The sequence below is a fragment of the Terrapene carolina genome, unplaced genomic scaffold (genome assembly GCF_002925995.2).
Source record: "Terrapene carolina triunguis isolate 2854851 unplaced genomic scaffold, T_m_triunguis-2.0 Scaffold62, whole genome shotgun sequence".
Lineage (NCBI taxonomy): Eukaryota > Metazoa > Chordata > Testudines > Emydidae > Terrapene > Terrapene triunguis.
Genome location: NW_020664413.1, coordinates 49569302 through 49624773, shown reverse-complemented (window position 1 = coordinate 49624773; position 55472 = coordinate 49569302). Strand labels below are relative to the sequence as shown.

The window sequence follows — 55472 nt, the reverse complement described above, 5'->3', positions numbered from 1 at the left end:
AAAAAAAAACTTTGAAGTGATAATCGAGATGACCCATAGAAGGTGTGAGGAGAACTTAACATGGGGGGGAAAAAAATTTCAATTAGTGTAATGACCCAACCATTCCCAGTCTCTGTTTAGGCCTAAGTTAATTGTGTCTAATTTGCATATTATTTCGAGTTCAGCAGTCTCTCTTTGGAGTCTGTTTTTGAAGTTTTTTTGTTGCAAAACTGACACCTTCAAGTCTGTCACTGAGTGATTAGAGAGGTTGAAGTGTTCTCCCACTGGTTTTTGAATGTTATGATTCCTGATCAAGCTCCCGAGCATGGACCACATCTTGCTAGAGAGATTGCCCCATGGGCCACCGCCAATTCACAAGCACATAACACTCCCACGGAAGCTGACACAGTTGCTTGCCAACTCTAATGACCACAGGTTGAGACCCTCAGGTCTAAGTCACTGCTCACTTCATCTTGGTTCAAATACAGCCTAGCGCAAGAACTAGTGGAAGTTTTTGCCATATTATAAGTCTTTGATGGCTTTCATGAGCAAGCATAGGGGGCACAGTATTGCTCCCAACAGATAGGAGTGCACCTCCCAAAAAACACAGCAAAAAGCTGCTAATAGTTCCAGGAGACAAAACAAAGATTGAAGGGCCATAGAAAGTTCACTGACTTCCAGTAGCAACTTTCTCCAGGTCAGGGTTAAGACTCATAAACAGGGCTGCATGGGAAAGCTTCCCTTGGAGGATACTCATTCTACTCCCTAACTATTCATTTGCTTTTTCCTGCATTGGTTAGGTTAGGGATCCCTGAAGAGCATACCTTATGAAGGAAGCAATTAGGAATTCCATTCTTTCCCCCTCCAAAAGGACTTGACAATAGTCATCTTTAATATTCTTCTCCTTCTCTGCCCACAGAGTTCTTTTTCATGGTGGTGAGTAGGCGTATGTGAAGAATTTATCCTTTCCCCACTGAATCACCACAGCATGCCATCTTTTCAACCCTTCTGTAGAACAGAAAGGAAGCAAACATTATTTCTCTTTATTTTCCTGTTAAGAAGATATACAGTTAGCTCAGCAATGCAGTCTGGCTGGAGCCTAACTAATGATGGAGAAAAGACTAGTATCTCCCAACCAATATAAGGAGTGTTACCTAAAGGAAGAATTTAAGGTTAGTCCTTCTCTATAGTTTGAGCCATCAAGTGAACCTATCAGCTTCTTTCTGCTTATTGGCTACATTAAGCTCCAATCAACCCTTCTGTGAGTAGTTTAAGAAATGCACAGGTGCTGCAAGAACTTATCAGCTGATAAAATACAGGTATTCCTGCTTTATCAAAGCCCTGCTGCAGTAGCCATCCCATTCTAATTCTCTATCAGATCTTGTGAGGGTTTCTTAGGCTTAACCCTCATATAAGGAATAGGAAACATTTGTATCTCAGGGATTCCGTTCCATGCGTGTCATTCCCACCCTTCCTATAAGGCATCATTTTTTGTAAAGCATTATAATACCATGCGGCTGATAACAATGAGTAAAAGAAAGAATTGCTTCTATAGTCAGTGGCACCTTCTAATTCTGATTTAGCTGAATGCTGAAATATCTCATCACAACCAACTATGAAGAAAGGACCAGATTCCAAAACCCATCATCCAGTTTAGTAACCTTACTCCATGAGCAGTCCCATTGAGCTCAATGAAACTACTCATGGAGTAAAATACTATTCAGTGTGAGTAAGAGTAGCAGAATGTAGCCAAAATGCTTACTAATTCCCAGATCATTATGTTAACAAACATGTGGCTTTTAACCCTGGGTCACCAGAACACTTCTCAGCACTGGGAACTATTTCTGGAACAGCTGTTCTATTACAAGCTTTCTTTATTTTTTAAAAGTAAAGGAAATGAGGCTTTGCAGTTAAAAGAAAAGTCTATAGTCATCATTATGAATAAAATTGTGGTTGTGATTGGATCCTCTTCCCTCAAGCCATATAAATTGCCTATTCAGAACCTCAGTGATAAGGAAACAGCACTTTAAGCAGGTGGCCAATAACCAAAGTTTATGTTACAATTACTTCATTGCCTGCACCAGGATAGTCACATCCTGGAATTTATGTTGATTGTTAAACAAACACCAGCAGCTAGGCTACAGTGGTGGGTGGCTGTTTTTTTTTTGTTTGTTTTTTGTTTTTTTAACTTTTGTTGTTTTCAAATGTAGTACCTTCCAGTCAAGGATCTTGAAGCACTTTTATGAACAATGTTAAGTTTCACAACACCTCTGAGATGCTTTAGATATCGTATTAACCCCATTACAGACAGAGAAACAAGAGGTTAAGGACCTACTCAAGGTCACACCTGCAGTTCATGAAAGAAGAGGAAATATAATCCAGATTTCCTGACTCCAGATCTGGGCTTTAGCCACTAGGCCGGGCTTCTTAGCAAGAAGGAAAAAGAGTACATCTAATGACTGGTGTGTGCATTAAAAATAACCAAACTCGATGAATAAACTGCCTGGTTAACTTCTCTCAGTCCCACTGTTCTTCTCATTCATAACAACCTCCCACTTGTTTGTATGTTGTCTAGATTGTGAGCTTCAGGGGATAGAGTTTGCCTTCCTCTCTCTGTAATGAGCCTAGCAGTACTAAATTAATGGCAAAGCATATGTTCCTTCCAAGCTTTCCACATTCATGGGGAGAGGAAAGGGTACCTGCTTCCTTCCTTCCCACCTACCTGTCCCCTTCAGAATAAAAAGTCAGGCATGCTACAGTGAAAGATAGGGTGGAAGAAAATTATATTTAGTCCTTGGCAGTCATTCTCCCCCCCACCCGTTTTCTCCATTCTCAAGGCCACTGCTTTTTGTTTTGTTTTATTTGGTGGGAGGAGGTGAAGGACTGTGTTTTCCTTCCTAAGTCCATCTGCCCAGTTCTGTTTTGAAATGCTTCTCTCTGCTCTGACTTGCACCTGATTTCTTGTTCTATACTAGTGGTTTTCAACCTTTTTTCATTTGCAGACCCCTTTGGAAATCTTAGACAGTCTACAGCCCCCCAGGGATCCAGAGGCCAGGGGTGCCAGAACGGTGAGGGCCAAGGGGTCATGACCCTCCCACTTTTGAAAGTGGATGGGCCTGGCTTGTCCACTTTTCACCAGGGGCCTGGCCCCCTGCCTCTTTTCTGCCTAATGCCCCTCCCGCCCAGCCAGGCCCAGGTAAGAATGGCCCAGGGAGCTTGGACAGCTGTGGGGAGCCATGGACCCTCTACCGGCCTGGGGTGGGGGCCCCCAACTGCAGCCCCCAGCCCATGTCCCCACCCCCCAGGACAGATGGAGGGTCTGTGGCTCCCCACAGCTGCTCGGGCAGCTCTTACCATGGCCCGGCTGCCGCTCTTCAACCTCTGAGGCCCAGCCCCCAAGCCAGACCAGAAGCTGAGTCTGGGTAGGAGCCACGCAGGCAGCTGTGAACTCTCCACCTGGCCTGGGGCCCTGAGGGATGGGGACATGGGCCAAGGGCTGCTCTCAGGCCCCCCGCCCAGGGCAGGTGGAGAGGCAGGACCAGGGCATTGTGGCCCTGCACTTTTAGGAAGAATCTGTCACCCCTGCCAGACCACAGGCTGAAAACTAGTGGTCTATACTCTCTCAGCTGCAGTGCGTTTCTGTTCTTCTATTTCTATGCTTTAGTCTTCCCTCCGGCTTGTACCTCTTCTCTCAGCCCTCCTATCCCTTAACCTACTCCCCCTTTCCTGTGTCAACCCTATATCTCACCCAACCTCCCACTTAGTCTCTTCCCCCTCCACCCAGAAACAGGCTGCTTTTCAGAAAGTGAGATGAAGTGTGGCTGCTGACCCAGGCATCTGCTGACAGTGGCAGAATAGTTGAGCAGGATAAAGACTTACCACTTGAAGTGCAAGCCAAGGCCACAGTCCCTGCTTCCACGGATAGGAACAATCTAATAACGGATGGGACAGCTGGCTTGAGGTATCTCTCAGAGTTGTGCGCGCGCAGAGGTTGAGGATAAAAGGACAGGGTGGCAACATAGGGCAGACTGTTGCAGGACTCCCATGCCACACATGCATGCAGCTGGCCTGCTGGCAATTTGACTTGCCCAGGTGACTGAGGCCTACGGGAGTTTACAGCAAATGAAAGAACTCTATTCTAAAGACATCCAGGGCAGTCCCTGCTTTCAGTCATGGTGCCAGACTTTAAAGAGGATTAAAGTACATGAGCATAACTACACCAGGGAGAGGCTTCTGCCAGCAACTGTGGCACTTGAAGCTTCTCCTTCACCCTCCCTGCAATTTTCTGGACAACTCCTCTTCCAGGAAAATTAACCCCTTGTTTTGGAAAAAAGGAAAATAGGAAGAAAAACAAGAGGGGGAGGTGGGGAGAAAGTTGTCCTGGTGAAATTTATTTTTAAGCAACAAACAAGTGCATAAGAACAGGCATCATTTGCCAGGCTGGACTTTGGTCAAAAAGTATCCTGAGGGAGCCAGAATCCGTCAATGCCCCACAGCGAGTAGGCTGAGTAAACCTTCCCCTATACCTGCAATGGTGCCTCTTCTTCATGAGCAGCCCAATAGGGTACCCACCCATAAGCCCAGCCCATCTCTCCTCAGAGAGGACTGCTGTCAGCCAAGACTCCCTGCCTTGGAAAAACTGAGTGCTAGACTATTTGCCATTATCAATTGTATGTGAGATCTGGGAACGTCTTAAACAGTTTTGTACCCAGGGGGGTTGAAACTATCACACAGCTGCAAATTTAATATGATAAAAAATGCCTCATATATTGGGAATGACATGGTCCATTGGACTATAAACCAAAATACCATCCTAGAGCTAACCCACTGATGACAACTGAATCATACTGTATTTACAAACTCAAAATAAAAATATCTATTATATACTTTAATTTTAGTAAATGTAATACATTAGTGTTTACAAAATAAATGTATTCTAATGAAACAATATGATTAATGAAATGAGCTATTTTCCCCTCCCCCACAGTAAACCAGACCAGTAAACTCTTAATATATTTAAGAACTTTGTGTGGTCCAGCAGAGACTTTGGGCATGCTAGATGTTGACAAAAAACAACAACAAACAAAACCAAATCAGAAGGAAGTTTCCTGCATCTTTAAAAACTTGTTGCTTGCTAAATTCTATTACTAAACTTGTACAATTCAAGCCTTTACAAGCTTCCAAACTGTAATACTGTACACAGAACTACCCAGATACAAACCAGTGCTATGACTGACATTACAAACTGAAGAAACATACTTACTACCCATTCTATTATCTCTCACAACATAAAGGAGCAAATATAACAATACATTCAACCTCTTATTTCTAGCAATGAAGTTGCAAATTCCACTCAAAGTAAGTTTCTTCTGGAGTGAGACAGTACAATACAATTCAAGAAACATTAAAAAAAACAAACGTTTTAATAGTATAAAAAGTTGTTTACTGGTGTTTCTACTATAAAGCTTTGTTCCACAAATCAAAAGTGATAAAATAATGAAACAGGTTTACAGTGATCAGAGACTGCAGTGTAGACATTCCAGCTCACATTTTGTTGACAATTTCAGTACGACATACATTATGATTGAATAATCATTACATATCTAGGACACAGCAAAACTGCAGATGAAGTGCACACCTCACTGTGGAAGTTTATCCATTACTTGTTGACTTACTTCTCCGCCTCAGAGAGCACTGTGGGTAAAAATTATATTAAAAACTAAGGTGTATAGCTATTTTGACTGCAGAGATGCAACTATACAATAGGAGTTACACTGACATTATGGATGTCTACACACACACACCCCACATTAAATACCAAAATCCCTAAGTTATAAGCTAATTCCTTGTCTTTAGACAAAATGGCATCTGTGAAAATGAAAAACATACAAAAAAAGAGTCAAATAAATAACAAATACAGATGTTAACTAACATACACAAGGGAACATATTGGCATACTGTATACAGTATATGGTATACTCAGAGAATCATGTGGGTTGGGAAGCACCTCATAATGGGTCATTTACCAGTAATGTATTCCCTTCCCCCTCTTCTCTTTTATTTTATTGTTCCTGGATATTGAATATAACCTTTTCAGTACTGATGCATGAATCCTGCATTTTCCATCTTTGCCACACTTATGATGCATTTTGTCTTTAACATCCACAGAGAACTCCAAAATGTTCTAAGTGTCTGAAGCACAACTTTTGCCAATCTGTCCATAATGTCTAGTGTTCTGAGTTCCCTCCCAAATGAGAGCATACGAGCCCTGGTTTAGCTACACAGTATCTGAAATGATTGTTCTGTCTGATGAAATTGGAGCCAATAAGTAGGATGCTCCCATATTCTGGCTCATATTTTCCTATTCACCATTCCCATGTAGTGGATAGGTATATACTGTAAATGTATTACATACAGGCTGCTGAAACCATTAAAATAACATTAATAAGTGTCAAATGTGTCTGCTATAATACAGGATCAGGTTTATCAAATGCTATATCCACGTAACATTTTAAACCATGAAATATTGTATGTATTTGCTATTTTTCCCTACAAATACCATTGCAAACTTGCTGTTAGTTGTGTCACTCTAGGTTTTTCTTACACTTTCTCCAAGGATTTTTAACTCAAATGTATAACAATCATATCTATGCTAGATACATTTAAAGTAGACACTGAAATTTCAAGTAAAATGAACTGTAGCCACATCTACTGGACTCAATACGTGTCCCAACATCTAGATTTACTTTGATAAGTTATACAAATACATAATACATTCTTAAATAAAGGAGGCTCACAATATTAATTTGTGAACCTTTCCACATTATAAAACCACATTACAGGAATGTGTATCCACCTGTATTACTGTTTTAGATTGCAGCGTCTTTTGTTTTTCAGTCTCCAGACTACTGTACCAGTTCTTAGGCTTTGGCTATGAAATCTCTTATTTGAATGAGGCAACACTGGTTATTAAGGCTTGTTTGTTTCTCTTCTAAAGATTTATTCTTTATTCTGATGCCATTTTCTAGAGTAGGATGACTATCTTGTATCTTCAGGTTCTGTTTTTATGACCTTCCTTTCTATGTTGTTAAAAGCTGAGTGAGGAAAGTCTTTTAAAATACCAAGGCCTTCTGCAAAAAAAAAAAAAAAAAAAGGGTGGGGGAGAAGAGGAAGAGGAGCTGTTAAGAAATATTGTGTTGAAATAAATGTCTTCTGTGTTTACCCTAAGAAAATGCCCACTGAACTACATAGAGGCTGATGACATATCAACATTCACAGAAGACAAGATTCTGCCCCACCCTCCTCCCAAGGCATACCAGCCCTGAACTATATCAGAACCACCACAGTTCCACTATCAAAATATGGAAGAAGCCACGGAGATACTTCTCTATAACCCCCCATTCACCAGGAAGCAGAGCTCAGCAGTATTGCTCTCTGCATGAGCATGTGGAACATTCCTGGGTGTAGGAAGACCATGGACTAGAAGGTCCTCCAGCCACACAGACCCTGTAACAGGCAGCAGGTTGCAATAGGGAGGGCTTGGGCCCAGGTTAGGATAGGCATGGATAGGATAGACACAGCATTCTGCCAAGTGCTCAGACAGCACAATAGTCTTAAGAGGAACTGCTACCATACACCTTGAAACATCTTATTATTATTCCTAAACCTTTAGGGAGAAGAGTCTCAAGACTGCTCTTGATATTATGCCAATGCACCAGTTTTATATGTAAAATGCTTTGCCAAAGCACAGGCATCCAATTCAGACTTCATAGTAGAAGAGGAAATAAATATTCTTAACAGCATTCGAGATTTTTTCTGTGTGCCTGTGTTAAACAGGAGAAACAGTGACCACAAGTCACTGCATAGAAAGGCTAGCAGAAACACTTAAAAGCCCAGTCTACAGAGTCAAAACAGAAACTCTGCTGTGGCTGAACCAGCTTCTAAAATGGTTTGGTCCAACCCAGAGAGATGGGGCTAAGGCCTTGGCTACACTTGCAACTGTACAGCACTGTGAGGTAAACCTGTCTTCGTACAGCTGAGTAGGGAAAAGCGCTGCAGTCTGTCCTCACTGACAGCTGCCAGCGCAGTGGTGTGGCCACACTTGTAACATTTGCAGCTGTGTTGGGAGTGGTGCATTATGGGCAGCTATCCCAGCATTCATGTGGCTGCAACGTGCTTTTCAAAACGGGGGGGTGGGGTGGATTGTGACAGGGAGTGTGGGAGGAGAGAGTGAGTGCTTTTTGGAACATGTCAGCTCTCTATTTTGCAAGTTCCGAACTCCCGGCCCCCTGCTCATTCATTTACTCACTCAAAGCAAGCTGCTTCTCTGTGGTACGAGCTTTGAAACCGGCACTTCCACATTCCTGCAGCCGGTCACAACAATGGAGAGGATTGGCCACTTGACAAGGTGATTAGTACAGCGCTGCAAGCGTTTACACTCACACCTGTGAGTTGTAGCCACTCCGCTGCAGCTGTTATTCCTCTCGGAGATGTGAAGTACCTGCAGCGGTGTACCCAGGGAGATACAGCACTGCAAGTGCCCTGCCAGTGTGGACGGGGAGTGAGTTACAGCGCTGTAACTTGCAAGTGTAGCCAAGGCCTCAGAAAGTCTGTTTGGAATATCATTTGGTCCCACTCACACAGACTGAGCCAGATCATGTTACAACCATGTTCCGCCACAAGAGAGTTTAACAGCAGTTGTTCTGCTTGGCTGTTTTGTCTGTGTAGATGGGTCCCAAGACTCCTGTCTTATGTGTGAATAGTTATTGCATCTCCTGCCCAAAGCATAACTGAAAACATGGCAATACTTAAATCTCTCATCAAATGTTCGGTATGTTTCTAGATTAACAAGTCATTCAGAGGTTTCAGTTGCAGCTTGGTTTCAAGGTATCAATCTGCAGACGGTGTTTAGGAACTAAATTCTTCTTTGAAAGGGATAAGTAGGTGTGTGGCTCCCCACAAACTTTCTGAAAGCCATCTGTGAATGGATGTTACGGGGCAATTTGTGGTGCTTTGCAATGGATAACTCTTACCTGAGGGCTGAGACTTTGCCTCACCACTGGAGTAAAGTCGGATCAGATCACTGCACAGAGGTTTTCCTACGTGCTGCTCTCCATCTAGCGAAATGTGTTGCAACTGTCTATTTTGCAGATTTGACATTCGGAGATTCAGGGGCCTCTCACCTGAAAGAGGTCAATACTGAAATATTCAATATTAAGTATGAATCAAAGCAATGCTAGAAATCAAAATTAAGGCTAAAAAAAAAAAAGACACCACCATTTGATCAGTGAGAAAAACATTCTAGATTTCAACCATGCAGGAGAGATTTCTAGTATGTAAAGTACTGATTTGCAGATGACCTCTCTTCCTCTCCAGGCTGCTAGTGCTGCTACAGATTTGGTATGGCTGAGCATCAATCCCTCATTTTGCTCAAAAACACTTCAAGATACAACTTTCCCTTCCATGTTGAGCTGCGTTAGTCACAGAATTTAAGGCCAGAAGGTACCATCAAGTCATCTAATCTGACCTCCTGCATACCACAGGCCAACACACTAAAGCTAACAATCAAAGTTAGACCAAAGTATCACAGCCCACAAGTGACTAGACTATCATGTGCCACAGCAGAGAATAGAAGAGACCAAAGTGCCCCAAAGCTCAAGGCTCCAGTAGTGGCAGGGAAACAATTGAAACATACCCAGATAGTGAGTGACCCTCACCCACATGCTGCAGAGGTCCCAGTTACAAAAGTCTACATATAGAACATCTCCACTGAAGTCAATGGGGTTTCCCTAGAGTTACTGAGCAGAATCTGGCTCTATATCTGGTTGTATCATTTAGACCAGTGGTTTTCAAACTTTCCAGACTACTGTACCCCTTTCAGGAGTCTGATTTGTCTTGTGTACCCCCAAGTTTTGCTTCACTTAAAAACTATTTGCTTACAAAATGAGACAAAAATACGAAGTGTCGCAGCACACTATTACTGAAAAACTGCTTACTCTCTCATTTTTATCATATAATTATAAAATAAACTGCTTGCAATATAAATATTGTACCTACATTTTGGTGTGATACTTGAGCCTGTTTTTCACTTGTGAGCCTTGTCTGAAGCCAGAGTCCCGGGTGGCAGGGCTCAAGCCCAAGCCCAAGCATGTAACTTAGCTTTGCAGGGCCCCCTGTAGCATGAGGCCTCAGGCAACTGCCCTGCTTGCCACCCCCTAAGACCAGCCCTGCACTTGTGATCCCTCTAAACCCATCCCATGACCCTGGGAGTCACAACCCCCAGGTTGAGAAACACTGATCTAGATGAGTTGACTACCCCCTCCAAGACCTCTGCGTACCCCCAGGGGTACGTGTACCCGTAGTTGAGAAACACTGATTTTGACTGTAAGCTCTTCCAGGCAGGGATCTTGTCTTTACTTGCCTGCTTAGCTTCCTCCACACTGCTGATGCTATATGAATAACATCAGTACTAATAATGATTGCATAACACCAGACAAATTGGGTGGCAGCAATATCATGCCTGGAAGCTACTATACCTTGTCCATCCGCATTATCTAACGTCATGCCATTGGGGCTGTGCTCTTCTGAGCTTTGTCTGTAGTACCCTGTGGAAAGGCGTCTCTCTGAGTGTTGTAGTCTCTCTAACCCTGCTTGGTTACAAAGAAACTCCATCTGTTTTGCCATCACCTTTTCAGACTGCAAATAAAGCAAGAATATATATATATGGATGTTGTTGTACAGGAAAAAAATAATACCAGCAGGTAATAAAGCAAGCAGTCTAGATATAGTTCTTTGTTGGCTCATATGTACACGTGTGCTTTAAGCTACCTCAAAACTATCAAGCAAACAAAATATTTTTGCACCCACTAAAGCAATGGAACACAGTGTCATTCAAAGTGCATAAAAACATGTGTTCTCTTTTAGCCAGTCGACATGATATTTCTTAGTTCTTACCTGAGGAGAACAAACTTTCTGCACTCTAGGACTGCAGTCTACACTTAGAGAAATTCCCAAATGCAAGTTCTGTCTCTTAATTATCAAATTTAGCCCTATTGGAATAAATGGCTCTACAAAATATTCCAACAGCAATGGCAACATCTGCTAAAAACTTATGCCAAGATTTTACCAGACATCTTGGAGTCTTTATTTTAGGAAATAGCAGTACACAAGTTTAAAAATCTGCCATTGTGAAAGTGTAGGATGACAGTATGTTTGTGGGGGATAAAGGTGTGAAATGTCTGTCTAGAAGATGAAGAAGACCTATACACCTCTAGAGAGTGAAATTAAACAATGTAGAGCAACGTGGGAGGGAATGGTGTATAAATGTTTGTCATCAACTTTAGTGCCAAGAAAATTTTAACTTTCAATATGATCATGTTCTCAAGACTGTGACTAAACATCTTATGGAAATAAAAATTAAAAAATAAAATAAAATAAAAAAAATCACCAGTTAAAAAAATGTCCGTTTCAAAGAGCCACACAGAAGCATACAAATAGAAAGGGAAGCAAAAATATGCAGAATTAGCATCCACTGATGCTAGCAAACTGTAAAGTTGATTGATTTCTCTTTGTAGGCATTTTATAAGTGTCTCCATTATGAATTGTCTCTATTAAAAAAGAAAGCGGATTCTTGCAAGGAGCTGAGCCTCTCTTGGGAGATGTGAAGCGACCTCAACTCCCACTGACATCTGTGTGCTCAAAAGATAACACTACAAATTAGCTGACAATGTAAAAGAGAAGACCACGTCCTAGGTTCTCCAGTAAACTGATGACATTTAGAGCAGGGAAGGAACCTGTTCTATATTTACTCACACCACTTTAGATATCATCATGTTCTAGAGGAGAAACACAGAACCCTGACCTTAGGTCTTGGCAGATAGAAAATTGTTTCTCCCTTTACCTAACAGTTTGCTTTCAAGTGTATTTTAATCGACGGTCTACCTGAGGATTCTGTTAATATTTTACGAACTGAAACATTACTTTTATTTTTAAAAGGGTTTCACTTCTATGCGGCATGTACTGTACTATCGCATTTGTTTCCAACAGTAGATGGTGCATTCCTTCTCTTGTCTCAAGCCTAGAAGGTGAGATCCTTACTTCCTTGCAATGAATGAAGATAAAACTATACAGTGTCATAACAGCTCCAAGAGTGAAACCCATATTAGCAGTGATAATCTCAGCTAGCCCAGGTGATCTTTGAGAACTGGAGGTAATGATTTTAGTCATCAAAATATTATACAAAATCAACCTAGAAAGCAACTGTTACTATTCTAGACAGCATCTCAGTAGAAAGCTGATAGTTTCATGTAGTTTGTCTACCTGGGAATTAAGAGCTGCCAAATCTTCACTTTTGCCTTTGGCCAAGGCAAGTGGTACTTTCTCTTGTTGATAAAGTGTCTGGACTGTGTCCTGGAAATCAGGAAAACCATCCTGTTGAGCAAAAACAAACAGGGCATATGATTTTGTTTTGCTTTTAAAGAAAAAGCAATGTATCATAAGAGTTAAAAGAGAATATTCTATAACTCTGGTGAAAAACTTGAACTGGGATTTAAGACTCTGAGGCTTGTGCCACGCCTAACACATCCAAGTATAAATCCAGAGTAATGCCATTGACTTCAATGGAGTTACTCTGGAGCTAAGCCAGTGTAACAGAGCAGAATTAGGCCCAGTATTTTGTGGTTTTCTTTTGGATTTAGCAGCTTGGGTTTTTTGGATTTTTTTAAAGAAATCAATGTTATAAATGCAGACTATTGCTCTAACTTTGACCATTTGCATCTGTAACATCCATGAGGCTTGCTGTACATGCAGAATAAGACCTTGACACTGATCTTAGATACACAGCCATGCATGTACTTGCCTATCTTACAGAAAACACAGTAGCAGAATTTAGTAGCTTAGAAAACTGGGCAAACCACCACAAAATTCAACATGCTGCAAAGACACACACAAACTATACTGGTCTCCCTGTAAAATGGTAGTGGCTTATCTTTATAAAGTCTCTGCATGACAAGCTGCCCACTGAAAAGTGAAGTAGCATGGACTTTGTATGCTGCAAGGAACAGTTCTGCTCTGCCAGGTGCCTGGATGCGAAGCCCCAAAAATTATTTATCCATCTCTAACTTTTATGACTTGCAAATCTCCTTCGTCTCTTGTGCATGGGAAAATTGCAAGTTCCATTACAGTCATTTTCTGTATGTAGCAAGGTTCAAGATTAAATATTCATGCAGGTTAGTGCTGTACAAGCAGAACTCATGTAAAGCAATGGAGATGCATCATTATTCACAAGAAAATGCAGCAGGGAAGAGAGCTAAATCAAGGGAGCAGTCTGGAGAAAGAAGTAGGATCTAAAAACAATGAAATTCATAACTAGGAGATCATAGGCCCCTTGTGCCAAAGTAACATTTTTAGGAGGATTACAGGCAGTGCCTATAGCATGCTAGGTACTCACACACAGGAAAACAGTGCCAGCCCAAAGAGTTTATAATCTAAGAAAGGGAAAGGTAGCATCCCCAGAAGAAAAAAACCTGTAGAATGATACACCTCCTCTGACTAACAAAGGAAAGGGAAAAAAAGATCGAAATACCTAGTGAACAGGGAGGCCTGTGCAGTCAGTGGCCTACGCAACAGTGACCAGACACATCTGTGTCACTGTGAATGCTGTCAGGAGGTCTGCTTCCCCCTCACAGTGCAACTCCATTCACTTCAATGAGGTTACTCTCGCTCCTTGAGAGGAGAATCAGTCCCAGAGTGTTTTACGCAGCTCTACCCCTCCACACCCCACCCCAATTTCCCCAACGGAAAAATACAATCCAATGAGTATTTACCACTTTAGAACAGTGTAAATTATCCATAAAATCTCACCTGGAAACAGAAAGATGCTGGAAGTGCACTACAAAACACTGGCTACTTCTACACTTAGACCTTAGTTTATTGTGGGGTGGGAGTTTTGTTTTATTTTTAAGAAGAGACCTCAACTCTGCCTTTGAATGCCTTACATCCATATGTACATGTAGCTGAAATTTTGAATATGGACGTACAACAGCACCAATGATGTAATTTAGTGGTATAAAATGTGCTTGCATATATTTACACCAGCAATTGTACACCAGTGTAAAATTGAAGTCTGTTTTTCAAAAGCAGGCCCACTGAGTACATATGGTTTCTGCTGCTTTGTGTTATCCCCACATACATTTCTTCAATAGGCAATTGGATTCTGGATCACCTTTCCTGAGATGTGCCCCTACCACACTGTTCTTTTGTTCACAAAGACTTATGATATAAGAATGGATGACTAAGAAAGAGGTAGCAGGTTAGACAATTCAGTATGACATCCATCCATGGCCTACTCCTAGCTAAGCATGCCTCTCCCCATTCCGCCTCCCTACTGTGTACTAGGGGTCTGCTCCACACAGCACATGTGTTTCTTCCATGCTGCTCGGTTGTTTTTAAAGTGGTTTCTTATAGCAGATGTTCTCAGTCTCACATGTGTACTTTCTTTCCCGCCAATGACACTTTTCTTACATGAACAGCAGATTTTAGTGCTTCTGTTCTTTTGATCGGGCGAGAAAGAGAAACCCCACACCTCTGATCTTGGTTCTCTTTTCAACCTGCCTGGCAATGGCGTAGGTGAGCATCTCTCTTCCCTCTTCTCTCTCCAGAGCCGGCACTGACTGCAGATGTTTTCTCTGAGCCTCCTCTTTAGTCTCGCATTCCCCTCTGGGTCTCCTACTCCCACTGAGCTTTTTGAACTTGGCTGTCTCAGGCTCTCCCACTCCCCCACCTCTGTTTTAACATTGCCACTCACTTGAAGATTCCTTTGTTATTACCAGCACATGGAAGAGCAATAACTTTATAATTCTCCTCTTCTTTCCCCTCCTAGCTGTCAATACTATATGTGGAAAGCGAACCTCTTCTCACACAATTTTAAAAGGCAGAAATGAGAACGAGTAGCCACTCTCTCTAGGCCATTTGCGCGATATACCTGTGACCTGTTTTGTTTTCTGAGTTGCTGCCACAGCAGCTCATTGCTTTGCGCAGCATTACCAGTGACTCATCAGAGACGACAAAATAAGGGGTGCCCCCCCTCCGCCATATCCTTCACAGAATGAGATGGCTGCTTAGTGGGAGAAGAGAATGCTGTTTGCATCTTTACTCTTCCCTACTGCTCTTTTTCCAGAAGAAATTTAAGAGCCACAGCACTTTCTTTTTATTCACTCTCAACTCCCATCCCAAGTAACTGCATTCCTTCTCTCACTCCCTCTATTCCTTTAGCCTGTTTTCCTAGAATCTCTCTCTTTTCTCTACACTCAACTCCCACAGCCTTGCTGCCCACTCTACCAACAAAAAGGGAAGGGCACACGGGGGAAGAGAAAGGCTTTTACAGGTAATCTGATGTAATTCGTGGTATTTTGTTTCTTTGTAATGCTTGTGTGAATTTAGTGCTTATGAAGAGGAAGGATTTGCAAGAATGGCTGGAGGCAGGCAATGTGTAACTTTGCCCACACAGCCCTGCTGGTACACCTACATCAAGCCTAACCTGCAAAATCCCAGATTTTTTTTTTTTTTTAAAGGTCACTTTGCCTGTTTCCGAAAGCAGTCATTTACACCCATGCAACGTGAGGTATGAAACACTTCTAAGTCAGCATATTGGCCTTTGACACTGCACTTTGCAGAGGTATGACTACCTAATTGGCAAGGCAATGGCAAATCATGCTCCAATGTTCCAATCCTGCCTCACGCAATAAGTGAAATTACCTTTTAAAAAGAAAAGCCAAGATCAGACCTGATGTCTCCACAAGTGAAAAGCCAGAATACTAACCCACCGTACTTCCTCACTCTCTGTATTCAGAGATAGAAGATGCAGCAGTACAACTTTCAAAAGCACGGATGGACACTATTTCCATCCAGTATGGAGAGAGAATTCTGCAATATTTGCTACCATGTTTCGTCATACTTCTACCTTTTGTTAGAAAAATACTGCTAACAAAAAATAAAAGGTCAATAGAGAGATATGTTTCCCCAATAAAATAACCCTGCAAAGGAAATGTGTAGTGAAACAATCTAACTATATATTTTTGAAAAATTAATATAACCTGGAATGTAAATTAGAGCCACAACTCATTAACACAAATGAAATAACTGTCCTGCCACATAAATGCTATCTACAATAATACAGAACTCCCAAACATACAGAAAAACGTGGTGGTAAAATTGGGCCTCACCACTTCGTCAGTCATTCTGTATTAGTCGGGACTATGTCCTCTTTAATGAAACAATGTTTTGCAGCGCACAGCAGTAACAGGAAAATTCAGAAAAATATCATTTTGTAGACTGAGGACATTCAGTTCTTCAAGGGGGGGAAAAAATCACATGATTGAACTATTAGCCTTTTAAAATAAGTAGAAAGAGTGAACATATTTCTTCTGAACTATTGCAATGAAACAGTGAACAAAAAGCCTGAAGGTTCACTACTCTGTAAATATAAGAATACTTTCTCCTAGTGGTATGTAAGTCTCCTCTCCCAAACAACAGCCTTCCAAAGAACAACCTAAAGTTTCAGCTTAAATCTACTATGTTTTTCCATGTTTCCATTTTTCCCCATAAAAAAAAATCCTCCCCCCCGCTCCCCCCCAAAAAATCACTCTCTCATGGCTTGTCATTTCAGTTGCTTAACCATTGTTAACTGCTACTGAGCAAAGGAAAAAAATTCCTAATGGTGAGATCTCAGACTGTGGAATAGTCTAGCAAGAGAAGCAGTGGAAGCACCACTGCTTGAGTAATTTAAAACTAGATTGGGCAAAAAACATTGGAGAATATACTATAGGGAACCACAGTACTGTATATTGGCCATGGATAGTGATGGTGTAGATGACTCAATAGGGCTTTTCCTAGCTCTAAATTCTGAGTTTATAATACTAAAAAGCCAAGACAGGTCAAAGTGAATCCCAACACAAACACAGAATTACTGGCATGGGAGCTGTGAGTAAACCTTCAGAGCACACATTTACACAATTCAAATTACTATATATATTTTAAGTGCTGTCCAGGGCTGTAATCCATGTGTTGCACAACAAAATGACCAGGGTGCAATATGACTAAATTTTAAAAATGCTTTTATTTATATCTGGCTTTCAAACTAACTTCTCATTTTCAAAGAGAAAAAACGCACTTGTTTGAGTATTTGCCACATGAGGCTGGCCGTTGCTTAGCTAACAAATGTAAATCCTTGCACTACTTTGAAATAGTAGATTTTACATATGACATATTATTCCTCAATGAAGGAATTAAATATGAAAAAAGTGCTATTTCAGTGTATTGCAAACCCTTACATTACAATTACATGATGAAGAACATACCACATACCTCCATGTTACATGCTATTATAATGCAGACCCATACTTAGCACATCGTAATGTACTATACCATTTATTTTAGAAGATGATATAAGGAGAATTGTAGCTGAATCAGATGATACCCAAGCAGCAGTGAAAAGGCTAATCAGTTAAAAAAAAATATCATAAAAGATGAGCCAGTCATATTGGATACTTATCCATATCTATGTAATGAGCTATTTAAAATGGACTTAATTTACTTTCCAGCAGCAGAAACTTAAGATACTTAAGACTTTAAGTAATCCTTAAGGTACTGCATATGCTGTCAGTCTGACCTTGAGAATATTTCCTCTTAACAAAGAATTTCCAATAGAACTTATGTTTAATTAAAGTCGTGTGTAGATGTGAATTTATATATATATATATGTGTGTGTGTATGAGATATGCATGCAGACAGATATAAGTACACACACTATCTGTGCGTGTGTGTGTGTATGTGCTGATAGATACATTTTCATTTGCAATTGATTTCTCACTTATTGACAGTTTTGGTGATTTAGTTATAGGCACATATAGCCCATATCCTGCCATCAATTCCTATGCAAAACTCTCAATGAAATCAATAGAGAGTTCTGCATTTTGGATTTGATCCAAAGCCCACTGAAGTCAACGGAAAGACTCCCACTGACTTCAGTGCAATTGGACCCTACAAGAAAAAAAACTGATGGGAGGATATTGCTTAGAGCTTGCAGTACATTTTCCAATGGGAAGAGTGCCACTCATACATGGAAAGCAGAATACTTGGACTAGATGTTCCATGGGGATCACAGGGCAGAATTCTGGCCTATGTTTTTATAATCTAAAGAAAACCAGTCCAATGCACTTTCTATATATTTAACTTTTTTAAAAATAAAAATAGGATACAAACAACAAGTATCTGAGTAATCTATTTGGTATTTATTTTTCCTAAATTAATATTAATACTATGACAGAGGTGCCTAATTAAAAGTAAAAATTATTTTCTCTAAGTTTACAGAACTATGTCAGAGCCTTATAAGAATTTCCCTGAGCCACAGAAAAACAAAATAAAAACACACAAGACAACTGAGTTCAATGGAAGGAAATCTCCATGAGGAACCTCTGATAGCTTCCCCCACATTGGTCTCTCAGGGGTGGGCAGGATTTGTCTCCCAATCTCATGGCCCAAATCACAGAGACTGCAGAAAAAGCCTGAATATCCCTTGGGATCTGCAGCAAGCCCTCTGCACAGCGGTGGCCATACATCTATGTCAGCTCTGCCCCAACAGTGCAATTCTCCGGTTCCTCTCCCCCTACTCCACCTAATATTTTCCCCCTCTCCACACACAGATCCCTGGACCAAAAAGGAAGAATGTTATCACAAACAAAACGGATACCGCTATACAAAATTGTAAGCCATCAACAAATCGTAAGCCATCAGCATATCAAGTGCTCTCTAAACTATTTCTTTTAACAGGTTCTCTAACTTCGGGGCAAATCAATTTTTTTGAATGTAAAACTTGGCATGTAGGAGTCACAATATCATACCTCTAGCTTAATTCTCTTCGGTGACAGTTCATCTCTATCACCACATTTAGATCTAGAAGAAAAAAAACACACAGTATTGATAAACAATATAAATATCCTGTCTTTACATATAAAAAGAGAGCCAAATTTCTCTCTGCTATAACTCACTAGATTTAACACCATTAAAATCAAGGGTGAATATGACCCAATGAGTGGGGGAAAACATTAATTTGGGGCCCCATCCTGCAACTCTTAACCACCCAACTGATACAGTGAAAGTCATTGGGAGTACTCGGCAAGCAAGGATTTGCAGGATTGGGCACTTAGACAGGAAAGCAGTTGAAACTCAACTAAGGGCAAGAAAGTCTGGTCAACACAATGAGGTGACAGAGCTGAAAGGTCTACTGTTTGTGCTGATCAGCTGTTAGGTAGAAAGGGCATTATTGGAGGAAAACAAGGGGAATGGAATTGGGGCAAAACCAGAAAAGATCATGCAGTGGGACAAAAAAAAGGCCCCCCAATAAATTAGCCCAAATTAGGGTGAAATTCAGCCCTGTGCAGAGGAGTAGCACAAGGTGCATGCATCACTTAAGTCCTCAATAAAGCAGTACGTAGGTCTATGTGCTGGTGTTTTGAACAGAGATGAATTTCACCTTAAAGCAGAAAGTTCCAGCATGATCTTTATGACAAAATGCCCTTTGGCGTCTGTTACCCAGGATGGGAGAAGACGCTAGCACAGTCGGGCATGTGTATTAAACAATATTCTTAAAAAATTCCTGAAAACATATGAAAAATATATTTTCAACACTGTGTGTAATATCCGAGAGATATCAACTTTTGATAGTAATATATAGAATATACTGAAAAATATTAGTCATATCTATGGACATGTTTTGTAAAATGCATTTATTCTGCAATACACAGATAACAACCTGATATAAACACGTATCCTGTTTTCCGCTGCTTGATTTGATAACTATTTTAAAAAGGGACATTGTCCATTTAAATTTGGTCCCAAATTATTAATTTTTAAAACAAGTGTTTATAAACTACCCTCAACTACCTTTGTCTTTCATACATGCTCTGGGTAGGCTGTTTAAGCCCTGACAATTTATATTAACCTTGAAATAACAAATGACTCAAAATTTAAAATGCTTGCTTCTTAGAGATGGTATATTGAAGGGTACTGTATATACAGTTACTGAATCTGGAGAACCAAAAGGTTGGTGAAAGGATTAAAATAGCTCCATGCCAATAAAAGTGATTGTAACAATATGAAAGGTTCCATGGTTTACACGGTATTACTGATGATTTCTATTTTCCATATGTATGTGCTCCCTCCCGCCTAATGTAAACATTTTGCTAGCTGCAGAGGAGGAAGAAAGAAAAGAGATTTCTAATGCTTCACACGAAATTCTATTAAACGGATTACTTCATAGAAAATAAAGTTCCCCTGAGTTTATTAAAGCTTACTTGGTGGTCCTGTAAGTGTACTTGTATGTAACTTCTCGAGAGATCTGCCGAGCCAGCGCAAAGAGTTCATCTCTCCTGGTTAACAATGCATTATCTTTTACACACAGCTGAGCGGCTGCTTCATTAACTGTTAGCTGGAAGTTAAACACACAAAAATATTCTTGACTTCCTCAAAATATCACCTATTGACCCTTGTAAAAGTATCCAATTGTGTGACATGATGACAGATTTCAACACTGAGTCACATTACTTATAATTTTATAATGAATCTGGAGGATTTCCTCAGATTGTGAATACTCATCCTTTCCCAGATACTTGCCTCAGTTATAAAGAGACATAAATATGGTAGATACATTTAGTGTTCTTTAAAGTGTTTATTATAACTCTCTCTGATGTAAGCTACCTTTTCCTCACCCCAATGTTAACTAAACCACAGTATGAAACAGCACCTCCTAATGTTCAAAGATTTGGCTCCCAAAGATTATTTTTTATAAATGCCAGTGCAGAAGAACATGCACAAGGCTTGAAAAATCCACTTGACAGTGGTGCGTAGGAAGATTTCCCTGATGAATGACGTGTAAGCCATCAGTTTCTGCAGAATGTAAACGGTCTTATAAAAAAGTATGTTTCTCACCCTTATGCTTGTGAAAATTATATCTGAACGCAAATCAAATCTAAACCAATGCAGTGATGTCTTCCTGAGCCTGCTGGGACACCATCCCAGTGTGTCTGAGGCTGCCCATAGCTTTACAAAGCAGCAAAACGAAATTAACAAGGCTCAAGTCAGTTTCACTACTGCTATGAAATCATGTAGGGCAGTGGTTCTCAACCTTTTTACCATTTTGGGCCACATATGAGGCCCACAATGTGTTATGTGGGCTGCATCCAATACTACCTGTATGACCCTGGGAGCAGGACAGTAGGCTTGCAATTACACTGAAGCATTGGCAAAAACCTATGAACAACTTGTCACCCGCTCCTCCCCACCGGTGCTTTATACCTTGGATCTAGGACGCCATCCCCACATCTCTCATGAAGACCCCTTCGTAAGCAGACCTTTTAAAAAAAAATTGCCTTAAAGGATGAAACTGGTCACACAAACTTTTTATTCATCAGACAAGTTTATTGGCTTCAGTTGGAAGTTCTTTGGAAATATAACTTAAAAATTATCTTCAATTCAATTAGAGTCTGTGACGTGGCCTGTTTTGTGGATTTGAAGAATATTAAGAAGCGGACCAGTCCCCAACTAAATCATTCCAGCCAGGGCTTTGTCAAGCCTGACCTTAAAAACCTCTAAGGAAGGAGATTCCACCACCTCCCTAGGTAACCCATTGGCCTGCTAAACCCAGGGTTGTGAGTTCAATCCTTGAGGGGGCCATTTAGGGATCTGGGGCAAAAATCTGTCTGGGGATTGGCCCTGCTTTGAGCAGGGGGTTGGACTACATGACCTCCTGAGGTCCCTTCCAACCCTGATATTCTATGATTCTATGACCTCAGAAGTAACTACTGTTCATAATTATATTTCTTAAGCATATTTCATGTACTAAGTGTGAATTTACACTAAACTACGCTATTTACAATATAGACCTGAAGACACAGGAGAGGCATTCTGGCCTAGCAGCTACTGCACTACATATACTTAATAGATAAACTACATGTATTGTTTGATCCTACAGTCACTGAAAGACCAAACCGCTTACTGAAGTCAGATGCACTAGAGTGACAGGATCAGACCCATTTTATCATGCAGTTACTATATATTGTTAACACAGCAGACTGTATTAAAATCATGAGTAAGACAGTTGCCTAGCAGACCAGAAAACTCAAGGGGTGATTTAAAAAAAAAAAAAATCAAAAAGAAACCCACCCTATATATTCTTTTACAGAAAGATTACTGCAAATCAAATAAATGGAAAGGGAAGAGATTTATGAATACAACACTCATATAAAATAACTGATATTCAAGTGTTAATCTCTGTATATTGCTTTTCATTTACTATGTTTTAGATATCCTTTGAGGATCATTCTTCACACACAATGCTTACTACTTCAGCATCAGTATGTTATTCATACTGTACACTTGCATAACAATTCACATTACTTCATAACTGGATATAGTCTTAGAAGGTTGCAATAATAAAAAAGATTACGAACACTTTTGTTTACTCCTGGCAAGTGCTTTATCATAATACTGAAGGATAGCCAACTATTTGGTGGGTTTTTTGGGGGGGGGGGGGGGGGGGAGGGTTGTTTTTCTTTCTTCTCTTAGTCAGTTTCTCCATGATCACTGCAAACCCAGCCTTATTGAGCCAGAAGTACATGTCATGGCTTCCTCCCTTTTCAATAGGCAGCAGACTGCAGCTAGCAGGTAGAAAAATTCAGTGCTGTGTGCCACAAAATGAGAATCCCTTCCTGGGAATTCTCATTGTAAAAAGCAGGGATTTCTAGCAACCATTCCAATTAAGTATACATTTCCATCAACAGAGTTAGAAGATTCCCCTGCCACACAGACATAGAGAAAATTAAATATAAAGTCTCTCCCCCAGCTCCTTTAAGTCAAAAAAAGTAAATAACCTAAGTGAAGTCAGGCAACATATATTACTCATTTTTGCTATTCCTGTGTTTTCTTCACCCCATGATTTTCTTGTGTTTTACACGTAGTCATACAAACACCAAATTATTAAATACACAAAGTTACATTTGTAAAACGGAGCTGAATCAAACACCTAAGAGTCACCAAATTCAAGGGTATGGCCAAAACAAGCTTCCTTTAATCCAATCCATTGTGCCTCAGTCTCATAGCCCCATATTTGGAAACCTGTGCAATACTAAGACAATGGGATAGGTTAAAGACAGTGTTTTAATATTAACTCAGAACTTCCTTGTTCTGAGGGTTTTATGTCAGACCTTAACATTAAGTCAATGTTGGTTTTAGTTTTTTTCTTTTTTCCTTTGTAGATAGTCATGATTAAAAAAACCCCAATAAGCCTACTTTTTGAAGAATGCCTAGCACCCATACCTCTCTCTGGCTTCTACTGACTGCTCAGCACTTTTGAAAGTGCACCTGACATGGTAAAGAATGAGAGGTCTGAAGAGGAGCTCTGTGTAAGCTTCTCTCTCTAACCAACAGATGTTGGTCCAATAAAAGATATCACCTCACCCACCTGGTCTCCCTATTATTACATATTAACAGAAAGGAGTGAATCCTGCCTCTCTGCAATTCTTCACCATTCTGTTTAGCTTGTAGTGTCAACATGCAACCACATCATTCATTGTAGCAGCTCCTTCAGAGCCATGCACTCACAAGACAACTTAATGTTCAGTATGGGACAAATCCTCTCCTCAACATTCAACCCAAGAAACTCAGCTGGATGATGGGGAATTCTCCACAGGAAGAATCCCCTTCCCAGGCTTCAACGCCTCTCTGCAGCCGCTACTCCAGACAGAGGGCTAGAATAGAGTCTGCAAGCCTTGTATGCCTCTGTTCTATGAGAGGGAAGAGAATGAAGGATCACTGAGGATCCACCCCGCCCCAAATCCTGACTGTGCAGCAATGTACACAGATCTCCCAGAGCCTGCAGGGATTGCACATGCCTGGCAGGGACTCTTCAAATTCTGTCTCCAACGCCGGTGCACTGAGACTGCACTTGGCCTGCAGTCATAGAGTAACAGGACAGGATTTGCATCTGTATCTTGGATGACCTCATAACACTGAGCTACGCATTTTCAATGTAGTGCACAAGTAGGAATTGCACTGCTAAATGGGCATGTTAGACACATGGCCAAATCGCCACAAGTTCCATCAAAATGTATCACCAATATGTAGTAAAAATCCCTATGAGAAGTTATTACTGGTGTGAAGTTGCAGTCTATATGGTTTTATAAAAATATGTTAATGAGTGAATATAATGTAACTGGAATATGCTTCATGCAAAAGGTCTCTTGTAAGGTATCATTACAAAGCTTATAATCTACTGAGTGTGATCATCCTATTTGTATAAATGTACCACTCTTGTATCTGAAACTAGAAATATGGAATACAACTCTGAGGGCCTATTGTAATTATGCGAAGTGTGGGCCATTAATGGTGGTTTGAAATCTTGATGACTCCCATTAACAAGGACAATTGTCTGCAGATGGGTGTGTATTACCTATAAGTCTTCTTGTATACGTGTGTGCTGGCAAGTGGGCAATGAAGTTTTGCAGTGACATGTGATCATGTCACCTGAACTGGAATCCATCTTTAACCTGGTGTCTTTCCATTGAGAAAGAGGGGATGGGAACCCAGAGAGAAACAAAGGATTCCCGCCTTATGCAAAAGATATATAAAGGGGTGGAACAGAATAAAGGGGGAAGAGGAGCCATCATGAAGAATCCCCTAGCTACCACCTGAGTTGGAACAAGAGCTGTATCAGGGGAAAGAATTGTGCCCAGGCCTGGAAGGTATCTAGTCTGAGGAAAAAATGTACTGAAGCATCTCTGAGGGTGAGATTATCTGTATTCAGTTTGATTAGACATAGATTTGTGCATTTTATTTTATTTTGCTTGGTGACTTACTTTGTTCTGTCTGTTACTACTTGGAACCACTTAAATCCTACTTTCTGTATTTAATAAAATCACTTTTTACTTATTAATTAACTCAGAGTATGTATTAATACCTGGGGGAGCAAACAACTGTGCATCTCTCTCTATCAGTGTTATAGAGGGCGAACAATTTATGAGTTTACCCTGCATAAGCTTTATACAGGGTAAAACGGATTTATTTGGGTTTAGACCCCATTGTGAGTTGGGCATCTGAGTGTTAAAGGCGGGAACACTTCTGTTAGCTGCTTTCAGGTAAACCTGCAGCTTTTGGGCAAGTAATTCAGACCCTGGGTCTGTGTTGTTGCAGACGGGAGTGTCTGGCTCAGCAAAACAGGGTGCTGGGGTCCCGAGCTGGCAGGGGTAGAAGTAGTCTTGGCACATTAGGTGGCAGCTCCCAAGGGGGGTTCTGTGATCCAACCCGTCACAACTGGGTACGTGCAATTGCTTCTTAAAAGTAAATATTAATTTTAACTGAGCTTGGTGTTTTTTCAAAAACACCAAGAGGGTCTAGTTTACATTATGGATGACACACCTACAAAAACTTCTTTTTAAATTGTCATTTTAAGTTACAGAAATGAAAACAAGTGTAAAACCAGTAAGCTTCTTTGGCACGCCTGTAATGTGAACATAGCCCTTCCTTTTGGGAAGTACACCTCATGACAAATCTCAAATCAGACTGAAATGTTGCAATTACTTAACTGTCAAGTGGTGATGCAGCATTCATTATATCAACACTTATCTGGCACTGCTTTAGTTTATGTTTATTCTTCTGTAGTACCCTACTTGAGCACTAAAACACCAAATTCCCAATAGAGACAACCCTACTGCATTACAACATATACAGTTACTAGCTTCCAGAAAGACGGCTAGAATGAAAAAGGAGTACATGTGTGTGTATATGTTTAAAGCAAGGTATGTAAGCAACTCTGCTATTCTTCAGGCATCCAAGGACAAGCCCTCAGGTCAGAGCCTACTCTTCAGTGGGGCTATCCTCCACCCCTGCAGATGACATCAGCACATACTTTTTACAGCCTAGGCAATCACCCCAGATTACCTGTACTGTGCCCAAGGAAATGCAAAGGTTTTACAACTAATCTCGAACCCAATCCAGAGAATAACTAGGTCTTGTGGGCCCTTGTCTGCAGAATTCCCTCTGCCTCACACCAGCTATACAGTGAGGCCTAGAGCAGAGGGAAGGCAGTGGAGCTGTATTAATCAAGCCAGGTAACAAGGTCACCTGAAACAAGCAGTTTCAAATATATACAGAGGAGACTTGTTTACTCTCTCAAAGTGGAAAGAGGTACAGAAAGGCAAGACTGGTCTGGAGAGAGGCCCAGCCTTTAGACGCCTTTGTATAACAACGATTTGCTGTTTAAAGGGTTGATCTGTTCATTTTTATTTGTTCATGTCTTCTAAGTCTCTCTGAAATAGATCTCGGAAGATGTGCATTTTAAATCACTAGTGCAAACACATACAAACACAGGAAAGGTCTCCTATTTCATCCCATAACTCAGTGGCAGTGCTGACTTGCACAGACACACACACACTCTTCTCATTATATAAAAGGAAGTGAAACAAGTGTCCATAGGAAAACATCATCCTACCATCTAAAAAGGGGGATGGTAACGGGGAAAGCTCATTCCAGACTGAGTTATTTTTACCTCGTGGAGCGTGAGATGTTTGCCATCCTTTCTTTTCGAGTCAAATCTGCCATATATTGCACTGTATTTCCTAATCTCCTCCTCTTTGCGAGGGTCCTCATCATTCATCTCAAAAACGTGACCAATCATCTTTGCCAGCTTCTTGTTTGTTTTCAGTAACTCCTTTACCTCATTCAAGTCACTTTTGGGCAGGGAGGGAACCATACGTTCCACGCATTCGGCAACTGACAGAGCAGCCGCAGCATCTAGAGTCTCAGTGTTTTCCTTTGGTGAAGCTGGAGACCCAAGGTCAGCAGGGGAAAGGCTGTGTTCGCTCTCTGTAGTGTGGTGACCTTGCCAGAGTCTTGGTTCATTGCCACTCTGCAGCGGTAAGTTTCCTACCACATCAGATTTGCCCGCACCCACACTTTGCACGCATGTGGTGGCAACACATTTTGGAATCTTCAAGTGAGGCTCCCTGGTATTACTATTCCTTTCGTAACTAGGGCAGGATATTCCCAGCCAAGCAGGGGACCCTTCTGGTAATTTATAGATTGGAATGCTACTGACTGGTAAGGAAGTGAGAGGCTGATTAAAAAGACCAGGGTTTGTGACCCAGTCCCTCAAAGCCTTTTGCAGTCTTCGGACATGAAGAGGCTTGCTAGCCATGCCTACAAGAGCCATTATCTCCAAGAACTCCTCTTCGCCTGCTTCACATAGCTGCTGCACATCATCACCTCCCTGCTGAATGAAGGCATCAAAGTAGAATAAGAGATTTGCTTTTTGTAATATTCGATAGAGTTGCAACTCCCCAAGGGTTCTGGGTAAAGCTGACGCCATCACAGATGATAGAACCTGCAAAGAGTAAGAACGTTAATTACAAAATAGTCTTTAAATTACAAAATCTTACTCATATTCCTAAACCTAAGGATGTTAGAGAGACAAGATAGGTGAGGTAATATCTTTTATTGGACCAACTTCTGTTGGTGAGAGAGAAGCTTTCAAGCTTACACAGAGCTCTTCTCCTGGTCTGGGCAAAGAAGAGCTCTGTGTAAACTCGAAAGCTTGCCTCTCTCACCAACAGAAGTTGGTGCAATAAGATAATATCTCACCCATGGCTACAACACTGCACAGACTTCAGGTTATTAACTCAGAGAGGAGGATATTCTTTCTCGTTATAAGATCTTTAACAGCTACAAAGAAAGGTGTTGCATTTTTCCCTTTGACCAACAGGCATGCTATTGGATAAGGCGCTTTCATTTTTAGGGATGAAAATCCATGGCCGAAACATTTCTGAATAAAGCTCAATGGACCCCATGCTGAAATTTCAATGAAACTGTGAAGGAAAAAAAGTAATTCAAGGATGGACTTAGCTTATTTTCAGTTTCCCCCTTCAGATTTGTTCCTAAGAACACCACACTATATTTCTTTTGCTGCTGCTTAGTGGAGCTCTTTGCGACTATTTCAATTCAAACCATAACAGACTACCTCAATGGTAACATAGTCTTTGCCTACACAATAAAGAAAACAGACCCCCCCCCCCACATCTCTGACTTCTCTTACCCCTGGACTCACCCTGTCCGCAAATGCCTGGATTAGGGCTGGGAAAATAACCTTTCAGGCATGCTGTAACACCTAACAAATCTGTGCTCTGGTAGACTGCGATGGGAAGGTGCTGAAGTATCAAGAGTTCCTCAGACATCTTGTGAAGACCTCCCATTTTCAAACAGAGGGGGACCTAGTGCCTGCCTCTGCTCATTTCAATTTTGGCAATATCACCCAAAGGGACAGAGAGAGGGACTGACTGATACTCTCTCTCGGTTAGCGAAGTACTGAAGAATTCAGGGCTGTTCAAGATGTGGATTTAAGCTGTAACTCTGCCTGGTAACTAATAGGCAGCCCATACATATTATATGGATGTTCATGCCCTTGACATGAAGCCCCAATCAGTAAAAGGGCTGCTGCATTCTGAATAGTCCCAACATGCAGCCCCACCTCCACGCTCCATGGAAGAAGTGATCTACTTTCATATCTGCAGACAGAGTATTTGTTTCAGTATAGGGAAAGGGGCATCAAAGTCCCTTGTTACCCATAAATCCTGTGAATGTTACTGCTGATAACCAGCAAAGCCCTGGGGAATTTCAATTTTTTTAAAATTATAAATATCAAATCAAAGGTTAGTTTTACAGATTCAGTGGGGTAGTTTCCAGTATTATTGTTTTAAGCTAAATCATTGGTCATGAAAGGCTGGATTGCATAATTTATAGTCTGCTATGGAAGTACTGGGACTACAATGTGAAACAGGACAGCTAATATTCTTCCTGATCTCCTCTCACTCAGCACTTTAAAATGGACAGATTAGAAGCCTACAGGGAAAATTTTACAAAATGTGATGAATTCTACAAATTACTGGTCAGTGCAATAGCTTTCAAAAACACTTAAATACCAGAATGAATAACTGTGTGTGTGCAGGGACGTTGCTAGGAAAAAAATTAAGAGGAAATTATTTTTACATTTTTATGACCTTTTGCTATCAACAATAGCCCTTAAGCATCCCAAGAAAATTGCAGGAACCAATAATGTTAGAGCTGAACTTTGGTAACAAAGATTTAGTTTTTAGATGCCTATTAAAAAAAGCTTTGATTTAATACTACCAATGAAACTGAAAATTAAGAGAGCTATGTAAACTTCTCAAGCCAGATATGGGAGCGACAGGATGTGTGTGAACATTCAGGTAAGAAAAGGACTTGCACAAGTTTTATTAAATTTTGTCCACTGGTGTGTCTGAATCACAATTGATAGCATTAACTGTTTTGAGCAGCCACCTTAAGTGTCACAACTGGTTAGACCAGAACCTAACGAGTTATAACATATGAAAGGTAATATGAAATTGTATAGATTTATAAACATTAAATATTGCTGCAAAATAGTTTAACTTACTGCAGATACCAATACAGATCCTCATCATCCTCACATGAAAAGTTATGCATTTGACATATTTCATTAAAAGCTACATAACTCAACAATTTATGAACTTTCATTAACAGAATGCCAATATACTAAACAGACTTTGTTCAAATTTTGGGAAAAAGCAGCAGTGGAATTACATCCAGCCCATAAGCCCTAGGCAAGGCATGGAGCTGCCTTTCCGGTCTATAGGCTGGAAGGGTGGCCACAGCCCAGCAGCCCTTACCCAGAGGTTCTAACCAACAAATCTGCTCATGACAGATAAAACTGGATTCATATATACTATGGAGAAATCGATAATGAGTCCACAGTACTGGCTGTGCTGGATTCGCATTTAGAGCAAGAGTAAAATCCCTCTGTCTTGCATTTTAGAAACTGAATTTAGTCTTCACATTTAGCATTACAACTCTTCAGAGGATGAGTAAATTTTCTACATAATTTTTTAAATAAGATAATTACTAACGTTTGCAGAGGAGACATTTACAAATGGTCCTTTTTGAGATATTGCCCTCTTTTCCCCCGTCACATTTATCTGGGTTCTTCTAGCTCAATTTCACACACACTAACAACATCTCAGATACGGGCCACCTCTGGATTTTTAAAATTAAACAGAAACTGTCATTCCCCTTGCTGAAGTATAACCTTACACGGTCAGATACTGCCATTTTCTGATGCTGCCAGCCTGCCTCCCTGACTCACTAGCTCCATTCAGCCCACAGACCCTAAAGCCAGGGGGTAGGCAGGCTGGTCAGGAGCATGGGGGAAAGAGATGGTGCTTGAGCAGGAAGGAAGGCTACAGGAAGGACGACTGAGGAATGCTGTGCAGGGAACTGGAGTCTCTGTGGGAGCCCATATTAGATCTAAGCTCACAGACTGGACTCCCAGATGCATTGCTGCCTGGACTGCTGAGGGAATCAGGCATCACTGCTAAGGTGTCAGCGCATCCATCCAGGGCTCCTCATGGCATTGTTGCTTGCCATGCCAGGGAACTTGAGGCAGCATGTCAAGACAAGACATGCATCATCAGTACTTCAGCACTGCTGCCACAGCTTCCTAGTACAGCAAGCAGTAGTGCTGAGGAGACCATGAGAAGCAACTATATAAAAAAAGGCAACAGTGAGACCCCTATGCACACCCATCCAAGACCCTCATTTATGTCCCCCACCAAAGGGAAAGAGTTGGCGATTTTACCAAAGGAGGCATGGGGGCCATATATGTGCCCTCCTTCACACCCTTCTTGGGAGATCTCAGCTTCCCAATCTCTAGTCCCAGTGCTATGACCGGCTTGGGTCCAGTAGATTCATACTCTCCTCTGGCAACACACAGGAACGTGCCCAGAAAAAGCTGACACTGCAGGAGGCAGCCAATAGCTCCGTCTGTCAGACACTTCCAACTGCAAGTCTCTGCCCTCTGTTATGATGTGAGAAGGAGACTTGAACTACCAGCACACTGGCATTACAGCTGGGGGACGTGAAAACCTCTCCACAGAGTCTGTGGGGAGCATGGTTTCCTCCTCCCCCCATCCTCTATCCCTGCTAACCTTTTCGTGACAGCTTCAAGCCTCATTCTTCCTGTCAACTCACTGTGGGGGAAGAGGCAGGGAAGAGCATAAGGGGAGCAGGTGTGTGTGTATAATTAAAGAGCAATCCAGACTGGGCATGGAGGACCATGGGATTCTACAGAGGGCATATGGGAAAGAAACATGTAGAAAGCCAGAACAGAGAACAGGGTTGGGACACAATGAGGAGAATCCAGTTTAACATTCATGTGAATAGGTACAAATAACACTAATGCAGACTTTTTTAAACATACAAAACACCCAACCTAGGGAATTCCCCTAAACAAGAACACTTTAAAATACATTTAAGGTTACATATATCAACAATACAGCCACTAGTTAAATCGTTACCCATCCTTTGCAACCCACAGCCATGCATTCTTCTGACATCTCCTCACTCCCATTCCCCACCCACCGTGTGTGTTCTCCCTCTGAACACCACGTCATCTGAACTCTGACCACAAATATTAAATACTGAAAAAAACAAAATACAGCGTTATTACAGACTTTCAACAATAACTTCCCAGAATGCTAAAGCTTTATTACAAGCAATTCCCTCCATTAATACACAAATGTAAACAATCAGAAGTCTACACCACACATAATCATTTACTTCAACGCCACACCAACATCCCGAACAATCAGAAAGCAACTATTTCTAGCCATTCCAGCTGGTAGGAGCAGAGGATGCACATTTTGCGTGGAGGTAGAGGGAGGAGGCATACTAGCTGTACACGGTGGATGTGGGGAGGTAATGCAGAGAAGAACTCAGGGTTGTGGGCTTCAAGTGATTTCCCAGCTTTTTTATGGTTGTGTTTTTTCAGTTGAGCAATTTTAACAGTGTTTTTAGTAGAAATTTTTGTTTAGGAGGGATAGTATTATAATTAAGCCATCACTAATTTAAATAGGAGTTGGCATAAGAAAAAAAAATTAAACGTCTTGCTTTTTCTTTTTTTTAAACCTTTAAGGTTAAATTTATTACAGCCAAAGCATGTTAGTACTACAGTACTTCTGCATCATTACAACCTGAGGCAAGCAGTTTTGTTTTTGTTACCAGCTTGTATTTTTGAAGAATTTTGAACTGTGACATCAAGTTCATTCTGCCCTGAAATGGAACAAAAGGCCTAAACCTAAGATTGTGTTTAGAAGGAAACTGGTGAGGTTAGCGGGTCCAAATTTGGAAAATCTTTTAAAGTGTTTGAGCAGACTGTGCTAATTTACTGATTTCCCCACCACGGCTATGCCACATTCGCCTGTTCCCCGGCCAGATTCTCAGCTCACACGCATTGAAAATTAGGTGCTATGAGTTGGATGTCAGTGACATCTTCAATGAACCAGTGTGTGCACATGTTGGGAGGTTCAATAAGAGTTAATGAATCTTCACTGCATCTTTTAGATTTCAAATATAATCTAAACTGCTTTAGTCTCTCTAAAGGGTAAAAATAGGGTACCAGTGCTCTGATCCCGCAAGCTGCTCTGCACAGCTGGACACCTGATCCTACATGGAGCTCCACTGACATCAATAGAGCTTCACGCGGGCATAGGGGTCTGCTGTGCAGAGCATGTTACAGGATCTATTCTAGTCAGGGTCCTACATCACCATCCTTACTGTTGTAGCTTTGCCACCAGGCTTGGGTTATTACAACAGTACCCATAAGTAAGTCCTGCATATAAAAAAGGTGATTATTCCATAATATATTCTGATCACTCTTGGTGTTTTGAAAAGTCTCCAAAGACAAACTACATTCAGATTTGAGAGTTAGCTGCTATGCATATTCGTTATATTTTTGTAGCAAGTCTTTCTAAAAGACTTAACTATGGAAACAAGTTGCAGTAGCCAGACCTAAAAAGTGATAAGAGGTAGACAAGATTATTGAACCAAAATAAAAAAAAAAATCTAAGGTGATTCTCTAGTCTATTAAATATAAATTTCATAGTCAAATACAGCAAGATGTGTATCTACATGATAAATATTTTGAAACTGTAAGACAACCGGGTACTGGAAAAAATTACACCACTGAACCTAAACATTTATTTACCAACTACGAAATATTCACTACAGATGCTCCATTTTTAGTTAACCTTGCTATGCCAAGGTAATCCATCAAGTTTTGTTTATGGCTACAAACATATTAGTTACAACCAAATTCATAGATCAGATGTCCACTCTTTCACACAACTAAGGTGCAACTTGGATCATAACAGAATTGGCCTGAAAGGAAAAACAAACAAACCAGATACCAGAAAAATATTTTTCAATTTTATATTTAAATTTGTATTTTAAAAAATCTCTTTACAATCCCTGAATTTGGGAGAAACAAGACACCTAGAATCAGTAACCCAACACTTTCACCTAGGTTTTGGAGATCCCTATAAAGACACATGACCTTTGTAGGTCCGTTTATTAAGGTGGTTTTGATTTTCTATTAATGATGTGCGTACACAAGCATGCACAGCATATTACTGCACATGTGGGTGTATGTACTGGATATGAAGTAAAACAGACACCCAAGCACAAAAGAATTGCACTTATTTTTACCTAATCTGTGTTTCTACAGACCAGATGAAGTTATTTTTGAAGACACAATGCCAAGAGAGATTTTTAGTGTTTCTTTTAGCAATGAGATACAACAAACCCAATCGAGACAAAAACAACTAATGAAGCAGTAAATTAACCTTTACAATACTTTTTATGAAGTAAAATCATTAACAATTTGTGCAATTGCAAAATCCTTCTATTACCCAGAGCTCTGGGACACAGAACCCACAACCTCACACCCAATGCCCTAACTGGTACAGTTGGGATTGCACCCCCTCCCCCAACTCTCAAGGAAGAGACAATGCAAGGATGTTTCTGTACTTTCCGCCTACTCCCTCATCCCTTTTGCACTGGATTTCTCTGGGAATCACCCACACACACACACATGAATCCGCCCTCTCCTTCCGGCAATCTGCAGCAGCAGCAGCAGGAATAAACTCCTCAGCAGCAGCAACGAAAACACCCCACAGGGCAGAGAAGCAGCATTTTTTTTTCTTTTTACAGTTCATTTTATCCTTCTCTCTCACTTCCCACGCCCATCCTTCTCGTCCTTAATGTAGTACACAGCCCCTCATCATCATAGCATCCGAGCACCTAAGCAAGGCTGAACAATAACTTTTCACTTCCCTTGCAATAGCTTTCACAGACCCTTTGCTGTAAGATATATAAACACATACACGCAAACATATATATTCACACACTTTCCAAAAGGTAAAGCACACTTTGCAAGAGGAGCCACACTCCTGCGCTGCACGCTACATACACTTTACAAAAATACAGGTACGTATCTAGACGGCACATGATTTGCAACAGGGGAATGCAGCGGGTTAACACACACTCCGCAACAGGCTGTCTGCACGCGCACCCCCGGCCAGACTTCGCGGCGGATCCCAAGTTTTGCAGCAGGCAGCGCACACGCTCGCGGGGCACTCGCCGTCTCCATGCACACTCGCCGCGCAGGAGGGGACATACATACTTCGCAGGAGGATGCTGCCGCTGCCGCCGCCGGCCGCCTGGGGGTTTCCTCTGTCCTGCCCCGCCGCTGCAGACTCAGCCCCAAAGTTACTGCCAAGGACCCCCCCTGCCTGCGCGCTGCCAGCCCAGACTCCTCCTCTCCCATGGACGGGGCGGGTGGGCGAGCCGGGCCCCTCCACCTCTTCGCTGGCCGGGCTCGGCGGGCGCGCACGCAAGGAGGGCGGGTCGGAGGGAGCCGCCTCCCGCCCCCGCCGCCCCCTCCCGCGCGGTCACATGGGGAGATTCCGCTCTTGCTCCATGCGCCGCGCTCCGGCGCCCTCCCACGCGCGGCCGCGTGACGCAGATCCTGGCGTGGGCCGCGGAGGGGTGGGGGCGGCTGCGGGCCCGGCTGTCGCGGCCTGGGAGGGAGCAGCGGGGCGCGGCGGGCCGAGCCCGGCCCGGGGTGGGGGAAGCGGAGCTGCTTTAGGCGGGGAGTTCCGTCCTCCGCTGCTGCCCCGACCCCCGCAGGGGTTGCCGGGGAGAGCCTCGCTGAGCCGGCTCCGGGCGCCGACGGTCCCGTCCACAAAGCTCTCGTTGTCCCCCTCAGCCCCGCTCCGCCGACCCGCGGGCGGTCCGGCCTGTGGCCGTTGAGGGAGGTAACCGGCTTTTCCCGGGCGGGAGGTTTGCTGGGAGCCTCTTCAAACCCGCCCCTGCTCACCCACCGGCTTGTGAAGAATCGTCTTTAGTCCCTGCTCTCCTGTTAGCGGCCACAGTTTTCTCATTAGCTCAGCCAGAAACTTTCACATCCCCAAGAGCTGCTGCAGTGGCTAAGAATCCAGGGGGTTCTGTCCTAGAGACAGCAGATGGTTAGCGTCAGAGTCTTCTGCCTCTTTCACGTTTGTTTTCTTGGTGAATTCTTCTAACCAAAGGACAAGGCAGGCAGCTGAAAACAGACGTTATTCTGGGCGCTTCTTAAAATTCCCTCTGAGGCAGGTTGGGTATCCATGATAGATCTTCCTCGTCCAAGTTAACAGGGGAAGGTGAAAGAGTTCTGCCACTGGTGTCTCTGAACTGGGCTGTTGTAACTTTAGCCAATGTGAAAGTGGCAGAGATGGAAGATGCAGAGATGGAATTGATAATACCCCAGTTGAAAAACAGTCTATACAGGTGCATGATTGAAAATCAGAAGTGAAGTGCAAATGCTGCTCTTCTAAGTGAAAATAGTGCTGACGACAAGTGCCAATGTGATAGTCTTTGGGAATGAAATTCTGTATCCAAAGCATAGTTAAAGGCTTTCCTACATCAATCCTCAACACTGACCCAGAAGAACCACATCTAGGGATGAAAAAGCAATTAATTTGACTTGGCCATCCAGTTCCTGCCCTCTTATCTGAGACTGCCAACAAAGATGCAGATTATTATAATTCTATTATCATTGATGATTGACAGTTGTGATGGTGGCTTACTAAGAACCAGACCACTTATACATAGGCCTTCAAATGCGAACAACTTTCAGTCACTTACCAACATGAGCTGCATTCAAACTGGGGACCTAGAAGGGAAAAACTCCGCCTTTTGAGCCAACTGACACCCAGTATATTTTCAGATTTAGCCATTATTCCTTTGTCTAGATCTGAAAGCAAGTAAAGGACTGTCCTCTCTTTCTCCTCTCCCATGTCAATGACTGTAAATATAAAAACATTTATTCTAAACTAGTAATCAGTCAAACCAGTAATAAAAAGTGAAACTTTTATAAAAGTAAAGGAAGTATTTGTAGATGTAATTCAATAATATGTTAATAATCTTAAAATTATTGTACTGATAATAGTGAAATTATGCTTTATATGAAATTGTTCTTTCCATTTGTTATTAGACAGCTCTTTAAATGGGAATGCAGTCTGTTATTTACAGAGACTTTTACTGGTTAGGGTCAAGAATCAAACTGGTAATTTAGGTAAAGTTTCCTTGAAGTACTGATAAATGTAGTAATGACACAAACCATGAATTAATGTAGACTATTAATTTGTTGCCTATATTAACTGTGCAATGAATCAAAATACTATTCCCAATGGAACCAGCAAAAAATAGTGATGTGTATATAGAATAAAACAAACTCTCCTTTTTTTGTGTACTGAAATCTTCCAGCAAGGCTATTTCTTACTGTCTTCTTGATTTTAATAATGCCATCTAATGATGACAGCTGCAATGCTGTTTCAGGGAATAGTTTCTAGTCTCTTTGTGTACCAGTTTGATTAGAATATGGTGAATTGATTCCCTTTTTTGTAGATTTTTCTTTTCTGTGAAAACTTGACAAAACAAAAAGAAAGGATTTATTTTTGTTCAATATCAAGATGAGGCATTGTGTCCTGGCTCACCAATTATGTGATTCTAGGCTGGACTGAATTACAATTCTAATCTAGTTCTCCTCCATTATTGCTTTATTAGAAGTTCATTTTAATTTTATGGATTTTTAAAATATACAAAATATCCTCAGACCAAGTAAACTGAGGGAAAGCTATATAGTATACAATAGTTAGCCAATATTCAAAAAGCAAGGCCAAGCAATTGATTAAAGGATAATTTGAGAATGTGAAACAATTTAAATCCTGATTAATGTGTAAGAGGGGAAAAAGGACAAAGTGTAAAGAATGAGAACTCAAAACAGGGAAAATCTAGAAACGTAATAAAACAGGTTTAATTAGTGTTAGGTGCTCACCTCAAATACAGATTCCTTTCTTGCAAATTTTAGACTACATATGATTTTTAAAAATAGGAGAAACTTAGCTCTTTTCTTTTTAGAGAACATTTTTCCATTGCCTTAAAATTACTACATTGGTTATCAGTATGCTACTAAAATTCATACTTGTTCGTTTGCATATGTACTTGCCTGCTAGGAGGCTGAGTCATGTGCTAACCCTTTGATAACCACATTCAAACAAAACTGAGTTTGTTTTTCAATTTTTTAACTATCACGTCAGACAGCTTTTAAAAGGATTTATTCAGGAAATCTATGGTAGATCATCCACCATATCAACTACATACTTAAGGGCATCTGAAAACTAAAATGTGATCTAAACAAGTTTGTAGAAAGTAAAACACATTTTAAATGGATATAGGGCTGAATTCTGCCCTCAGTGACACTCATGCAACCTCCGTGAAGTCACAGTGAATTTGCACTGATATAACAAGGCAGAAGTTGGCCTGCTGCCTTTTTTATGTTTTCTTACAGGAAACCTGCTTTTTGTCCATGCTAGTTGCCCATTTCAGAAATCTTAGCAAAATAACAAATACTGTCATAATGGAGTTGGGTGAAACCTTGTTAAAGCTGGTGAACAAAACACCCTTCATACAGGATAAAGCAGTTAGGCTCCTTTTTGGAGTACGATAGCTGAAACATTATAAGCCACTGATCAAAATGGAAGGCCACATGCAATGCTAGTCAGAAGCTGAGCTACGTGGGTAGAGGAGTTTTGCTGCGGACTGAATGCAAATAGGGAGCTGGGAAGAGGTTGTTTGGTTAAGGTGTATGTGTCTGTAAGTCAAAGCACCCAAAAGCAACTAGAGAAGGAGGCAAAGAGAAGTAGAAAGCCCACAAACAGCAAAAGAAGCACTTGTAGCGTGATTCTGAGGGAAAAAGACACTAGAGAGCTTTTTGGGCAGGGTGCTGGCTGGAAAGAGATTTGGAACTGTGAGCAAAGAAACTGCCTCCTGTTTCATTCCTACTGTGTTCAGGAAAACAGAACTTTGTGTACTTCTTTCTTTTTATAATTCTTTGTAAATAAACAGGATTGCATCAAAAATACCTGAATCTGTCATCAATTTCTCCTCTTAACAGAAACAACCCACGACCTCCGAATGTTGGCTATCCATCCAGATCAAAAGGGGTAACAATAACCATTGCCCTGACAAAGGGTGAAAAGGTGGTTTTCATGGTGAGCCTCTTTGTATCTAAGTGGTAGTGCTTCCTCACTCAAAAGCTGCTCTAAAAGCGTTTCCATCCCTTTTTTCTGAAGGTAACTTTTCCCTCTTCAACTGGATTGGAGATTGAAGTATCCTAAGCCTCCTATGTAATTTTCAGAAAAAGCAAGACTAATTAACTGCCTCATTTTTATTTTGTGATACAGTCACAAAGCCCTGTGTTTATCTGTCTTTTTTCATTATAACTCTTTGGAACTAATTGTGTTAACCATATATATGTTGGCTTGTGTAAAGCCTGTTTACTTTGCTATAAAGGTTTCTATGGCAAATTCTGCCTGAATGTTTATGATCCAGATCCTTTGAGTGCCAGAAATGCTACACAAGGCCCCTCTGTTTTTCTCATTGTCTCTCCCTCCACCCACACACACATAATATGGATGGGTAGGAGTTTAGAAGGCGTGCATGCTCCACTTGCTTTGTGTACTGAGATCAAGAAATAGGCAGGTTACTGTAGAGGTTGCTGTTTTCAGTCTAACAAACTGGTGCCACAAATCAGCAGTTGTTCAATCCTGAACTCATTCCTCAGGCAAAACTGCCACTGACTTCAAAGGCAGTTTTGCCTGAGGAAGAACATCAAGCTTAGGCTCTAGGTGCATGTACAGAAATGGAATAGTCACTGTATTTACGACCGCTGCAGGGGATGGAAGTAGAGATAGACGAACTCTTACTTAACACAGAGATGGCGGTTGTAATATCCTTTACCTTTGGGTCTGGGCCATGAGTCTACCAATGGACTAGACACAGAGGTGCATGCAGCTTTTCTCTCTGGCATACTGCATGGTTCCCATGAGAAAACGCGATTGTGCATTGCCCTGCAAAACCACAAAAATGTTCACAGTGCTACCTTCTCTCCTCCCACTCAAAATGGTTTTGCATACGCCCTTAGGCACTACAATAATGTTAATTAGGGATGTAAAATATTATCATCACACTTTGGTAGCACTTTCATCCCAAATGCTTTAAACACTGTACATACAGCACAACAGAAATGCAGCCACCTCTGGGAGCAAGGGGCAGCGACATTGCACAACAGTGTGGGGAGTGAAATTTTGATCAAAGACATTGCAATAAACCTTTACTCTTACAAAGAGTTCCAAGAGCTCTTTATGGTGCAGACATACAAGGGATTCATGCAAAACATTGTCCACACATCAAATTGTATGGAACTCAATTTATCTACTCTGTAAGGAAGAAGGGCTAAGTTAATTCCTCTAGAGCACTTGAACCCAGGGATCACAATGTTTTATTTTTTCAGTCTGGTGCTTAGAACACTTAGCCTCACCTCCGGCTTCTGATGTGTGCCACTGAAGCCGGGGTAAAATCACAGCCTTCTCCTGGGTTGCCCTAGATAACAAGTTTGGGAGGGAAGGATGAGGTACACTTGTCTTACATGCCTTCCAACATGATTAGATTGTGGGGTAGAAGGGAGAAAGCCTGGAGCAGGTGATGTGACAGCCATAGCGCTCCCCAACAGAAAGCAGGGTAGAAGTGCCTTTTGCAATGCTTTAAGGGAGAAGCTCATATTGTGCCCTGGTCATATCTCATGCATGACACAGCATGGAAGCTGGTGCAAAACCTGGCCCTACCAAAGGATTTTCTGATCTCAGGGGCTTAAGTGCCCCGGATCTGTTTACAGTCCCCCTGACCTTTGGAAACCTGTTCTCCAAGGCTTTTTCTGGGGCCAAGGCAGGGTGGTGGGATTGGCTTGCAGGGGTTGAGGAATAATGGAAGGAATCTGATTTAGGATTGGGATTTTGGGACTCTTCCTTAGGAGACTGGGGCTGGGATTTTGGGACTCTTTATCAGAGATCTGTTCTTTTTTGGTTGATTATCTATGTTTTACATTTTGTATTTTAACTGGTTGTAATATGCCTAAGGCATTGGATAGGTGCAACAGGGAAAATGTCAAAAGAAAGAAACAAAATCAGTGGGATCCAGTGACCTGTATACTACAAGCTCAGCACAAAGAATACCACACCTTCATAAAAGCACCTCACATTTATTTCAGACCTTCCTTCCTGAAGTGTTTACAAGCTGTGGGCTAATTTTCATAGATTTTAAGGCCAGAAGGGACCATTATGATCATCTAGTCCAGCGGTGGGCAAACTACGGCCCGAGGGCCGCATCCGGCCCTCGAGTTCCTGCCGGGGAGCAGGGTCGGGGGCTTGCCCCACTCCGCGTGGCTCCTGGAAGCAGCAGCAGGTCCCCCCTCTGGCTCCAATGCGTAGGGGCAGCTAGGGGGCTCTTCATGCTGCCCCTGCCCCAAGTGCGGCCCCCGCAGCTTCTATTGGCCAGGAACCGGAGCCAATGGGAGCTGCTAGGGCAGTGCCTGTGGACAGGGCAGCGTGCAGAGCTGCCTGGCCACGTCTCCGTGTAGGAGCCGGAGGGGGGAGATGCCGCTGCTTCTGGGAGCTGCTTAAGGTAAGCACATCCCAGAGCCTGCACCCCTGACTCCCTCCCCCAGCTCTGATCCCCCTCTCGCCCTCCGAATTCCTTGGTCCAAGCCCAGAGCACCCTCCTACACCCCCAACCCCTCATCCCGAGCCTCACCCCAGATCCCATACCCCCAGCCAGAACCCTCACCCCCTCCCGCACCCCAACCCCCATTTTCATGAGCATTCATAGACCACCATACAAGTTCCATACCCAGATGTGAACCTCGGGCCAAAAAGTTTGCCTACCCCTGAACTAGTCTGCCCTCCTGTGTAACCCAGACCATAGAATTTTACCCAGTAATTCCTGCATTCAGCCCAACAGTTTGTGGTTGAAATTCAGAAACGATGCATAAAAGTGTGTAAGTTAGAGTCACTTATATGCAAAAGACCTACTTGAACCTACTTACACCTGTTCTACTGATGCATAAGGGTGTCTGAGTGGGTGTAATTTACATGCTGAAGAGCTGGAAGAAGGTGTAAGTTATTGCATTAGGTAGCTGGGTTCCTCGCATCCCTCAAAGACTGAAACATAGATTCACTTCCAAAACCCACAGAAACCCTTGGATTGTTGCAAAGGTTTAATGCCACTCTGCAACCAAGAGCCCTCAATCCCCAGCCATAGTTGGTCCAGGGATCCCAGCCATGAAGGGGCCAGGAAAGGGAATATAGCCCAAATGTGAGCTCTGCATGGCTGCAGGGTGCGTATGTGGGTGTGTGGAATGGGAGATCTGTGCCCCCCTAATTATATCCCCAACCTACATGGACCCTCCTATCTGCCCAGCCAGCCCAGTTCCTCCCTCTTCCCCTTGCATGTATCCCAACCCTACTGAGTGCTCTCTTGGGACACCTAAGAAGATAACAGGTAATATTTCTGCAGAGGTGGCTGCCCTTTCCTTCCCAATTTACTGCACAGATCTAGAGAGCATAATCTGTGTTTTTCATTTTATTTCCGATTTCTTAAAACGGATTAAATACACACAGGGTATGGAGATAGCATATAATATACACAAGAATATGTATGGGATTGATTCCTTTTATTCTAACCCCTTCCCTCCCAAATCTTAGAGTTTATCATGGGTCTGTATAAGATCTGAGTCTCAGATTGATAACCATATACATTCCATAGAATCGAAGAAAAATCAACAGCAAGCAATTATATTCAGGAAGACAAGACAGCAAAACTGCAAGGCTGCCAACACAGCAGCTGGTATAGCTCCCTTAAGAGCTTCAAGCAGAATGTCTCCCACGGTTTGGTTCCCAGCTTCCCTGACTGCCACCAGAAGAGATGAAGTGGGGAGGAGGAGGAGGAAGAGCACAATGTGAGGGCGTATGTGGCACTTCACCTCCTCATTACAGTCTGTTTAATTCTGCTAGGTCACAACTACTAGTGGTCATAACACATTTATTATTTCAAATGTATGTTTTAAACATATTTCTTGGGGAGGCTATTAATGTGTGTGAAGAAAACACTCAAACTGTTTGCTTTTAATTATGAAGACCGAAAATTAATTGCATATGCATTTATGTTTTTATTATCTATCATTTAAATAGCGCCAAGTGTCCATAACACTGTGCAATGAGTGGGATGTGCCGAACAGATGACAGTGCCTGTTGAAAGTCAATGCCCCAGAGATTTTACGTCTAAAGGCACACATAGGTATAAGCTAGTGTAACATACTGCAGAGCAAACACAAACACAGAACAGGGTGTAGTTTTGATAGCTGGAACTCCTCCTTGTACAGGGGAGTAACAAAAAAGTTTATGAAGGAGGGTGCATAATGAATATTAAGCAACAGGCAGTTCCAATCAGAAGGGGCAAGATGAAAGTGCAAAGTATAAGGAGTGGGTGAAGTAGACAAAAGGAGCAATCATGAGAAGCTTGGGTGGAGACTAGGGAATGGAGTGGTGTGTAGGAGTTGATGAGGGCAGAGATGTTGGCAGGGCAGAGCTGTGCAGAAAGTTAAAATGAAGAGAAGTTTTAACCTGATGGGAGGGTGGAAGCCAGGGAGATATGGTCAGAATGGCAGGAGAGGAAGCAGTTTCAGTAGCAGCGTAGTGTGAAGCTTCCTACTGATTCTCAAGCTATAGACTGATAGAGTATAAGGCCAGAAGAGACGGTTACAATCATCGAATGTGACCTCTTGTATAAACACAGGCCAAAGAATTTCACCCAATAATCTAGTTACTTAGGCCCTTGTCAATGAAATGGCATAATAAAATCATTAATAATAATAACTATTATTATTATTACTCCAAAGTTTGGATTAATCCCTTAAAGGAATTCTCAATCTTTGTCAGACTTTAGACATTTGAGTCATTTCAGTCCTTTTAGGGAAACAAACTGAGAACTCTGCAAGCACACGATTAATAATAAAAAAAAAAAAATACTTTTCCCTTGTATGGCACTGTTCACCTGAGGATCTGACAGGACTTCACTAACATTAGTTACGTAATGATCTTCAACACCATTCCATTTGCAAAGCTCTGCATGTGTGTTATTTAGCAATACCTATTTAAGTCAATAGAAACTGTTCAGCAAAAACTTTACATATCACTTTGGAAATGGAGGTCTTTATGGTCTTTTCCCATGGGGCATGGCAGGAAGTCAAAGCAACTTAGTTTGTACTAATGGGGTCAGAAGGCAATTCATGAAGAGGAAAGGCAGCTAACACCATATTGCTGATGGTGGCATCTGCTTTGTGCAAGTTAAGCATCAGAGTCATTCTGAATTGTGCAGAAAGGGCCTAGCAGAAGTAGGAAGGAGTAAGGAATAGCGGCTCTCTATGACAGGTTCCCTTCCTTAAACTGCATAGGCTCTAGAAATAGAACCCAAATGTCAGTGGCGCTATGAGCAACTTCCACATGTTCTGTGACCTCCAGTGGCCAAAGTCACATGACCTCCTCCACCACTGAGAGACTAACAGCAACACTGCACAGGGGCCAGCGGTGTTTTCACCGCTGAGAGTATGGGAGGTATATGGAGGTAGGAAGGACCCATATGAACAGGCCTAGATCCATAAGGTTTCCACTGCCATCAGCTGTGAATCACAGACATAAATGTGAATGCTTAGCCAGAATTCCTGCCCAGTCCACACCCCTGCCTGCCACATCATAGCAACAGGAGGATGCACCAGTGCTGATCTCCCAGCTGTCACTCAGGAAGTACTCCAGGTGTGTTCTCCTGAGCTGGGTAATTTAATGCAGTCTCATTAAGAGAAAAGAATTTTCACATCTGCTAGGTAAAATATACCCTAATGAATTACAAAAAGGTGAGTGAGTTTAATATGCATGGACTGAGGGACAAATAGGACTAGTCAGAACTACACAAAATGCAGTAAAGGACTGTGAAAACTTCCCCCATGCAACTCTACCAATTCGGATCAATCTGGAATTACAACCACCTTGCAATAACTATCCTGAGCCTCTCCTTAATAGAAATAGATGGTAGTTCAATGGGTTTAGGATACTGACAAATGAAGATCAGAATGGGACCACCAAAAAATTCACTCCTTAAACAAAGCCAATAGGTGAACTCCTGTTTCCAGAGGTGCAAGGCAAGTGCATTGCACTAACAACACCAACGAAAACCCCATGCATGTTGCTCCACCCCTTTTTTCAGTGTTAAGAATATTTTTATTTAATTCTTTGGTCTGTAAAAATAGTGGAGGTGGTGGTGGGGGGAGAGAAAACCTGGTTTGAGTGACAGCGAGTGTGCCTTTGCACCCCAGGAGTGGGTGTTTGGCTTAGCATCCAGTCACTTAGATCTCATCAGTACCCTGAGGTAGTTTTTAGTTTGTAACTTTAATCTTTCTCTCTCCCTGTGTGGGAGAGCAGCTCTTTGGTGGGTAAATTCTATAGCCTTTCTCTCTCTCTCTCTCTCTTTGCTTCGTGCATGTATGTAGTGTGTGTTCTGTATGCCTTACCTAATTTCGACACCATGAATAAAAACTGAGACCACAAGCAAACAATGAGTGGTGTGATCATTCCCAGTGCAAGAGCTTCCATATGGATAGGTATGGAGACAAAACACCTAAAGTTCCTTAAAGACAAGGCATGTTAGGGCCAGCAGCACAGGCCTTCTTTGTCGGAAGGTGATTGCCCAGGGAAATGAGCAACAACTAATAAAAACTCTAGCCTCATAATAAAAAACTTAACTACACACAATTTTGTATACTTGTATTTGAGAATAATAGAGCTGCTGCAAATGTAGCGTCTATGCAGTGTCTTTGACAGTGTCATCTAAAAATTAGAGCAAAGAGTGAGAAGTCAGGATTCCTGGCTACTAAACCAAGATGATTGGCTTGCTGTGTGATCTTAGACAAGTCACTCAGACCAAACTTGGGTGCCTAAAAACGGGAGTGAAATCCTGTCTCCTTTGAAGGGAGTGGCAAAACTCCTATTGACTTCAGTGGGACCAGAATCTTACCCAAGGTAGGAAGTCATCTAAATCCATATTTAGGCACTTTAAAAAATGGTCTGGTTTTCAGTTGTGCTGAATACTCTCAGCTCCCGTTCCCCCACTGACTTTTATATGGATTTAGGCACCTAACTTTAGGCACATACATGTGAGTATTTTGGTTCGAGCCACCTTGTACTTCAGTTTACCCATCTGTCAAATGTGGATAATACATATCTACTTCACAGGGGTTTTGCAAAATCAAATGTTTGTAAGGAACCTTGAATCTCCAGGTGAAAGGCATTATAGACTTGCAAAGTATAATTATGAACACATTCCAGGTCCTTTCTTGGAGTAAGGAGAAGGCTTCTACACTCTCCAGCATCTTCCCCCTTGGCAATGATTTAAGTGTAGGCAGTGGTCATAATCAGGAAGTGCCTCCTCCAATTTACAGCTGGTGATACCACCTGTGCCTGTCTAATTCCAGCCAAAACAAACCTCCTCATGCCCACTTGCGGGGAAGGACAGAGGATCCAACAACGACAATTCAGAGTCAGAGGGAATAGTGAAAGTAGTGGTTCTGGTTTAAGCACTGACTCTTTTCTGGAGGTTTGTTGCTTTTTTACCAGTGGAATGTTTTCTCTTTCTTTGTAAATACAACAGCACTGCCCAGTGAGAGAAATAGACTCTGTAGTACATTGACTGACGGGTGCACTTAGCAGCAAGGGCAGCATCTTAGGCCAGGTCTACACTATAAATTTACATCGGCATAACTACATCGCTCAGGGATGTGAAAAATCCATAGTCACACCGACCTAACCCCCAGTGTAGACAACAGTATGTTAATGGGAGGGCTTCTCCCATCGCCATAGTTACCACCTCTTGATGATTACCTGTTCTGTTCATTCCCTCTGGGGCACCTAGCACTGGCCACTGTCGGAAGACAGGATACTGGGCTAGATGGACCTTTGGTCTGACCCAGTAGGGCCATTCTTGTGTTATGTTCTCTTGTGGAGGTGGATTAACTATGCCAATAGGAAAAGCTCTCCCATCAGCGTAGTAGCATCTTCACTGGAAGTGCTACAGTGGCGTAGCTGCAGTGTTGTAAGTGTAGACCTGCCCTTAGTTATTGCCTAAGGGGTGGGGATATGACCTGGTTGGACAGTCGATTATTATAAAGGGCTTTATCAACCAGGATTGAATTTAAAGGTACTGGGCATTAGGGAGACCACAGTGGTGGGTATACTAGTTTGTAAGGCCACTACTCTTTCCTTCAGTTCCCTCAAGACGGGAGAGTTTGCCACAAGGCCTACAAGAAATTAGCCAATTAATAATGTAGTAATGATAAGGCAGAAAGTCAGATTGGGATAGTATGTACATGTGTGTGTGTATAAATTGGTTGTATATTTTATCTCTCTCTCCTACCTTTAGTTTGTTGCTCATCTTCTCGGAGTATGAGCTCTTTGGGGCAGAGATTGTGTCTTATTAGTTGCTTTGACAGTGCCTAGCACATTGTGGGTGCTACTGTAATACCAATAAATTATAACAATAGAAGCCTTGACTAGAACTGGGCAAAATTTTTTTGCTGAAACTTTTTTCAGCAAAAAAAATGCAGATTCAGTGACACCAAAATGATTCATTAATTCGTGATGTTTTTGCTGAATTGTTCTTTGTGGGGTGAAGGGGGATTCAGAAAAAGTCAAAGTGTTTCAGTTTGACATTTTTTAAATGAAATGTTTTGATTTTTCAATTCAAAATGCCTTTTCCTTTTGAAAATTCCTTCCATTTTATAGGGGAAATAACCCCCTCAAAATCCCCCTCAAAATCGAAACAAAACATTTAGTGTTAGATTGACCCAAAATTTATTTTTTAAAACTTTTTGAGTCAACGAAGAATTTAAAAAATTTCACTTTTGAGTAACTCCAAAATGACTTTTTGTTTTTGATTATTCAATACTTGCCAGCAAATTGACAAAATAATGTATTCAACACAGTCTAGGCTTGATTACTCATCATAACTAAATAGCTTGTGGCACTTTTCACAAGACTAGGAGTGTTGGACCCCATGTCCTAGACATTGCAATTTGAGGTAACTGCATTCTGCCTACCTAAATTCTCTACAGTTTTAATTGGATATGGCAGCTTATTGACTGCTTCCTAATGTGCAGTATTGCTGTGCACTGTTAAACAGCTACCGCAGTCCACTCTAGACCTGCACTTCAGTGCTAGTTGAAGTGATTCCTGGAACCTCTAGGATGACCATTTATTATTTTAATATATCTCCTGTCTCTGTATGGGGTACTATAACCTAGTCTCACTTGGGGAACCAGAAACTCAAAGTAATGTGTTCTTTAGAAAGGATCATACATGAATTCTGCTGGGGAAACCAATATTAGCAAGGAAAGTCTAGCTCCTGACAGTTATGTATTTAGCAAGGGATCTTCCTAGAATTCCAAAGTGAGATAGTCCAGACAAAATGAACAGAGACGAACATTTTAAAAAGTGCTAATTAATTCTGACTTAATGTTCCAGGTATTCAAGCTGAGATGCATACATTAGCGTCCAAATTCTGCTTCAAGTGACATCAATGATAAAAATCCCATTGATTTCAATGGTGCTGGATCTGGTGTTTAAGGCCTGATTTTCAGATTTACTGAGCACCTGCACCTCCTATTGACTTCATCAGGAGTTGTGGGTACTCAGCTCCTCTGAATGATCAGACTTCAGATGTGTAGGCTGGACACGCAAAAAAATAGTGTATACTTTCTATAATTTTGGGCATAAGAGAATAGGAATTGCCAGACTGGAGCAGAGCTGAAGTCCATCTAGCCCAGTATCCTGTTTCTGCCAATGGCCACTACCAAATGTGTCAGAGGAAGATGTAAAAACCTCACCATAGGCAGATGGAGAGTAAATCTCCCTTTCCCCTCCATCTTGGTCTCTAATAGTTAGATATTGGTTTAAACCCTGAAACATGAGTTTTAATGTCCCTTCCAGAATATTGTTATCATTAATTAAAACTCTGGATATTCTTGATAAATGTCCAATCACGTTTTGAATCTTGCTAAATTCTTGCCTCAGTGCCATCCGGTGGCAGTGAGTTCTACAGTCTAATTATATGTTGTGTGGAAAAGTATTTCCTTTTATCACTTTTGGATTTCCCACATTTTATTTCTTTGAATGTGCTATGAGATGGGGGAACAGAAGCTCCAGATCTACGTCTCTAAATCATTCATTATTTTATCATGTTCCTTTTTGTCTTTTTAAGGTAAACAATCCCAATCTTTTCAATCTCTCTTCACAGCAGAGTTGTTTCAGGCCCTTGATCAGTCTCATCACCCTTCTCTAAACCTCCTCTAGTTCTGCAATATCTTTTTTGAGAGGGGATGACCAGTACTGCCCGCAGTATTCCAGATGAGACAGCTCCATTGATTTATATAAAGGCATTATAACATTCTTTATGCATCCTAACAATTTGTTAGCTTTGTTGACCGCAGCTGCACACCGAGTAGAGATTTTCACTGAGCTTTCTACAGTGATGCCTAGCTCCCTTTGTGGAGGAGATACAGTTAATTTAGAATCATAATATTTATAATGTGCATAATTTAGCCATAATGTGCTCACTTGTATCAGCTATGCAAAGGTGGCACTTGGGGAGCAGACATCAATCTAGAGCTGTAGGATCTGAGACACCTTCAGAAACTGAGTTATAAGGAAATATGATAAATCGGGTGGTGCAAGACCTTGAATTACTGATTGTGAATAAGGATAAAAAATTATTCTGCACTTACAGACTGGGAGACAGTGTAAGGCCATAGCTCAGGAGCCACATGACCAGGCAATTTAGTTGTGGCCAGGAATCTGACTGATGCATTTAGAATCTTGTTTATTTGGGGGGAAATGGTCCAGAATTTAGAGATAGGTTGGAAAATGACCAAGTGGTTCACCAATAACAGATTGGGTCAAGTGACTGCTTTGCCAGAGAATTCTAGGAGGAAGTGAATCAGAAAAAGAAAGGAAAGAGAGGGCTGTGGCTGTAATTTATCTACTGTGGGTTCAGTGAGGCTTTTGATAAGATATCGCATAGAAAGTTAGCTAGAGTCAAAAGTTCATGCATCAGCTCTTGAACCTGGACTGAAAGTTTGTTGGCAGAAAAAGGGTCCAGAGAGGCTAGAAAACCGTCAGACCTCAGAAGAGTTAGAAGCCTGGTCAGCCAGAGGCCCTTACCATAGGCTGATCTGTGTTTTGCATTCCATGCAATTCCAAGAGGCCAACAACAGGTTCCACGAGTGACCCCTTCCCCTCCAGTTCATTTGCTAACTGGACCTTTATCTTTAAATCCCCACCTGCCTGACTGTCTCGGGACAGATATCAAATTCATCACTGAACAAGTCTGACAGTTGTTATGAACCAAAATTTTCAATCCTATCAGAATTCAAATTCAGATCAACCCAAACCTCAAAAGATGCCCACACTCTTGTTATAAATACAATTTCAGCCTCTCCTCGTACCATGAGAAGGGCAATACTTACTGTAACAATTGATATGCAGCTAGAATCTTGTCATTAAAATTATGGTCCCACTTGAAAGTATTTTAACTAGTTATTTTAATTCTAAAAATCATACATGGGGAGAGGACAAAAGGATTAGACTAAAAAACAAAAACACTTTCTGACATTGGATAAAGCAATCTGCTTCATCAATGTTTCCCCCTTTTTAATGCCTGTCTATTTCATTTTCCACACCCAGTATAACCTCAAAGCTGTTTCTTGGATAACCTTTATACTTTTCGCCATGGATTTTGCTGATTAGGCCCATTTGGCTACAGCAAGCATTTACTAGTCTCTGTTTGAAAAAGTACATTCCTGTTGTCTGATCCTATAATTATCTGGGTATGAGTTTGTAGTGGGCAGGTTCTCATCTTCCAATTCAGATTTTTTTTTTAAATAGACAAAGAAAAGAAGAAACTGTTCAGCCTCACGAATCGATAAACTTTTTGATCTTTAGTGTTTGGGGTTTTTTTCAGTTGAATACAGTAGTGACAAACAAGCATATGAGTAACTGACAAGCCAGCATACAAAGACTGACAAACACGCATATCTAAAATTCCAAAGAGACACTCAACATTTTTTCCCACCTCACATGGGAAAATCTCTCTGTCAAAATTTGTAAAGCTGCCACCCTCTCTTCTTTCAAATCCTTCTGTAAAACCTACCTCTGCCACGATGCCTGCAAATCATTCCCATCTGGCATTGGTTAGGCAAGTGACAAGTTGTGACTCTGCTTTTCTGTTAAACTCTGTTTGTTTTATTGCTATCTCATCCTTCCAAACTATTTCCACCCGATTTGTCTGTTAAATCCACCCACAGTGTCCTGTCTGACCAAACAGATTCTAAGTTACATGGGGCAGAGGCTTTGTTACTTAACTGTACAGCAGCTAGGACAATGGGGTCCTGTCCTTGATAGGGGTTCCTAGGCACTACAGTAATACTATCCATTAATAACAACAACACTTTTCTGGCTGCATCTCCAAAAATCAGCCACTCTTTCTCCTGTGACTCCATATCCTAATGCCTGCTCCTGAGGCATCTGAAATGAGATACTAGTTCCATCAGCAACTCAAAGGACTCCTGGCAAATCTACCCACTGTCTTGTCTTCTCCTCTCATGGATTTAGAATAGAGGCCTCCACTTTCTCTCCACCCTATCTAGCTTCTTGGAGCAGGGGTCAATTTGTTGTCCTGTCTTGTCATCCCCTTTGTTGAGACCTCAGACGGAATGAATGAGGCTGGAATAGGCAGTACCCTTGTGATCCCATAAAAACATCCGGCTGCTAACTCACCTTGAGGTTGCAACCAATTGTTGTTGTGCAATGAGACTCCTGTAATACACTTTCTTAGAAGGGGGCAAGCTAGGCAGAGGGGCTGAGTGACACTGGAATAGAAGGAAAAGAGAGATCTGAATCATGTCTCAGCAATACTTTAACTTGATACAGATTTAGAGGTATACTTCATCTCAGTTCCTATTGCATGCAAACTTCCACCAGCCCCTCCACTGTCCCCCCTTCCCTTTTTAACTTTTACTCAGTGTGCAGACTGGAACATACAGAATGTAAACAGTTTCTAGAGCTGACAGCTATAACATAACAGTGTTTGACTTGTCTGACTACAGGCCTGATTCTGCAAGCATAGAGCTCCCACGACTCAGCACTGCAGCAGAATAGTTACTTCGGCCCAGATTTTCAAAGATATTTATGCATCTAACTCACATTGATTTAGGTGCCTAAATCCCTTTGAAGATCTGGGCCACAGACCCCAATTCAGCAAAATAATTAAGCATATGTGTAATGTATGTGAGTATTCCTACTGACTTCAGTGGTGCCGCTCACATGCGTAAGTACCTTACTGAATCAGGACCTTACCCTGTAAGCGCTTTCAGGCAAGGAATATGTTTTGGCCTATGTTTGTAAAGCACCATGCAAGTTTATGGTACAGTACATTATTATTAATTATTATTATTATTATTATTATAGTAGAGCCTCAGAGCCCCTATCAAGGATGTGGGACCCATTGTGCAACGTGCTGAACAGACAAATAACAAAGAAGACAGTCCCTGCCCCAGATAGCTCACAACCAACATTCCAGACAAAAGGCAACAGGTGGACAATACAGACAAGTGAGGCTGGGGGTGGGTTGAGGGAAAGGGGGATGAGGTTACAATAAAACAAACAGAAATTAACAAAAAAAGCAAAAGTCTCAGCTGATCAGTTCCCTACATGTGATTTTTTTTTATCAGAGTGAAAGTTCACAAGCAGGTCCATAGCCATAAATAAAATACACTAAAACCTACTCAAAGGGCTTCTTCAAAGAACAGAGAAATCGGTACATAATCATAACTGCACCATGATCCCCTTCATGCCTCTTCAGGTAGTCTCAAGTATTATTCCATTGCTCATTACACAATGTCCTTTTGTTCTGGAAATTAATAGCCAGCTTTCTAAAGACCACAAAATATTTGAACTTCTTAATGCTTGGATTTCCAGCACACGGTGAGGTCAGGGTTCTAGTCTTGCACCAGCACCCCCTTCGGGTGTTGTTGGGGTTGCATACTCACTCCAGGTCAGGTCGCTCAAGTGAGGGCGCTCCATAGCACTCTGAAGGGGCCAGAGTCTCTGATCTCAGCCCTCCAGTCAAGTCCCTCTGGATGCTCACCCCTTCCAGGATCCCAGGGGCAGACAACTTAGGAGCAAGAAAATAAACGAAGAAAAAGGAAATATACAGTCAGTCCGGCTGCTGGCACCTCTTCTTTCTGAAGGGCCCTGGACAGGCCGCAGTCCAGCTCAAAGTCTGGTGCTTTTCCTACAGAGCAATATGGTACAGTCCTGTCATGTTCCTCTGTACCAGATAAGGAGTGGCTACAGGGCTTGGTTATGCATATCAGATGCGTTCAGTACAAGATCCTTTAATGCACTGCCAGGTATGGCTGAGATACATTTAAATAAGGTATTTTACACCTGAATAGTATCATACAGTTTTGCATTCCATTACATCTCCCTTTTTAAGTTCTTCTTTCCTACCATTTACCATATTTACACTATCATGCTGTCTTCGCAGTTCAGTACAGATCAGTCTAAGTGTCTGTAAATCGTACTGGTTTTCAAATTACATGACCCGAACACGTAACAACTTGGTCATCTGGCTGTCCATTAGTTTCAACAACTGGCTGTGGTTTGGAATCTTTGAGTCTTCTTTGTGTTCTGCACTGGCCATCTGTAGAGTTTGCTTTGTTGATTGTTCTTTCTGAGGAACACATAGTAGACGTAGACAGTTTCTGTTGAACTGTCCGCTGTTGGTCTTAATCATATACGATCTGGGGGTTGAATTCTTTTTCTTGATGACAGCTGGAGTTGTCCATCCTTTTTCTCCATCCAATTTGACATAAACATGGTCACCAGGTTCTAGAACCGGCAGTTCTCTGAGTGATGTCTGTTTTAAAAATGTTCATAAGCTCTTTTAGTCTTTTTATCTGATTTGGCTACTCTCTTCATGTTTGGCTACTCTGGAGACAGGTTCTTTTCCAAAGCTGGAACAGTAGTTCTGAGTTGTCTTCCCATCAGGAGTTGTGCTGGACTATATCCAGTAGCTGGTATTGGTGTTTATCTGTATCTCAATAGAGCAAGGAATGGATCTTCCAGCTGTAGGATTGTCTTGGCTGTCTTACAGCTCTCAGCCTCTCTATTCTCTTGTGGGTAATGTGGGCTACTAATAATATGATCAAAAATATATTTCATTTGAAATTACTTAAATTCTGCTGCAGTGAATTGTGGTCTGTTGTCTATCACTAGTTGTTCTGGAATACCAAAGTGAGCAAAAGTGCACTTCAGTTTCTCGATAACACTGCAAATGTTATGTCTTTCAAGTACTTTATTTCTACATACCTGGAAAAATAGTCCACAACAACCACATAATGATGTCTTCTGAATTCACATAAATCTGCAGCTAGGCTCTTCCAAGGTCTGTCTGGTAGAAGTGTTGTTATTAAAAGTTCTTTGTGTTGTCTGTTAGTTCTGCAGTGTTCACATGCAGAGACTTTATTCTTTATGTCCTTGCTGCTGCACAGCCACCACACTGACCGGTTGGTCCATTCACAATATTTAGTTAAACCTTGATGTCCTTCATGGATGAGGTTTAGGTTTTCTCCTCTCATTTCGTTTGGAATTATGATGCAATTGGCTTTCATCATAAGTCCATTTGACTCACTTAATTGTCCACGCACTGCAAAGTAGTATCTTGTCACTTCCTTAGTGTCCTTTAGATACTGGGGCCAGCATCCCTTAATGTAACTTAGAGCTTCCTGAAGTTGCATGTCTGTCAAAGTTGCTTTTTGTAGCTGGAATAGTCCCTTTTCTGACATTGGTTGTATGTGTCCACAGCATCCACATACGCCTTTATGTCATCTTCGAGCTCACAAGTAGTTGAGTGTGATGCTGGACTCCATGACACTGGGTCTGCTACTACCAGATTTTTCCCAGGAACATATCTAGCAATGCGTTTAAATTGCATTAACTTTAGCAACAGACACTGGCATCTCAATGGCTCTTGATTGTCTGTAATATGAGTCAATTTCCTGAGTGCTTTGGTGTCACAAACAGCTGCAAAATGTCCATATTTCTTGCATTTATTATCCAGCGTGCCTCTGGACATGCATCAGCTCTTGGAATATGACTTTATCCACACCTTGTGCACATAAGCTGGAATTTGTCCCTCTTAGCCTGGAAGTTCTTTCACCTTGCCTCAGGGGTTTTATGTCTGATTACAGTTTCTAAGCTTGTTTCAGGGTTTTCAAGTTTGTCAAATTGCTCTAGATTTTGCTGTTTCACTAGCTCAGACTGCTTTGCTTTCTGTGTAGCTGTGGCTAGGGTTAAATCTCTCAGCAGTTGTAGATGCTGTGAAAGGCTGTTATCTATTCACCCAACAGCCAGCCTGTCTCTGATATCTTCATGTTTTACATTCCCAACATTGCAGTTTTCAGCCAATGTATGCAGAGCTCTTATAAAACATTCAACATTCTCCCCTGGTTCTTGTATTCTCTGATGAAAACATGTTCTTTCATAAACCACATTTCTCTGAGGTATGAAGTATGCATCAAGCATAGCTAGAACCCTTTCATAGTCATCTTTGTGACTGTTACCAGTAAAGTCAACAGATTTAAATATATGATCCGCTTGCTTCCCCATAGCATAAACTAAAGAAGATACCTGTATATCTCCAGTTTCTTTGTGGAGTTTGTTTGCAGTTCAAAATCTTACAAAATACTGCTTCTAGTCTGTCCATTGTGAAGATTTGCCAAAGTTTATATTCTCTGGGGCATTGAAAAGTGGCATGTGGATGAGATCTTGCAATTTTTGTTGCTGTTTTCTTTCAGTTTCTGTTTTTAGTTTGCTCCTGACACTATGTACCATATATGAGCTGGTCACAGAGCTTGCTTATACACACCAGATGTGTTCAGTATAAGATCCTTTAATGTACTGTCACGTATTGGTGAGGTTTATTTAAATCAGTGGTTCCCAAACTTGTTCCGCTGCTTGTGCAGGGAA

General features: G+C 41.6%; 1 protein-coding gene across 1 annotated transcript; it reads right to left on the bottom strand.

Moving 5' to 3' along the window:
- Window positions 1-4961: 4961 nt before the first annotated feature.
- Window positions 4962-34745, bottom strand: NAB1 (NGFI-A binding protein 1). The gene is made up of 8 exons (XM_024197763.2): window positions 34592-34745; window positions 26573-27406; window positions 20328-20461; window positions 18876-18927; window positions 12298-12408; window positions 10515-10674; window positions 9012-9161; window positions 4962-7109 (listed from the first exon to the last, which is right to left on the bottom strand). Exons 1-8 carry the CDS (start codon window positions 34733-34735, stop codon window positions 7018-7020), a joined length of 1677 nt encoding a protein of 558 aa, XP_024053531.1. The 5' UTR covers window positions 34736-34745; the 3' UTR covers window positions 4962-7017.
- Between the last annotated feature and the right edge of the window lie 20727 nt (window positions 34746-55472).

Excerpts from the sequence above, each read along its gene's own strand:
- NAB1 (XM_024197763.2), bottom strand. The coding sequence starts at position 34,735 with ATGGGAGAGGAGGAGTCTGGGCTGGCAGCGCGCAGGCAGGGGGGGTCC. Across the intron at positions 20,462-26,572 it reads AACATCTCACGCTCCACGAG|CTAACAGTTAATGAAGCAGC; the intron begins GTAAAAATAACT and ends TTTAACTTCCAG. Across the intron at positions 9,162-10,514 it reads AGATAATGCGGATGGACAAG|GTGAGAGGCCCCTGAATCTC; the intron begins GTATAGTAGCTT and ends GACCTCTTTCAG.